The sequence below is a fragment of the Scardinius erythrophthalmus genome, assembly GCF_964197995.2.
Source record: "Scardinius erythrophthalmus genome assembly, chromosome: 3".
In the NCBI taxonomy this organism is placed as follows: Eukaryota; Metazoa; Chordata; class Actinopteri; order Cypriniformes; family Leuciscidae; genus Scardinius; species Scardinius erythrophthalmus.
The window spans coordinates 37,315,620-37,376,567 of record NC_138223.1 but is presented as its reverse complement, the minus strand read 5'-3'; the positions used below and the strand labels follow the sequence as shown (position 1 = coordinate 37,376,567).

General features: G+C 38.9%; 2 protein-coding genes across 12 annotated transcripts; one reads left to right on the top strand and one right to left on the bottom strand.

Annotated features, from left to right (window-relative positions):
- The first annotated feature begins 356 nt into the window (after nt 1-356).
- atf7ip (activating transcription factor 7 interacting protein) lies at nt 357-42,111 on the top strand. Of its 11 annotated transcripts, none has more exons than XM_081362486.1 (14): nt 357-875; nt 34,093-34,155; nt 34,855-35,485; nt 36,054-36,229; nt 36,962-37,108; nt 37,301-37,375; nt 37,538-37,596; nt 38,946-39,007; nt 39,093-39,755; nt 40,067-40,101; nt 40,189-40,246; nt 40,621-40,707; nt 40,872-40,900; nt 41,115-42,111. In XM_081362486.1, the coding sequence occupies exons 3-14, from the start codon at nt 34,861-34,863 to the stop codon at nt 41,586-41,588; spliced, it is 2,490 nt and encodes an 829-aa protein (XP_081218612.1). In that variant the 5' UTR covers nt 357-875; nt 34,093-34,155; nt 34,855-34,860; the 3' UTR covers nt 41,589-42,111. The 11 variants fall into 11 exon arrangements, with proteins under 11 accessions (XP_081218612.1, XP_081218615.1, XP_081218611.1 ...); XM_081362489.1 differs by lacking the exon at nt 357-875 and adding an exon at nt 11,825-11,884; XM_081362485.1 differs by lacking the exon at nt 357-875 and adding an exon at nt 11,852-12,506.
- Nucleotides 42,112-43,007: 896 nt separating this feature from the next.
- On the bottom strand, nt 43,008-53,875 carry LOC308688548 (uncharacterized protein). Its single transcript, XM_081361682.1, has 2 exons — nt 46,076-53,875; nt 43,008-44,575 (listed from the first exon to the last, which is right to left on the bottom strand). The coding sequence occupies exon 1, from the start codon at nt 50,129-50,131 to the stop codon at nt 48,887-48,889; it is 1,245 nt and encodes a 414-aa protein (XP_081217808.1). The 5' UTR covers nt 50,132-53,875; the 3' UTR covers nt 43,008-44,575; nt 46,076-48,886.
- Nucleotides 53,876-60,948: the final 7,073 nt, after the last annotated feature.

Genomic DNA, 60,948 nt, shown 5'->3' with positions numbered 1-60,948 from the left:
CATCACAATATACAGCAGCACACAGGGCTGTTGATACTCTTATGAACCGGTTATTTTAGGTGAATATGGGTCAATCGGAGCGGTAACACACTGAAATAATGATTTTCATCCCCGATTCGAAATAAACCCAAAACTGCCGCAGCACTTATACTGACTGGCTGTCCATGACAACTCTTAGTTTTAATGTATATGGCCAGGGTTTGTGTAAGAACAAAACTTGAGCTTGGTTGTTGACAGGCGTTGTAACGGTATGCAACGTCAAAAAAAAAATCCAGTTGTTAAAAATACAAATTTTTGTTTATCGTTTCGTAAATACATTTCTAATACATCTTTTGCTAATATCCTGTCCACACCCTATGTCGAACCCAAACAAAATTCATGTGTGGGATGATGAGAACACGATTGAACCAGTGAGAAATCGAGATTCCCATAACAATCTGCTAATGGATTTTAAAACTATACGTAAAATGTACCAACGGACATTTAGATTCAACATTGTGAACACGCGTTTCTGAAAACGTTCGAGAGACGGTAGGAGGAGCTTATTTCGATTCTCACGTTGTCCCGCGAAAAGCATGTTTCCTCCCCCTGTTGTTGTACCGTTGGAGAGGAGAAGAGAGCGCGAATCTCCAAGCAAACTACACACTGTTGAGTTGCTGTCAGCCTGCTCACACTGTAGCCTACAGTCAGTCACCTTGTGCTGCTGCCTGTGTGACTGTATGCGATTCCGTTGCGTGACGATAAAGACGTTACCAACCGAATCCGCGTTTGCTGATGTTCTGTTTTTAAACGTATACAATACGACACACAGACCGTCGTGGTAACGAATTTTTGGAGGTACCGATTGTATGCGCTCCGACTGATCAAAACACTGGGTGAGTTTTCACACTTGGTTCTGCAAAATGAATTGTTTGTCCTGCGTTTTTCTGAGAATATTTGTAACTTAATATACATTTATTTTCATTAATGTATTATTTAGGCTATGTAATTTTTGTTATCTTGAATTTGGGTTGTTTATTTGTAAACTGTTACGTGATTTTACCTGTCACTAATTGCACATCAGGTGTAAACTCATTTAGAAACTCAGTTTAAATAATAATAAAAAAACTCCACACAATTTAGACTATCTGCTATTTATGTTAAATTTATAAAGTGAAATTTGAGTGAGTATCTTTTTTGTTTTGTTTCCCTAAGTGATTAACTACAATTTGATTTCTTCTAAACCTGGAAAAATTACTTGTATACCAAAAGATATAAAAGCTGCACATGTATATACCATTTAATGTTTTTATGTTGGCTGACTGATATTAGTGTGAATGTAGCATTGTTTGCAGAAGTTTTGTGTTACTGATGTCATTGTAGAAAAATATTCATTTTTGTCAGCCATGATAATTTATTCTCTGAGAGAAAGTGTCCAATAAGTAGTATTTGGATGGTCATGTGATCTTAATATATCAGCCCCCCTGAGGTGACCCTCTCCATGTAAAGTAAAAAAAGCTGCAATTAGGCTGTGTGTCCACCAATGCATTTTTTCGTGAGGCTAGCACATTTTTCCAATTGTTTTCAATGGGAGCTCCGCGTTTTTAAAATGCCAACAGCGTGATGAGGCACTTAGGCCGTGTGTCCACTAAAGCGTTTTTTAGCCTACGTTTAGCCTGGAACTTTTAGTCTGAAAACGCTAGGCGCTCTGCTGAAAACGCCTAGCTATGGGCTCTTGAGAGCGTTTTGGCAGCGCAGCATTTTTTTTAGTTGAGACGTTTGCTTGTTATGATACGGAATATTCACGAAAGTGTTACTAATATCTCATTTCACACATATTTTGTTTCTGTGTTGATTCTATATTAAAATGTCGATACAATCGAATGTAATACATTTTCTCTGGCTCTTGTTTTAAATTATTTTGTTCCATTAGCCTAAATTATGCTTGTTGTTGTCATCTGTTGATGTTGTACAAGCAGAATGTGGCGGTTGGTCGTTGTGGTATTAGTCCCGCCCCTCCTCCACTGTGATTGGACAGCTGGGTAAAAAGTTTTACCCAAAGTTGAACATTCTTCTAGGTCCAACTAGATTCTAGGTTCTAGATTCTAGGTCCAACTCTGCCCAGCAAACTGTCGAACTGCTCCCTACTGTGCCGAAAGTACACCTGGAACTGGTTGCTGTGGAAACGGAGCTCCTTTGCAAGCCTGAATTCCCCAAACTGTTCTCTGGATCTGAGGGTTTCATGCACCCACAACCTCTTCTTCCTTGCTACTCTTTCTTTTCATTAGCAGGACTTGTGCTATCGCTCGCTTCTTAGCACGGGACAGATACATAGTTTGCTGCTGACCGAAAGGAGGAACAACAATCAAAATAACTAGACGTATAGAACTCCCGCGAAAAGTAGCGCAAATCGCTTTGTATCTGAAGGGCTACACTGAACCGCAGAAAAACGCGGCGCTCCCATTAAAAACAATTGGAAAAATACGGCAGCCGCGTGAAAAAACGGTTGGACAGAGGGCCTTCGCGTCTATTTCACGATGAAAGTGTTTCATCGTGAAAAAAAAAAAAAAGTGAGTGTTTTACTGGCCACCGAGAGAGAACGCAGCATTCATCGCTGTCACCTTTTACCCAGCCGTCCAATCAGAGTGGAGGAGGGACAGGACAAATACCACACCGACCAACCGCCACATCCTGCTTGTACAACGGCAACAGATGACAAGAAGCATAATAATGGAACAAAATAATTTAAAACAAAAGCAAATACTTTACATTGTATTGACATTTTCATATAGAAACAACACAGAAACAGGATGTCTGGGAAATAGATACTACTAACACTTCCACGGCTGTTTCAGTGCAAGAAAAGCGTCTCGACCGAAAAGAAAAAGGTGTGCTGCTGAAGTGCTCTCAAGCACCAACAGCTAGGCGTTTGCAGCAGAGCGCCTGGCGTCTTCAGCTGGTTAAAAATGCTTTGGTGGACACACGGTTTTATATTTAGGTTTTTATACAACATTTAAGTTTTTTTTGCCACTAGTATTGCGACAAAAGGGTTTAAAAATTGTTTTCAAACAGGTTTTCCTCCACACATGCCTGCCATTGGTCATCAAACAGATAGCCCCACCTCAAACTTATGCCATTGGTTGAGCCAGTGCTATGTGAGGCTGGTTGGTATTCTCAAAACAACAATGCTTTTAGTGCCACAGTGCTTCCCTATATCCACCTTATTACTATTACAATAGTAAGCTATTTTCTGTGAATGTGCAAGACTTACGATTCATTAGCCACTATAGGTAAATAACTAGAAGAATAACAAACTATTTGCAATACAATGTTTAATGTGTACTTTGATTCTCTTGTTCTTTAAAAAAAAAAAAATCCTGATATGTCAATTTAGTTTGGAGGTTGGAGTGGGATTACCTCTTTGACTCAACAGTGGAAGCCCTTTTGGAAATTAGCAATATTTTTCCAATACCATTAGGCCTGTGTGTTTGTGGTGCAAAAATGACACATGTCCTAAAATGAATCTGAATGGTTAAGGATCCACTGAAATGTTATTTTGAGTAACGGATCTCGCAATTTGCTAAGTACTGCACTTCATAATTGTTTTATTTCGCTTGCAGTCATTAAGTCTAATTATACCATGGTCTGTCTGAATACTCAATTCTGATTGGCTGGACGGTATACAATAAAACTGTTTAATGCACAGGTAGTTCCAAGTCATTTTAATCACTGTTCTATATTAATGCACTGTGTTCATTGAAGCACACACACACACATAGATCTTGCTGCGCACACACAGAAACATTCAGGAGCACAGAAACTTATCAACGCGGCCCCACAACATTTATTAATAAAAAAGCTTAGCTTCTGAATCGCTACATTATATTTTCTAGCAACGGTCAAATATTGCGCTGAAAGCATCAATATCAGCTTTAAGTTGTCAATGTTGGCAAATGACCATGGTAAGGGAAGATAATCCATAGCTAGCTATGCATTAAATTATTTAAATGCACTTTGTGGAGGCAACCATCGTTTAATGCAGTTAGTCCCGGATTTTCCCTTACATATAACATTGCTGGGTATAACAGGTTGCATGTTTCATATCATTATAGAAAAGCTCAAACAGAAGAAAATGATGCCAACAATGCCAAGATCATAGGGAATGCACGAACTGATACAAAATGAATACCATGAATGCAGTGTACCTCACTAAAAACATTTGCCAATTTAGGTCAGAGGCCTTTAGATTACATACAAAAATGGTAATTCCGGAATGTTTTATATCGAAACAATACTATTGACAAAAAGTTTCTGTACAAAAGAGGCTTGTTAAATATGATCAACAAATGGTGTCCCTTCTTTATTTTAAACACCCATATGCTAATTGTTTTATGAACATGACCTTTACAGATGCTTCTTTTGAAACCACAAGTATTTAATGGGAGAATCACAAACCTGTGCCTCAGATTTGTTTACTATAATGATTCAGATTGATCACGACTACTGCTTTGACCCAATTCAAACTTGCTGCATTTATAGATGACATCTGGGTGGGAAGGGAACATATTGTCAGTAAATAAAGTCAATGTATTCTTCTTTTTTTGCACTAATTAGTTTGTCCACAAGTTGCCCATGGTTGTTGTTTTACAGTATGATTTTGTGAAGGTTTTTTTAGAGAGAAAGTGCAGACACTTAATTGTTTTTTTTTTACTTTCTATTCAACTGCCTGTGTTCACGCATGCTATAAAATGGAGTATTCTTTGAAAGGCTTTGTGTTTGTATTGTACGTGTAAAAGAACCGTGGACTGACCACTAACTTATAAAGTGATTTGGGTCACTTGAATCATTAATGCCAGTTCAACTGATTCATTGCAAAGTTGATTTGTTTAGATATTTGTGCCTAGTAGACTGCGGGTTTTGGAAGCCGGTGACAAACTTTGTCTCACTAGTAACAGTACATTACTGGGCTGGGAACGGTGTGTGGACTAGAAGACGGTAGAATGGTCTGCTGAGTCATGTTACCAGGGATTGGAGCTGACGGAAGTGAATTCATCTTGTCAGATTGGAACAGATCCATTAGCTATAAAAGATTTTAGGCAAAACTTTGCTAATTATCAACAATTGTTGGTGTCAATCATTCTCTTTGTGCTGCCTTGCCCAATAACAAAGATGGTCCAGGCCTAGTTGAAGGTGCATTCACTTGAGTTTAGAACCCTGAACATGAGCCCTGCGGAGCAACATTGAGATACAGTTGTGCAATCAAGTCGAGCTATTGATTCACCACCAGGGAATAAAGGCGTTTTCACACCTGGCTCGTTTGGAGTTTGTTTCGGAACCTGGTGCGTTTTCTCCCTTAGTTCAGTTCGTTTAGGCATATCAACACGGCAATCGTGCTCAGATCCGCACCAAAGCAATTGCCCCGAGATCGCCAGGTCTTGGTCTGATTGAAAATGAACTCTGGGGCTGATCCTCTTCATCTTGAAGTGGTTGCGTGTCACGATAGCTACAGATAAAGGCAATAAGCTCTTGTCAATCTTATCAAAAACTTGTCAATCTTTCTTGATGGATGATGCAGAGAAAACTCTAACCATTAAGAGGACAGTTTTTCTCACACATGACTTGCATAAACACTTTTGGTACGCTTTGAAATGTTGCCTTGTGAAAGCGAACCGAACCAAGAAGAAAATGCAACATTGTAACAAATTAAGTCCCTGTTTTGGAACAAAGCAAACATTCTACAGATCAGAAAACAATGGCTGTTGGGACGCAAGAATCAATCGTTTCATCTCGTATAGTGTGTCATTGTGAACGAAAACCGACGCTGTGTCTGCGACACTTAACGTCGGAAAGATTAGCATGTTTAATCATTTTTTCGGTCCTCCATGCTGGGTTCTGCCACATCAGTGACATTGACCAATAGGAGCACAGAAGCTATTCCGTACACAGCTTTTAAACATGGCGAAATGAAAGACAGACGATGGTATTGGTGCTGCTAGGTGGAATTATGCAATAGAGGAAAGGTTCCTGGAGCTATAACAACAATACTCCTACCTATATTACCCCTTTTCCACCAACAAGAACCGGGTGCTGGTCCAGAGCCAGAGCCAAAGCTGGTTCAGAGTTGGTTCGACTGACGAGCTTACTAAGAACTGGTTTGCCTTTCCACCGGCTAGAGAGCCACAACAGAGCCAGATCTTACGTCACTGTATACGTCTCATGTTGCCCAGCAACCGCTAGTGCGGTAGCGCCAAACACAAACACGCCAGGCTTGTTCGAGATGCATCAGCTTCTCGCAGATCGATCGCCGCATGACATCAAAGCACTGCGATAGCGATCTAAAAGTCGTATGCTCTCCAAACACTCCCGCAGCTCCGATCGGTCCTCGCCGCTCCGATGCATGTCGAACAAGCCATCAACAATAACGGACGTTGCAATACTATGGATGCTCATGGGTTTGCAAAAATACATCGGAATCCAACGCGTTTGTGCAGCTCGCCGTAACTTACATAGACGGATATTATAATCGAGCTGCTATTAGCTCGACTAGCTGCTATTTAAAAATGGCGGTCACAAGTTTCTATTCGTCTTGTTGGTCACGGTAACCCCGCCCCCAGCCCCTGACGCAAGCGGTTCTTACTTGGCTCCGTTCTAGACCTTGCAATGATTTGGTGCTACTTAAGAACCGGTTTTACTGGTTCGGAGCTGGTGCTTTGGCGGTGGAAAAACAAAGAACCGATTTGAAACTAGGCTCTGGCTCCGAACCAGCACCAGCTCTGCCTTGGTGGAAAAGGGGTATGTGATGTTTCCTGGAGGGACTACCACGGCAGAGTGAAAAAAGATAAATGCTGTTGAATGATTGCATAGGCAACTCGGTGAGTACTGGAATTAGCATTAGGCTAGTACAACCATTGTTTGTTTACGCTCTTGTGAAAGTCAGTCACTAGTTCCACCTTCTCGATGACATCCCCGCACGTTGTTAAAATGGCTAGAGAAGATTGGTTGGAAAGCATCATGTAGTCTGACATGTTGCTTGTCCATGTCACGACAAGAATTTAAGGGGCAAAATTGCATAATCTGACAGTGACTCTCGTAACAGAAAAAAACATTGTGTAGTCTGAAAGTCGCATACAATACTTACATACTTTGCCATACACACTTATGAATGTAATCCGTTATTATATTCACCTTGTTGTCATTGTCATGTGTCCAACTACCGTCAGTTGTCACTTCACTGCCATTCACAAATCCTGTTATGTAGCTTCATGGGATAGTAAAGTTCTGATTGGATGCGCACTTCAGATATTTTACGAATTCTGTGAATTCGGACATAATACTTGTTCACATACTGTTTTCCCCCTACTATGTAGTAGGGAAGTATGTGATTTTGGATTCAAGTTATTGACAGCCATTGAAAATATTCAGAATGCTTGATCTTGTAATAACATCTGCATCTTGTGGACGTCATGTGCCACCAAGTAGCAGTGGCTGAGTTGTCCTACTTCCCCTGTCTGTGTACTCATTCCACAGTTTTAAGTTGCTTTCATCTTATAACAGTAAAGCAATATATTATTTTTCTACTCTGGGGTAATAGTCTGTTCTTTTAATACATTATTAAACTACGCAAGTTTTTTTTGTTTTGTTCCACCCCTAAAGATCTCTTAAATGGTACAGCCCTATCTGTCAGTAATTTTCCACTCACCCATTGACATTCACTGTGGGGGAGGGGAACGGCTGTGCTTGCTTGAATCACAGAGTAGCTGTGCTGTTGTATTATGCGTTTCTCGGTGTGTTTTCCACTTCTTTGCCATGTGATAGTCGTAGACAAATAGTTTGTTCACTGACGTCAGGTCTGAGTGTACTTTATTAAAGTGCAATTACAGATGCAAGCTTTGCAGTGGCAAGTACAACGTGTTTAACTTGCGTTGCCATGAGTACATGGTTCAGTTTTCTTTTCCCTTTTAAGCTCTGGGTGCTGTTATATCACAGGTCGTGGTTGTACAATATATTGAGATGTTTTATTTCTTCCTTTTTTAAATAATCTTATCAAAACAAACTCAAAAAGGAAAAGAGAGAGCTTCTCATTTCCTGAGTAAAGAAAATAGGACAGAACTGTGTGAAACGCTGATTTCATGTCGCTAGCTATTAGTGCCACATGAATGTTGTGTTTTTTATTTGTACATCAGTCAAACTACATAAACTAGCCTATTTCATGCAGCGATTAAACAAATTGAAGAGGTTTCATGATTATTAATGCGGTTGTCGATTATTAATGGTCAATTCGAAAAAGGTTTTAAAGTTTGGTCTTTTAAAAGTTTAAAGTTTAAAAATGTGTAGGCTATGTCTTAAAAGACAGAAATTTTCCCTTCAAAATAAATATTTGATAAAAAATAGGGTAAGGGAATGGAAGGAGAAGGAGAGCTGCTCACATCCTGAGTGTAGAGAACAGGACAGAACTGGTTGAAACCGGTTGTGTTTGCACAGCTTTACTTCCTGAATGTACAGCGGCACTGTGAACAACAATGATTTCAGGTCACTAGCTATTAGTGCCGTAATGATAACGTGATATTAATAGTACAAATTTTAAGCGATAAAACTATTTTGTGTTTTAGGAGATTTTACGATTTTTAATGATGTATCGTTTAGTGACTGATTAGTTTAAGAAATGTTTTACATTTTTAAGGTAATAGAAGAACATATAATGAAATAACAACATACCAACAAAGACAGGAGATAAATTTTGAATTAGTGTAAATCACCTGATCTAATTTTTCAGCTTCTCGAGGTAGCTGATGAAGATTAATTTTACATTGATTGTTTTGCAGTAGGCTATACCATGAGCCTCTGTAACCAGAATAGTTGTTTGTGCTGTTGGTCTCATATCAAGAACGCATGATTTACTATTTTTATCTTCAACATACACTAATCGTACTAATCGATAATTGTGGTATATGATCATGCATGTTATAGATCAGGGTGAATTTAGCTTTAGAGTGGCCACACATTAGTCACATTTAGGAATTTAAATTTGTCATTTAATCATTCCTAAATTGTATCACAGGAGGGTGAGTACATGATGGCAAGTTTCCTTTTTGGGTGAACTATGTTTCTTTCAACCAGGCTATGTGCTAACAACCAATTTAAGAGCCCATTTACAGTAATTTAAGGTAGCTAACAGTCTGGTCAGCTTTTTAAATGAAAATGTTAGTGTTTTGACACATTCAAACTCATGCTTCCAATTTTTTTGGAATAGTGCTGTGAGGGGAATTATGCTTGTTCATCTGTGTTGCTGCACATCTGTAAGTCTGTGTGCATTTGATGCGCTTTTTGTGAACCCACTACACACACATTATGGCACTGAACTGACAGCATGAATCCAATACTGGCCCATAGGGTAGGTAGGTGACAAACTCGTCAATGTATCATCTTTTGTTTAAATTCCATATAATAAGTGTAAAAATGTACTGCTCATACTATGTAGGCTAGTAGCAGGCCCAACACCAAATATTGACTTCATTATACAAGCCATTATATAATATTGGTATCTCAATATTAAATCAAGACCATACTAACAGACGACAGGTAGAACGCTGAATATGCATGATAGATTTGAACCATGTAACACATTGGCCATTATTAGATTAATGAAATTCAATTATTTGATTCAGTAATGATTCATAATTTAAAAAGTGAAAATTTAGGTGGAAAACTCTATTGCGCTTAAAAAAGTGGCATGATGAAACCATTACCAGGTTATACAACACCTAAAATCCTCTGCTAAGCAAATTGTACAGCCTTGTTTCTGTCACCCTCCCCCACACTTATATATCACGTGTTGGCTCATGATTGAGTCCTCCTGGCTTGCTTAATTAAAATGGCGTATACATAAACATTGTTACAAGATTAGTGCGTCTGTGAATAACAACAGAACTTTGACAAAACTGATTCAAAATGCTGCAGCTTTTTGTTCTCATTAACCATGACATGTGGTGTGGACACTCCCCTATGCACAACCACATAATGGTATAGTCCACCCTTGCCTCTGGTTTTTCCACTTCATCTCTTTTTTTTTTTTTTAGGGGTGCCTTTTACTATTCATATATTTAACAACCAACGAGCTTTTTGCAATTGTAAATTTAGTCGTAACTAAAGGTTTTGTGTGGGAACAGGTTTATTTTCTCTACAAAGTGTTATTTTATCTTTGTATAATCTGCTCGCACCATTTATTGAAGGTTGCTGACCTAATTAAGCCCTGGTTTGATATGAATTTATTTAATCGTACTTAATGTTTCTCTACAGTATTGATTGACAGAGTAATGACTTTGTACTTGAGCGCTGTGCCTTGGGTACTCAGCTACTTTCCAATGCTCATCTGCATATTTGCATTCCTGTGACCTTTGCATCGTTAGCGCTATGCTATGCTAGTTAAACTACAGGAATTATGAAGCAGTGTCATATAGCTCTACTGTCATTTATACTGATAGCATTTGTGGACCAAATGGGTTGGCTTTTGGCAATCTGTTTTTCCAACCAGGTTATGTGCTAACAACCAATTTAAGAGCCCATTTACAATAATTGAAGGACTTGTCAGCTTTTTAAACCAGCAGCGTACAATGAAAACGTTAATGTTTTGACACATTCAATCTCATGCTTCCAAAAAAAATATTAATAGTGCTGTGAGGGGAATAATGCCTGTTTGTCTGTGCTGCTGCACATCTGTAAGTCTGTGTGCATTTGATGTGGTTTTTGTGAACCCACTACACACACATTATGGCAGTGAACTGACAGCATGAATCCAATACTGGCCCATAGGGTAGGTAGGTGACAAACTCGTCAACTGCGCCAATGTAACTTTTTTTTTTTTTTTTGTGCCACCAGTGGCACCGAATGGAATTGCAAAATAATGACAAAACGGCTTTGCCAAAAACTTTTACCACCCTTCCTGCCCTACTCCCTGTCATTATTTGTGCAAACAGGTAATCTTGCCCCTAACATGCCATATATTTAGCTGAAAGTGTATTTTTCAATATATAAAAATCCAATTTGTGACTTAAGTATAATCTATACCTTTGTCTCTTGAGTCCAGTTTTCAATATGCACATTAATTGCATGCAATGTTTCTGTGCTTCGATATTGGCAGTAAACCTATAACCATGCATGGAACCAAATCATGATTTATTATTGTACTTTTTTTTTTTTCTCATTCATTGTTATTGATGGTTTTGTTTTAATATCTAGTAGGCAGTTTCTAGAAAGTGGAGGTTTCTTTTCTCTCGCACTCTGTCCTCTGAGAAGATATCAGATTCCTGTTTCTTTGCCTACTTTCTGTCTTAATGCTAGGTGTAAATTAGATCCTAGTATAAAAATAAGCATAACTACTCTACGAAAATTAGGGCTAAACTGTCAGCTCTTCATGTCTCATTCTCATTTTATCATCAATCCCAGGACTTGATTATTTATTTTGCGACAATGACCGTTTGATTGTACAAACAGGATGCTTTCCAGCTTTCGTCAATAAAGCTTTTTTCACTTTCAGGTGTTATCATACAACTTTAAGTTACTCGTTACATAAGCACTAAATGGACACAAATGTTACACAATCTCTCTTCACAGTCATATCATTACTTGGCTATTGTCTGTTCTGCCGGAACTACAGGAGAAGGTAAGGGAGTAGGATACTGTTTTTACCATTCTCAATCAATGAAAACTAAACGACTGTGCGTTTAATGCTGTTTCCTGCGCCTGGCTTCCTCTGCCGATACAAGATAGAGTGTCTCCCCCTCTCAGTTTTTATAATGGTATGGTCCGTACTCTCCAGTAATTTTCCATTGCCTGCTCTGCCTGCTACTTGGTAGCAAGAGGGTGGAGCTACACTGCAGTGTGACTGTGTCTCCAGAACTAGTTTCAGGTAGTTTGATATTTTGCGTAGACTTATTACGCTATTTTAAACAGTTCTCTGTTTAAACTTTTTTTTTTTTCAGAGTATGTCCAGTTTAAACCCTCGTTTAAAGGGTTCATGTCTTGAGGAATCAAATTTACATTGATATTTTGGCATAAGGGGTCATTGTACACAGTGAAATTACAGAACCTCAAGACTTGCTTGTGGTCCAAATAGAGCATCTAATTATTTCACTCTGCAGTAACGACTTGTTTTAGAGAGGTCACATTGTGATGTCAGGATGTGGTGTTCATTTGAATGACCCCACCCCTGCAACAAGCGTAATAGTCTTGGTGAATTGATAAAGAGAGCAGTTGAGGTAATCCATCACTGATAGGGCAGCAATTGGTAATGTATTTTGCTTTTTCCCCAGACATTGCGGTGTTCCTGGTTGTAGAAAAACTGCATCTTTGCATTCCAAAGTTAGGAATTTTTACGATGTGCCTGATTGTGTAAATGTGGCATTATTTGTTTGTTTGGCACATTTTACCATTGATTTGTTTGTAAAAAACACACAATATGTGGCAGGATTTGCAAAGTTACTTTCATTGAAAGATAGGACAGTACTATAATGAACCTGACTGTGATGACGGTAAGTAAACAATTTAATTCTAATGTATTGGTATGTTAATATTTGTTTGAAAAGCAGGATGTATTGCAATGCAAAGCATGTGTTATGTGTAATGCTTGGCTGATTATCACCTAAGTGCATAAACGGAGACCTGGAGGCAGATTTATAAACTCTTAACGTTTGTAGCTAGTGTTAAGGTCCGTTCACACCAAGAACAATAACTATAAAGACAACTATATTAGCGTCCACACCAGCGGACGATATAGTTTTGTTTATTCTAAGTGCGTGCTTGTCTGTCACTTTAAATGCCCAAGCTCGTTACAGCAGGATGGATTCCGATTGGCTGTCGATGTTTTTATTGTTCATCAGCTGGATAAAATCATTCTGAAAGTGATTCCAACAATTTCGTTTCTCTGTGCCATTATCGTTAAAGCTGTGGTGTGAACTCTGCTATTTTTTGATATTGAGAACGATTTTTAGAGCTATATCTTCATTGTTATCTTTATAGTTATCGTCCTTGGTGTGAACGGGCCTTAAGTCTGTATTATTTTCAGGGTTGGCAGCTTTTTAGATGGTATAGCCGATAATTTATAGCCTTTTATGTCTTTTGTAGACTTGGTGCCAATAATGCACGTAATCGAGGAGACATTGATAATTTCCTTTGCAAAGATTTTAGCCAATTACAATCATGGATTTTTACATTTTAGTCTTTACGCACAAGTGGCCCAAAAATGAAACAATCAGTTGAAGGGTCAGAAGGAGTAGAAAGTTTAGACAATTTTTTCAATAAACAAAGTGAACCCTTACTTGCTCAGCAAGGTTCTCTTCAAACTATCTACGATTACATGGACTCCTTTTGTTTCAGTTGGAATGAAATAATTCAAGAGTGATGAATTCGAACACAGTGTTTACATGCTAAATACAGTCATCGGGATGATGTGCGTTTTTATGTCTCAAGCTTCAAATTGGAACTGATATTCTGAGTTGTGCAATGTGCACACTGCATGAATATACAGAGGCACAGATGATGAGTGGAAAGAGAATTTTAGATTGCTATGCTGTATTACTACACTGCTACTGTTGCTCTATCATAACAGTTTTAGCCTCATAGAGAAGAATGGCCATAGTAGTCATTTAATAATGTCTGCTTTAGTGCCCTCAGTGGCAACACTGAGAATGCAATGCATATTTGCGCAACAACATTTTTGGTACAACAACTCTCTAAATGCAGTTTGCGTAGCTGTAAGTTGCACCTTAATTCAATCTTTTATGATTGTGTATATTTGCACTGTACTTCTGTTCTTATTTCGGTGAGCTTCACATTGAATTGCTGTCAGAATGAAGCTTTGCAATGCATGACGGGAAATGACAGGCAGCTGTTGAAACTGTCATACTGTTTTCATTCTTAATTAGTAAGCAAGATTTTAGCAACAATAGTCATTACATTTTTCAGAGGATGCAAAAAACAAAAACAATCAGATTAGGTTGTGGGATGAACCTGCTTGAACGTTTGCTTTGGACATGCTGTGACCTGTCTTGAATTTGTATAACCTTGATGATGGAACGGTGTTAAAAGATAACTAGGCTGTTTTATAAGAAACATGCTAGATTAGGCTATTTCAACCTGTAGACTAAAATTAGACAACATTTGGGATCATGATACTTTTTATGTTTATTTCTTCTCAATTTACTGAAACACTGCAATTTCAACTGTTTTCTTTGTCATCAGCCGAGCTGGTGGCCATTTTGTGTTATTGCAATGCAGAGTATGAAATGGCAGAATGGGGGAGGGGCTCTTAAAGAGACCTTGCTGGAGTCTGGCTCTCAGTGGTAGCTGTAGTGTGCATGCTTCACTGCTGTTGTGTCTGTTAGTTTCTGGCCATTCTAGAAGGAGTTTAAGCTGTAGTGCAAGAACATTTTTCCATTTCATGCACCTGTTTGACAATTTTGTGAGTTTTGTAATGCACAAGTGGCCCAAAATGGAATATTCAGTCAGAGAAGTAGTGGAAAAGGTAGGTTTAGACCCCCCTAAAAATAATAATATCTGAAACGCTTCCAATAATCATTTTCCGCAGAATAGATACGATACCAGCTGCGCTTTCTCACTCACTCATCTCTCCGACAGCAAGTTGACACACAAACCTGCCTCCCCTCACTCATATAATTTGCTCCGAATGAATATTGTTGGTGTTACCGACTTGAATTTCGGTGTGGGATTGCGCATATTGCAGATCATTTGACCCATACCCACAGATTTTGTGCTCACACACAAAGTGCGCGCACATAAAGCCACCTCAGTACTAAATTGAATTATTTATTTTATATGCTTATAAAAACAGTCAAATATACACAAAATAATGTCAAAATGCCAGTCTTGGCAAGTTTTCACGTAAACAGTGTTAGCCTATGTTTTAAAAGAATGTGAACAGTTGAGAAAGAAAACGCATGTGTAACAGTATAATGGATCCGTGCGTCAGGTCTTAAAGTGACAGAAGCCTAATATACCTGCTGCCAAATTATGAGATAATATTAATATATATGGAAGTTTTTCCCCATGTATCAATTGTCAAAATTGTGGCCAGTGAAAATGGTGAGTGGCTAGTAACTTTGGAAAACCACTAGCCATAGTGGAAGGAGAATTTTAGATTGACACGATAAACATTTAGGCTATATTCAAGAAAATCACCAGTTCGTTCCTTGCGACATTACATCATTGCACGTGCGCAGAACATTCCAGTTTTGGTTTTTAATCTGATCAAGTGTTTACATGTCCTGTTCAAAGGAGAAAAGTTTTAAACCATTAGGCCAATAATTCATTCCCATTGACGTGGTTACATGTGACTTTTTATTCAGACTATGATACTAGTCTGATTTCAATTGAAGTATTAGGGTCCATGTAAACGCAGCCACTGTTGCTCTAACATTACGGTATTAGCCTCAGGGAAGAATGGCTATAGATGTTAAACACTAATGTCTGCTTTTGTGCCCTCAGTGGCAACACTTCAATGCAATGCATTTTAGGTACGCAACAACAACTCTCGAAGTGCAGTTTGCGTAGCTGTAAGTTGCACCTTAATTCAGTCTTTTATGATTGTGTATATTTGCGCTGTACTTCTGTTCTTATTTCGGTGAGCTTCACGTTGAATCTCGTTCTCAGAATGAAGCTTTGCAATGCATGATGGGAAATGAGAAGGCTGTTGGAACTGTCATGCTGTTTTCATTCTTAATTAGTAAGCAAGATTTCAGCAACAACAGTACACGTTCTTCAGAGGAGGAAGAAGCAAAAACAACAATCAGATTAGGTTGTAGGATGAACCTTGAATGTTGGACATGCTGTGCCCTGTTTTGAGGTTGTATAACATTGACGATGGAACGGTAAAAGATAACAATTTTGAAAAAGACAAATAAGACCATGGGTGACCTTGACCTGGGGATAAAAAAAAAACAGGCTTGATTATTTCAGTCTGTAGACTAAATTAGACAACTTTTGAGATCAAGACACTTTTATGTTTGTTTCTTCTCACTTAATTTACAGAAACACTGCGATTGCAGCTGTTTTCTTTGTCATCAGCCGAGCTGGTGGCCATTTTGTGTTATTGCAGTGCAGAGAATGAAATGGCAGAATGGGGGAAGGGCTCTTAAAGAGACCTTGCTGGAGTCTGGCTCTCAGTGGTAGCTGTAGGGTGCATGCTTCACTGCTGTTCATGCCGTTTTTGAGAATTTTAAGCACTAGTGCATGAAAAATGTTCCATTTCCTGCACCTGTTCGACAATTTTGTGGGTTTTGAAAGTAATAACATTTTATGGCTCAGAATGAATTATTCTACAATTGTAAAATTTTACTATTGAATTGTAATCTGGTAGATCAGATGGCTTTTAGAAACCTTCAACTTCTGGCCGATACATGAGAGTTCTAGAACCACCAATAACTGAAGTAGTCTCAACTGGTTTCATCCTGTTTCAGCCGGTTATATCTGTGAATAGGTGGCTGGAAAATGCGTCTGTTTCTATGCAAACTGTTTTTAACTAACAATGCTCTCTGTTTTAATATATCTTGGATTTCATGTTTGTCATGGATTAGATCCTAATGCTTCTGCTCCTCTGAAATTTAGAAAATGGTATATTCCACTCCACTTCCAGACATCTCTGTTTCTACTTAGTCATTTTTGTTCTCAGTCAGGACTGGGGTGGGGTTTAGGTTGTGTTAGCAGCAGTTTGTTTTTGCAGCTATTTCTCTAAGCCATTCTATGAAATTATCCAGTTTAAGGAATCTATTGATTAGTATTTTGGAAATCATTTATGACGGTTGTGAACAATGCAGTTTTATTAAGCAGTAGCAAATATCAAAGGATTGACATTTATATAAATTAATTTAACTTTTATCGAAAGCAACTTAGAGTTCAGAGTAATGTCAATGCGATATTAGCAGTGCTGTACAACCACATTTTAAAAATATACCAGAATGTATACCAGGGCAGTATTAAACATGAAGCTAAAGCTAGTGCAGAGGAATAGAGAGCAACAAATGATGTACTATTTTTCTCTGTAACCTTAAAAACAGAATAATTCTGGCACCAAGCCTGTCAGATACTTATTTAGCAACAGCTTTAAAGGTGTCATATTTCGTTTTACTTTTTCTTTAGTGTGTTAGCCTATGTAGCTGTTTGTGCATGTATAAGATCTGCGGAGTTACAAAGCTCAAAGTCTTAAACCCAAAGAGATATTCTTTGTAAAAGTTAAGGCTCAGCCATGCCTTCCTAAAACGCCTCATTCAAACACGTCCCCACAAATCTACGTCAGTGTGTGGGGGGAGAGTTTCATAACATTGCCCAAATGTATACGCAAAGAAAGAAGGCGTAACTTTTATTCTCGCTGTTTTGTTGCAGCCATGTCATGGAGACGCTGTGTTTTGCGTTGCGAAAGCCAAACTACTATGTTTGGCCTTCCAAAAGAGGACACCATTAGAAATCCGTGGTTAAGCTTTATTTACAACACCGTTCCAGAACAGTACAACCCAAATATTCGACTGTGTGCTGAGCATTTTTCGGAGGACTGTTTCCGGAACCTCGGAGAGTACAAGGCCGGCTGTGCAAAAAGGCTGATTCTAGAACGTGGGGCAATTCCAACTTTTCAAGTACATTCTGGCACTTCTGACTCACAGACCCAGCATGTGAGTATGTTTTCATACTTTGATAATTTGCTACTGACTATTCAAACGTGAGTTTTGAGCAGTATGGAGTAGCGCTTATATGTCGTTTCTACGATAAAAAATGCAGACATGGTTTTATGTTTACATAGTGTTCTCACCCCCGTAGCGCGACGTGTAAAAGGACAGTATATGGCATTATAATCAGTAATTATGTCCCCAATGAAATAAAACCTTACCAATCTGATACATTCTGGTCCAGTCCCGCTGGCAAAGTTGATCGATCAGCTTGGTCATCTGCATTTTCCGGATCAGATTCGGGCTCGAATTGATAGGGTAGTACTGACATTATCACCTGTCATCTTGCTTTGGGAGCTGATGTTCCAAATATGGCAAGGGGCGTGACATTTCCGTCACACGCCAATCACAATGCACTGGATCGCTGACCAATCAGAGCACACCGCGCTTTTCAGAGCTTTGTAAAAATCAACGGGTTTCAGAAAGGCGGGGCATAGAGGAGCAACAATAATGTATGGTATGTGTAAAATAATGACTTTTTTGAAACACATTGCATTAGGCCTAAACCAAATACACAAAATAATGTTCTTTTTAGAACTGCCATATGACCCCTTTAAGATGTGTGCACTTCGTTTTACACCTCAATGATGTGATATACACATTTTTATTAATTGTTGCTCATCATAACTGTCGTTATCGTAGGAATCACTTTCAGAATTATCTTTTTATTTTCAGCTGATGAACGATAAAAACATGGACAGCCAATCAGAATCCAACAGACTTTAAAGTGCTTGAGCATTTAAAGCAGCACATAACTGCAGGCCGCTTATCATAAACAGAATGTTATGGTGTGGATGCTAGTTATCGTTCTTTGTGTGAACAGGGCTTAGTCAGTTGTAGTTGTGTATCAATTCCTTTAAGAAATATCTGATTTTAATTAACCATAAATATAGAAATTACAGAATAACACTTTTTAACATTTATTTAATCAGCAATGTTTTGGTCATGCCGTTCTATGCACTTGTTAAAATGTAAAGTGTGTGTGTGTGTATGCATATTTTTCATACATTCAATTTAGACTGCAAGCTCACTGCTAGGCAAAACAATTCTTTGCTATAGCGCTGTAGATTCAGCAGAGGTGCATTTGTGCTTCTAATTAGCGGTGTAGGAAACACTGTGGATACCTGTTTGAGCTGGGTAAAACATGCATGTGAGCGTTCATCCAGAGAGGCAGCCACAAACATCAAACCATTGGATGTAATGTCCGCTGAATGTTGCATGGAGCACTGCATTGCTAATTTATAAGCATTTGGAAAGAGCTTGATTCAAAATTTCATATTAATCCTTCTTTTGGTCCTGGAGGGTCACTGTCCTGCAGAGTTTAGCTCCAACCCTAATCAAACACACCTGAACAAGCTAATCAAAGTTGCCCATCTCTGTTCTTGGCATTTTGATGCGTAGTCTGACCCTCTGTCAGTGTTAATATTCAGAGTTTGATATTCTAGGGTTCTAGTGGCCCGGATGGAAATGGCGGAGATTATAAATAGCTTGTCGTGCTCTTCCTTACACTACTTCCTTTTAATGGATCTCTCCACATCCCTTTTTTTAAATAATAGTACGATCCGTGCCTATCCTTTCTCCCGCTTTGACTGCGCACATTTTGCAGCAATGGGGGAGGGGTGAGTGTTCTCACTTCCATGAGTTTTATCCCCACTAAAATTTAAGTACTTCTGTTTTTCATCGTGATCTCTACTTGATTTGTTTGTGTTCTTGGAAAAGCTAGTTTGTTCAGTCGCTTGCTCATTTGTGACAAGGTCTTACAGGCTGTTTTGGTCACTGAGGGCAGATTATTGTTTTAGTGTTTTTACAGGATTCAATAGTGATCCAGAGGATGTTAATATTCTTTATTGGTTTAAAATGAACATGTTTTAAAGGAACCTCTGCAAACGTAGTCCAAGCTATGCTTCCCTCCCCCTTCCATCTACTCTTTGTGTGCTCCTAAACGTGCCTGAGTTCTCTCATGACTAATCCTGGGCTAAGCTTGAGAACTGCTGTATTACAGACTCATTTCCACAGTTAATTGTATTTTTGTATTAACACATTTTTTTGCGTCTATATGTGCGCGCTTTCGTTAAAGCTGAGGGGCACTAATGGAGGAGATTGCGACAAACTCGATGCTCATTTGCGGATATGTTGTACCTCTGAGTAAGTGGACCTTAGAATGACAACTAGTTAATGTCTGTTTGGAACTCATGTAGTTGTAAGTAACGTCCAAGTTAAGAGTGTCTCCCCCTCTCGGCCCTTCTAATGGTATGCTCTGTACTCTCCAGTAATTTTCCACTGTCTGCTCTGCTGTGTTACTTTGCAGCAAGAGGGTGGAGCTACACTGCAGTGTGACTGACTCTGCTCTAGAACTAGTTTCAGCTAGTTTAATATGTTGAGACCTAATTTAGGCTATGTTTTTTTTACAGTTCTCGGTTTCAATTCTGTTTCACAGCACATCCACCGCAAAGTTAATTTAGTAAGGAAAAAGTTAAAACCTGAATAATTAAATGAATTAATGTTAAGAGAACAATTGTTTTTTCCCCCTTGTAGTATTAGCACTCATTTTTCAGTGAGAAGTAATTAGTGAAATTACTGATAGAAATGAGTAGAATTAAATTGTAGCACCCCTGTAAAGTCCATGGTACAGCCCTAGCCCTGCCCCTCCCCCACCTCTGCTCAGTTTTACTGCTAGGCTTTTGATCGCACGACGGCTAGTCACGCTTGCAAATTTCTCCTCCAAGCAGAAGGTGGCCTGCATTTGAGGGTAGTACTGTAAGGTCACAGCTCTCTGTCTTCCTGTACTTATTTAATTGTTTGTATTTCCATTAGTGTCTTTTCGTGCATGATTTATAGAACTATGTAAAATATATTAAATCAACTAGGCTAAATGTAATAACGCAGTAAGTGTGGTGCTTGCGATTCACTGCGCATTAGTATAAAAGTGTTTAGTATAAAAAACATTTTTCTGTAGCTGTGCCACATTTATTGACTATGCTAACATACTAAAAGTAGTTGATTGGTTTTCAATCAGTTGATTTTGGCATGCCTTTCAGGTGTACTCAATCCTGCTCCTGGAGATTTTCCTTTCAGCAGAGGTTAAGTTTAACCCTATCTTAGTGCACCTGCTGGTAATTTACAAAATCCTGAGGATCTTGATTAGATTCCTTGTGTGCTTGTTTAGAGGCCGAACTAAACTAGTTTACACACAAGATTGAGCACCCTTGTGTTACAGCTTGAATACTAATAGCTGTAAAGTGGCATGTCACTACAAAGTGCTTGGTCCAATGAAATGTAAACTTGGAAGTAGATTTTAATAAAGTAACATGATATTAAAATAAAAACTCCTTACATGAGCTAAAATGAGCAATTTTTTTAATTGCGCAGTTTTGCATTGTTTTAACTAAGATAAAGCGAGACCAGACCAAACTACAGACCAGAAAAATCAATCCAGCTGGCCTTAGAGAAAAGGTTCAGAACTTACATTATTTAAATTTGAATAATGAATAGTTTTATATCAGTTGGATGGGTAAAAGCGTCTGGAGTAGCTGTGTTGCGTGGCATACATAAAAACGGGGTGTTTGTAAACTAAAGGCATCAGGTGCTTCCAATATAGACGGCTTTTATCAATTAGAATGGGGGTGATTACATTTTGATGTGACATGCCACTTGGATGCGGTGTGGACAACGTGTTAGTACATGCTATTGGCTTTTTCAGCTAACAATATTTCTGAGACGGCATGACCTGCATTTATCTATAAAAAAGAGTATGCAGTTAATGTCCAGAGACATTGCTACTATTCCATAACTGTCACTCGTTGAGTGCAAGGTGACAAGGGCAAGGGACGTCTGCATGGATTGAAGAGAGAACCCTTTAAAAGCGCTCCATTAATACTCCATTGCACAAGTATGAAGCAATGGCACAAGACTGAAGTATGATCAGATATCTCAGAAGAATCACAGGAGTATAACCTGCACCTGATTCATAGTGGAAACCATCTTTGTGATCCTGAGAACAGAAGACCAAGGCTTGAATAACTGAACAGACTATGCCCTCTGTAGTTGTTCGATCTTGATGATGCAGCATGATTAAAAGCTGACCATTTTAAAAACAAAAAAATAAGCTCCTGTGTGGATGAACTGGATGCATCTAGATGCAAGGAACATCAGATGTGAAGATACATGCATGCTAGACACTCCATCAGACAGCCCTGAAACAAAGGCACTTTATTTTAATTTAGTCATTTCTTCCTGTTTAATTTACATGATTTGTGCAGCTGCAGTTGTTTGGCTTGCCAGCAGCCGAGCTGGTGGCCATTTTGTGTTATTGCAGTGCAGAGCTACTAGTATGAAATGGCAGAGCGGGGGAGGGGCTCTTAAAGAGACTTCGTTGTAATTCTGGCTCTCCATGGTAGCTGCACCGTGTATGCGGTTTACTGTTGTTGTGCCGTGTTTGATTTCAGTCTTTCTTGGAGGATTTAGGTTTCAATGCGTGAAATGTTTCATTTCATGCACTTGTATGATCATTTTGTTAGTTTTGGAAAGTAATAATTTATTACACAGAACAAGGAAATTTTAGATCAGTTCATTATTAATTTTTTTTGTAGCTTGATCCGCTAGTTAGTTAGTGTATGTTATCAGGAACAAAGACTGACACATGACCGAGATCTATGACGTACAACCCACAGCTAAGCCAGTCTCAACTGGATTCAGCCGGTTTCTGCCGGTTGTGTCTGTGATTAGCTGGCTGTGCATACAGTAGCATTACAAGAGGAAAGCTGTTTTTTGTTTTGTTTTGTTTTTTGGCTAAAGGGAGTTATTGAATTATTATTTTTGAAGATGTATGCAGGTCATGTTTGTACCCATTTCACCAGAAAACCTCTTTAATAATACTTACATATATATATATATATATATATATATATATATATATATATATATATATATATATAATTTATTTTTTTTGCCATGGATTAGGCTAGCTTCTGTTAATGTTTGTGCTGCCCTACAAATTAGAAAATGGTATATTCCATTTGAGCGTCTATGTTTTTACTTGGGTGTCTTCTCTTCATCCCAGTGAAGATTGGGGGAGGATCTTGGCATATCTTATGTTTTTCATACTAGCAGCGAATAGTTTTAGATTGGTTAAAATGCATTGAAGAATTTCTTCAAAACCTTTTTTTTGTTGTCGTCTTTTGTCTAAAAACTTTTTGTTGTGCACTTGCAAATACCGCAAAATTTATTCATTTTAAAATGTTTTTGTTGAATGGGACATACAATTTTAAATTATATAAATGCAAATGCTGAACAAGGAGCCAAGAATTTTAGAAGTCCCACAATACTGAATTACAAAAATAGATGAGAATAAAGCTATAAATAAATATTAGTCTAAACCAATGCTAAATAATCGAGGCAAATAAATACTAATATTCTCCATAACTGTAAAAATGTGTAGTTCTGGCACTCTTTAGCAAAAGTCTCAGGTCTTCTAAAATGAGATCTCATTTTACACCCTGATTGTAGCCTATACAATCTTGTTGTTCTTTTTGTTTTGACTTAAAACATTGAATTAAATCGTAATCACCTGGCTAATGTACAATACTAGTGAGTGAGTTAGCTGGCATCTACTTCAGTACCAGTAACTAGTACTGAGATGCCTACACAGAACCTGCTATTGTATGTCATGTGAAGTCTTAGTCAATACCACCATTCTCTGTTCATCTTGAGTTGGACATGATGACTAAAATGACAGTAACTGACAGTGAGACAGTGAGTCAGATGCTAATTCGAGTTGAGTCATTAGACTGATTCAACCTGATAACTCAAGGTTTAATTTTTTTATTTTTTTTGATTCATTACAAAGAATCAGCACATAGTTACTTGTTCACAAATTAGACTACAGAGGTATTTTGCTGTGTGCAGCCAGCGAGAACAATGCAGTAAAAATGTTTATTTGGTTTATTCATACTATCAGTATTATTTCGCAGTTCTCCTTGGCTTCTTTCTCATCACGTTCACTTCACACTGTGAACTCACAAGTCACAACTCAGCTCAAGTATAATTTCTCTTGCCGTGGTGCTGTAGATTCAGCAGCAGCGTGTCGTAGTCTCTGATTAGCGGTGCAGACAAATCTGTGGCTACTTATGCAGGGTAAAAGCAGCATGTGGGCCTGCATCCAGATAAATAAAAATAAAATAAAAAAAATGAACCTGAACTTGTATGAACAATGAAAAGCTTGCTGATATGAATTAGCATTTGGGCAGAACATCACTGAGATTTTAAATTAATGCCTCTTGCCATTTGTGAATTCGCACTACTGAAACGGCTATATAGACTCAGAACTTGCTCCTAAAGCTGGCTTTCTGATTATTGAAACTACTGAGGTGACCAACTGACCAGCAGATTGAGTGTGTTCTCTGCATTGAGAGCTAGTGCTACACACGAATCGGAAAATTCCAAGCTGTTGAGATGAAGCTTGGCAGAGCATAAGCCCCCGTTAAATTTATAAGCTACTAGCCTAGATCTGTAAATGCAGAAACACACTATAATTAAATTGTGATTGTATGTTAATTTAGGCAGATTTTAGTAGTACATTCCCTGCCTATTAATTTATACAGTTTTTTTTATCTACATGTTCTGCAAAAGTGGGGGAAGCGAGAGTGTTCTCACGATCATGATTTTTATCCCCCTGAAATTTGACAGCTTTTATTATTTTTATTATATGCTTCTCTTTTTCGCCATGCATAATTTAATCGAAAGCCTGCAGTTGTTTTGTGGAGTTTGGCTTTGCTTGTTCAATCATGGCAATGACTTGCAAACTGTTCTGGTTGCTGAGGACAGTTGTGTTTCTTGCTGTCTTTCAAAGAAATAATAGTTGGGACCTATTAAAGTCTTACTATTTTTCTAGTGTAGAAGTCCACGTTTTAAAGACAACTGCAAACATGGAAGAGTCCAACATGTGCTCCCCTCCCCCTTCCATGAACTCCTTTGTGTGCTCCTTGAGGTGGTGTGACTAGACATGCTTGCGTTCTCCCATGACTAATCATGGGCTACTTTTGAGAACCGCTGTATTACAGATTCATATCCCAAATTATTTAAATGTTTCGATTAAAAAAATTTTGCGTCTGCCTTCATATGCGCTTAAAGTTGGGTCTGATTGGAACACCTCAGTGCTGTTTGGCAGACATAGCAGACTCTCGATAAGTTGGACCTCATATGGAAAAGACCTGTAATAAATGTCTGTTTAGAACTCGAACCGTTGTAACGTCCAAGTTAAGAGTGTCTCCCCCTCTCGGCCCTTCTAATGGTATGCTCTGTACTCTCCAGTAATTTTCCGTTGTCTGCTCTGCTGTGTTACTTTGCAGCAAGAGGGTGGAGCTACACTGCAGTGTGACTGACTCTGCTCTAGAACTAGTTTCAGCTAGTTTGATATGTTGAGACCTAATGTTTGTTTAAAACAATTTTCAGTTTAAATTCTGTTTAACATGTTTAATTCTCTCAACATGTTTTATTTAATTTGGTAAGAAAAATCCAAAAGTATAACCGGAATAAACGTATTGCTAAGAGAACAATCATTTTTATCCCCTTTGCAGTTATGTGGATATATATATAGTACAGCTCATTTCATATCTGTGTCAAATATTGTATATTAGTGTGTTTAATACTTATTGAAATGAATAATGGTAGCACCCCTGTAAAGTCCATGGTACAGCCCTAGCCCTGCCCCTCCCCCACCTCTGCTCAGTTTTACTGCTAGGCTTTTGATCGCACGACGGCTAGTCACGCTTGCAAATTTCTCCTCCAAGCAGAAGGTGGCCTGCATTTGAGGATAGCAGTGTAAGGTCACAGCTCTCTGTCTTCCTGTACTTTTGTAGTTTTGTTTCTTTTTTGTAGAATCCTTGTGGGAATGTGGTTTATTTTACTAGATTGCACAATATATTTACATGTGATTTATCAAAGTTAGACATGTTTTTGCGATATATATTTTTTTTACCGTTAGTTTAAAATGCGGGTATTTAAAAAAAAAAAACATTTTGCTACATAATGCGATATTGATGAGTGTCTAACATGTGCTAAAAATGTATGTTGGTTCTTAACCAGTTTATTTAGGCAGATATTATGTGGTTCAGGGGTACTCAGTCCTGAGATTTTCCTTTCATCTGAATTTAGGTTCAACCCTCGTTTAACTCACCTGTGGTAATTTACAGGTGATCCTGAATTTAGGTTCAACCCTCGTTTAACTCACCTGTGGTAATTTACAGGTGATCCTGAGGAGCATGATTAGCTGGTTCAGGTCCTTTTTTGGAACCAAACACAATCTTGAAAATCAAATCTGCACAGAGGTAAATCCCCAGTAGGATTGAGCACCCTTGTAGTAGAGCTAACATACTTAGGCCTTTTCCTTTAACAGTACTTACCAAATGTATTTAACTAAAATAAATAGATTAACTTAGCCATGCATGTCTAGAGATATTACTGCTATTCTATAACTCTGACTTGTCAAGTACAATGTGTTGAAGATGAGGAACACGGATTGAAGAGTACCTATAACATCGTAGAACTCCAGGATGAAGCAAAACCGGAAGACTGATGATAATATAGCTCAATGGAGCAACACCCACCTGACGCATCAATTGAAACATCTTTACGCTGTCAAGAAGACAAAAGGCCACCTCTGTGCTATCAAATAGCAGGTTATTTTGTGGGATCTAAAGACGTGAATGATTGAAGACAATTGAAGTTTCACAACCTTCAAGAGGATGAATTGAAGCTCCTTCTTGACGCAAAAAGAAAAGCAACTGCTGGAAGGAACTCCGACGTTAGGAACCGGAGAGAGTCAGACGCTTGCTCCATGCAAGTTGGCTAAATTAAAATAGACAACTTGTAAAATCAGATCTAATCTGGTTTAAGTCACATGGATAGTGCAGTTGTTTGGCTTGCCAGCAGCCGAGCTGGTGGCCATTTTGTGTTATTGCAGTGCAGAGCTACTTGTATGAAATGGCAGAGCGGGGGAGGGGCTCTTAAAGAGACTTCGCTGTAATTCTGTCTCTCAGTGGTAACTGCAGAATGTGCACGGTTTACTGTTGTTGTGCCGCGTTTGATTCCTGTCATTCTAGAAGGAGTTTAAGCTCTAGTGCCTGAAATATTTTCTATTTCACGCATTTGTAAGACAGTTTTGTGGGGTTTTGACAGTGTTATTGATCAGACAGTGAGCAAAATAAGAGGAAAATAAGTTCATTTATCAAATAAAATTGATAGAAATGAGTTAATCTGATTGCTTTACCAGAAACCTCCAAGTGTTTTTTTAGGCACATGAGAGAGATCTATGAGATTGTCTCAACTGGTTTCAGTCTGTTATTAGCTGGCTGTACATACAGCAGTTTTTAAAGGAAAGCTGTTTTTATACAAACAGTTGTTGTGTTGGAGGGTTTTAAGATGGGTTCAAGTTGTTGTAATGTTCTTATTTCACCAGTGGCCCTAAATGTTGTAAGTATTAGGCCATATCCATTGCCGGTCATCTGCGCTTGTACTTCTCTTGTGCTTGTACATCTGCGCTACATTCTCTTGGGAATTCTCTGTTTGCGAGTTAGGAATTCGCAATAACATCGGGATTCGGTTTCAAGTGATTTTGGTCGGAATGAAATCCGCTTTTTCTACTTACCAACAAAGAAGGGAGTTTATTTGACACTAATGCTGTATAATAAAGAGCAAATGTGGAACTTTAGGTCTGAATCTGATGCTTTATCTTCTGCTGCCACAGAAAACTATGAAATGTAGTTTGGTAGCGCATGTCTCATTGTAAAACAGCTGTCTCAAAGCCGTAATCATGATATTCAGTTGTCGGAATCCCCGTGGTGTAGTGAATTTTTTTAAATCTTTTTTTTTATCACACAATTAATAATATCATTATAAAAATCTTCTGCTAATAAATTTAATTAGAATAAAACAGAAGCCAGTAATCATGTACACAACAATATTAGCAGTGCCGTGATAAGAAATGTAAGAAATAGATCAGAATAGTTAGCCTATAGTGTCGTAAAGTAAAGCTAAAGCTTGTGCGAAACCGTCAAGAAATTAATATAATAGATTGAATCTTTTACACCCTGATAGCATACAATTTTTTTATTGTTCTCATCATAGCTGCAGTATTATGCTCATTTTTTATTTTATTCCCATGTGACTGTAGTGAGAAGGCGCCAGACTTCCTCTATATAAAAACAAAGAGCTTCAAATATATCAGATTAAAACCATGCTGTTCAGCCTCCTTCAAGGCCTTCATCAGACATTAGGAACATCAGACACACAACTGCAAAATACTATATGAAGTTTTATCACGGTCTTCCTTGTATTCAAATTTCTGCATCTTCACACCCCTGCTTTTAGTTATCGTACGGATCCTGTCTCTCTTTTTTTACCGTTTTGACTGCACATTCTTCAGCAGTGGGGGAGGAGTGAGTGTTCTCATTGCATGAGTTTCACCTCCACTCTAATGGAACTTCTTTTCCATTTCCATTTTACACCTTTTTTTGGTGTAATCTTTCTCTGTGCAGTTTCATGGAATGTTTTTCCTTATGGTCTTCTAAAGTAAAAAAAAAAAAAAGACTGGTGTTTTTCTGGTGTGGAAATCAATACGTTTCGAAAACAACTTTGTATGCAGCAGAGAACTATTTTCCTTCCGTTCACACTTGGTGTGAGATGGCTAGACGTACTTGCGTTCTCTCATGATCATGAGATGCGCCTGAGAAGTATTAGGTTCATTGTGCATGTATTCATGCACGTTTATTGATTGTGGATGGCGCCGAAATTAGTACGAAAGGGGCATTGACAAGCTCAGTACTGCTAGGCAGACATATGTCTTAACCAGATGTGGTGCAACTAGATTTCAACCGCAAGCGAACTTTGTCCACTCTGAAAGTGAAAATGCTTTACGACAAAATCACATCAGTATGTGGGTTCTCTTGCACTCGCAATATATTTTGCACATTACTGCTGAAACTGCGTCAATCTAATGCCTGCTACAGACTGTGTGATTTTGGCAATCCTATAAGATTATTACAAATCACACTGTACGAGATGGATCTAACAAACTTGTGTGTGACATTTATGCTGACTGTACGATGATGACACCTATTGAATCGTAGGCTACGACGCAAGTTAGTATAGAAGAATAAAAAATCAGCATTCGCGAGTGATAAACAAATAAAGCAAGATGAATCGCATTTTTGGCAATTGTGGTTTTTATGTGCGCTGGAAAAAAAAAAGTCCACGAAAGGAGAATATGGACTAGGGAAAAGAGTAGGGCTGAACGATTAAGCGCAACAAAACCGCACGCGATTTGCGATTATCTTATGCGCAGCTTGTCAGTGGAGTGCGGCTGATTGCCCCATTTGAACGACAGAGGGCGCTCTCACGCAAAACACGCTAAATATGCCCCGCCGCAGAAGTAAAATAATGCGCATCATTCCAGGAAATCCCTATCGCTGTAGCTGAATAAACAGAAGATTGAAACGCTTTGATTAAACATGACTTATATACACGACTGCCTTATTCTGTGTAAGAAGGCACATCATCTCACAGAAGGATGAGCTCCGCTGTCGTTATGAAGTGAGTTTGGAGTAAATGCATGTTATTAAATGTTGTCTGTTGTTGGACGAGGTTCATTAATGCTTCTCATGTTTTGGAAAGATGTTTGACGCGTGTTGTTTTTTTCAAATGCACGTCATGAGTGACTCAAACTCACAGTGCTTTCAGATGGAGCAGCGTTTACAGAGCCGTACATCAATGACAAACTGCGCTAAAAAAATAATCGCAGCCTTTGCGATTTTAAAATCGCGATAAGCCATCTCGATTTAAGTGCGATTACATGGAAAGTGCAATTAATCGTTCAGCCTTAGAAAAGAGGCCAACTTGGCATGCCAATTTTGTAAATGGAGCTCGAGTTAAGTAGTTTTAAGTTTTAGTGCCATGTCGTGTTGATCAATACACCATTTCATGTTGCATTTTAATTGGCTAGTCATGAGACGTAGGTTGTATCGGCAAACACACTGAGATGATCATGCCAAATTTCTGACACTGTCAGAAAATTATCGCGTGCTATCTTTGGTTGCAAGACCGTGACAACGGCCATCTTTGAACCTCTCTCACTGTACGACATAGGACCACAGAAATCACCACAATTGGTCATCTTTTATCTGGGACAGTCCAAAATCATACAATGTGTACCAGGCATAAGAACCACAACCTTATGTTTTCATGACTTCTATGATGTGTTTCCAGGCAGCACCATTTTTATTTTATTTTTTATTATCCTTTTGGATATTCAGGGATGTCATATTTGATGTTTGAGAAAATGGGTAAAGCTACAAAAATGGAAACCGTGAGATGGGCAAAGTGCAGTGTCGCTTGTCATGGCTAGGACAGGAGCGTGGATTCATGTGGAAGAGTGCTTTGGTCATGTCGCGTCTGGTTTAGATCGTGTCAGACTTCTGAGTATGTGAAAACTCATCAGTGCTAATACTGTCTGCTGGGAACTCCATGAGTTGCAACATAAATGTCATTAGGCTTTAGGAGATCTGTTAAATCTGTTGTGCTAATATTTCTCTCTTTTTTTCGTGTGTGAAAATTGACAGCAGAAATGGCAGCCATCTGAACTAGAATAGATTTGTTTAGATAAGGTCCTCCATGTTGTTCTCAAGGACTGATTGTAGGGATTTTTTATGCTTTTTTTTCAGTTTTATTTATAGACACAGTTGAGAGATGACATTAAAGGATTGGGAGAAGAGGAGGGAATAAAATCGGAAAATGTCATGAGCTGGATTAGTACTTGTATTGCCGGAATGAACACTTTAGTTAAATGTGTCAGAACACCTGCACTAACTGCTGTGCCTAACAAAATGTAGTTTTTGAGTGATATTTAGTCAGGATAGGTCTCCTTTATTAGGAAAACAATGAATAGAACAATTAATTTCTTGTGAGTTATTCGATTTCGCATAGTCATGAAATATCACAATTTTTGCAATCTTTTTTTTAGATGAGAATGTCTCCATGTGACCAAGGGGTAATAGTCAAAAGGCATGAAATATGAGTATGCTTAATTGTCTGGCATCACATTGAAAATGGTGATAGCTCATTTTGCTCAGTTGTTTACATTTATGGCAGTATTTTGACCTTTTACCTTGTGATAAACCTGCTTTTGTGCAATAGCAAAGCTACTGCCAAAAGATTTTTGTCCTGTATTGGGATGTACGCTAAAGTCAAGTCAAGTCAAGTTTATTTATATAGCGCTTTTCACAACACAGGTTGTATCAAAGCAGCTTCACAGTAATAAATAAGAACAATACATAAATGTTTGTAATGGGAAGTTATGTTTTGAAAAATATGGACTTTAGTAAAAATGCTTATAGGCAAATTGTTGTCACTTGGTTTATTTTTAAAATGCAGAGCAGATTCAGTTTTGCTGCGCTCCCTCTTGTGTTGACACACAGCGGTGCATGTGAGACACCCCTCTTCTGTTGCAATGGTATGATCCACATCGCAGTAATTTTCCACACTGTTTTCTCTGTGCCTGCAGCAGTGGGGGAGGGGTCTGTTTTTTGCTTTACAGCATATGGCAGTTTTTCTTTCTTGCTGCTGATTTTTTTTTTCCTTTGTTCTTTATTTTCCCCTCTTTTCTAAAGGTTTTTGTATGAATGTCTTGTTTTTGAACACCTTTAATTGCAGGTTTGAGAATACTGCTGGTCGGTCAGTGAGATTTTATGATGAGATGAATCCTCTCACAGGCTTATCATGAGTCAAAATGTGACCTTTTGTTTCATTTAACGCTGGCCTGTTGGTTGTAACGCTACAATTGTGTGTAGCTACACTGTTTTTCTATTCTAGTTACAGCCAACACCTTACAAAGAATGTGCTCCGCCTCTCCACATGAGATCCCTTCCCCCTCCCGTTCTCTCTGTCTCTCTCTGTTCCTCTTTTCTTGTTGTGTGCGCTTTGAGCTAGTTGGAAGCTAGGCATGCTCCCATTTTTGCGCTCCCTACTAATCAAGGCCTGCTCCTGAAGACTAAACCTCAAGGTTGTTTTTTGAGCTGTTTTGGTTATTGAGGACTTCAATTTTTTCGCATTCAAATTTAGTGTTGTGTACTTGTAAGATTAATGGACATTTTGGTGGATGTTTGTTTTATTTGTTTTAAGAAAAATTCTAGATGGATTTTCATGTCTTCGTATTATCGCAGAAACAACCATTTTTACGATATTATTTTTTTGTGGTCTTGTTTGTTTTGGCTGTTAGTGAGAATTGTGCATTTCTAACACGATTGAGATCATCTATTTTACATTTGACTGGGATATTTTCAAGTTATACTTTGGTCTTTGGCATCAGGAAGTGTCGATTGCGTGCAAACCGTAAACGAACGCAATTCCTTGCGATCTTTTGATGTTTAATGCCTTCTAATGGAATATTAGTGATTTGCTTATTTTAGATAGAGCAACCTTTTTTTTTCAGCTTACGATAGAAATTATTGCAGGTACTTTACCTTGAAACGGTTTTCAGTACAGGATACAATGTTCGTCTATTTTGCGAACAGTTCTTTATTAGCAGTCCACAAGAGGTTATATCGCTGAAATCAACTTGCATTGAGCGGGACTAGGATATTCAGGCCTGAGCCTCTGGAGGAGGAGTACTGTAAAACTGAGCCTGGCTTTACACCGCAGCTCTGGCGACCATTTTGCAATGAGCGGGAACCTCAGTGTCTATGTTTACAGTTGGGGTGGGGGAGGGCCACAGTGAGGCTGTGCGCGGTGATCAACATTAGAACAACAAGCTTCCCAGAAGCTAGCAGCCATTTTTATAAAATGAATGTTTTTTCTGTGGACATAAAACCGAGGACATGGAGGAATACAGAGATGCACTTTATTACTCTTTAGTTTTTGGCACACATTAGTGTTTTTTTGGGGGGTGGGGGTTATGACATGAAATGTCAAATATTTTTTAGTGTTCGTTTTGGGTTATTAAATGGCTGTCTGTAGTCAGCTTGCTTGACACCTTCATATGTGTCTTGTACAACCTTTTAACCTGTCTTGCTCCTGACTCAGCAGTTTGTGGTGACACTTCAGTGTTTAGAATGGAAAATTAGTCAAAGCTAATAGAACTTATAAGTGAATTAATTTTTTTTTTGTGGTTGTCATGGATACCAGAACTTTGGGGAATGGCTGTTGACAGAAGCCACATCATTCACACCTGCCAGGATGACGATTGCTAATTTAGCAGCACAGCAGCAATGTGGTGTCTTGTGGATTTAGGCTTGCAGATCTTGGCAAAATATTTTTATGGGATGTGTAGTAAACGAAGAAAAGATGAGAATAATTGGAGTAGAGAATAAGTACTGAGAATAAGTTGATGTTAAGCATTAGAATGAATTCAAGATGGATTAACTTTTTGGATCCAGTAAGGTGCTTTGATGCTAATAGCAAGTTCAATGCTAGCAATTTGCTCAGCTCTTATCACTGGAAATATTGTAAAATACAGGAAATTGTTTAATATTTTGAGGTTTATGGTATTTTGATTTTGTTTATAAATGTTGGTGTTTGCTGAGAGAAGTTAATTTTACTAGTATTGAACAGTTTTATTGCTTTAGTAACACTATTTTCAAACTTGACCATATTATTTCTTGTTTCAGATCTCAAGTTTTTAATTGTTTAAATGCCAGGAGGCTATTCTTTTTATATTAATTTAGAAACTTCTAGTATCTTAAGCGCTGAAAGAGAATACCAGTATTGTAATTCATTTGTAAATGCATGTCCTCAAGTAAAATTCAGTCTTTTTAAATGGCAAATGGGTTTTAATATTACCTCGTCTTATCAGGATAACGATTTGCAGTGTACTTCTTTACCACATATTGTGTGATGCACTTAATTTGTGATTAATCTGAATTTAATTAGTTTCTAAATTGTGTAGTATTGGGGAAACATCTACTTTAATTGCAGGATGTCACCAGCTTTGTTTCTTTAGCTGTTTGCTCAAGTTCTTTGTTTTTCTCTGTAGATTGTTATTTTTGCACAGCTTGCAATGAGTTCCCTGTATGTGGCCTTTGTCATAACATTTGGCTACAGATTCAGCATGGATTGTAATCCATATGTTTAGAAGTAAGGAAATATGTTGACTAGATTGCTAAATAATCAAGTAGAGAATATGCCAGCGCTCATCGGTTATGTTAAACTACTGGGTTATGATTACGTAACATTTTGAAAGCAACTTATTAATTAAAACATGAGGGAGGGAGCTGGAGGATGTTTGGATCTGGTTATGAGCTGAAGAACTAACTTTAGCATGAAATTAGTTAGAATGTGTTCGAAACTATTTTTAACTTAATTTCATACCTAATATTTCAATTCTTTCTTTTTTTTTTAGGATCCTCAAGCGACTGGCTGCCTAATCCATGAACAGGAAAGTACGAGACATTACAGAAGCCTGGTAAGACAAACTAATGTCTTTTTGTGATGACTAACACTGAGACAAGTACGAGTCTAGTTTAAGTACGATGGTAACTTTGAAAATCTGCATTATATAATGAACTCCTCTTGTCGCTAGCAGATTCTGTAGTGTGCTGCTCTCATTGGCTGAGAATTGCACCAATCATGTTGAGGGGGAGGACACAAAGTCTGCTCTCCCTCTTATTATTCTGAAATCAGATGCACTGCTGGCTGTTACGGCCCTACCAACTCGCTAGTTATGCCAATTGAACTGAGGAAGATTATTGGTTTTCGTTAGGTAACTCTTCAAAAAAGATTTCTAGTGGTTTGTGGACTTGTTTATTAGAGAGATGCTTCAGCTCAGACTGTGGATAAACTGATCTAAACTGTTTAGTACTTTTACTTTGGATGAATTATCATCTAAAAAAAACTTGTCAAAGCCTTAGTCCAAGGTTATTACGGTTTTGTTACAGTTAACAGAAGGTATTGTGATTGAGGTCAAGAGAAAATGGCAATGGAAAAGAACAGCAGGAAATGGCTTTTAGGTGAATGACAGTGACACCTTGTGGTCACTCTTCAGTAAAGACACTTGTACTTGGTTAGATTAATCAGATGTGTTGAGTACTGCATGGAGTTTTGCTAACTAGCCTGTTTAGGATATAAAACATTTGTTTGACCATATTCTCCTATTGTTTTGCAGGTGAAAATGGAAGTAGCTGTACCTGAGGAACCTCAGAAGAAAATCTTCCGTGCACGGAAAACTATGAAGATGAGTGATCGGCAACAACTGGAAGCTCTGCACAACACCCTGACAACCACCAATTCCAGCTCCGCCTCTTACTCATCACAACCTCAGACACCGCTGGTGAATGGCACCCACACCGAGGAGAAGGAGAAGGAGAAGGAGAAAGTGAAGGAGAAGGAGAAGGAGAAAGTGAAGGAGAAAGACTTGAATCATAAAGAGGCCGACTTGATGTCACCTGCCCCGGATTCAGCTCGCTGTTCCCCTTCTCCATCTGTCTCTCGATCCCCCTCTCCACCCAACGCACAGGCTACCTCACCTTCTATGGATATGGACGACCCCCTTGTGGCCGCAGAAGAGAAAAAGGAGACAAGCAATAAAAGTTCCTCCTCTTCTCTCTCTGCTTCTCCATCTGGGTTAAACTGCGATCCAGAGGTTAAAGAAGGATTTCTGTGCTTGAGCGAAGAGGATGAAATCCAAGCAGACAAAGATGAAAACAAAGAAAGTAGCGAGGAGAAGATGAATGTAGATGACGAGAAAGAGGACCAAAAAGAAAAAGATGAAAAAGGCACTTCTGAAAATGCAGGAGGTGAGAATGTCTAGAAACCCAACCTGCCTGCAAACTACTGGTCAATCTATAATTTCGGGGTGGTGAGATCTTTGTCATTCCTGCATTCCCATACGATTTATTTGTGGAGACTGTAAAAAGGCACTCGTTTGAATACTTTTTTTTCCGCTCAATTCCTGATAATAATGAATTGCTTTGCAATCTGATTAATTAAAGGGATAGTTTATCAAAAAATTAAAATTGTCGCTATATACTCAACCACTCAATCCACTTCTGTGGAACACAAATTTTGAGCCATTCAATGAAAGTCAAAAAAACATTTGACCCCATTGTATGGACAAAAAAAGCTGCAACATTTTTCAATATATCTTTTGTTTTACAGTAGAAAAAGTAAAACCAGTTCTGGATTGAGTAAAAGATGATAGAATTAATTTTTGTCTCAAATGATCGAACAATTTCGAGTTTCCTACCTAAGTGTCGACATGAAGTTTAGCGTTTGAGCTAACATTCGTTACGCTAATATCCCTGTTTTAATAGTTGCAGGCACTGCCTTTTAAACCTAAACCTTTCCTCTGCCTCTACTTAACAGCAGACAACAGCTCCCCTGCTGGTACAAAGAGATCATTGTCTGAGGAGCAAGATGAAGATGACAAAGATATTGAGGAGAGAGATGGAAAACGAGCAAGGCTTGAGGGTGAGGAGCTGGAGGCTCAGCTGGAGCTGAAAATCACAGGCAATGCGGGGAGCCGCCATAAACTGGAGAAGGTTTGTTCTTGATTTGAAATCCTAATATCTTTGTACAGCATCTATAACATGCAGTCACTGACCATGCACAACAGCATGCTTTGATGGATGAGTAAATGAGTCTAAAGGTGATGATACACGGCAACTTTTTTAGCAGTGTTGCTTGGGCTCTTTCCCATTGAGAATGGGCAACAAATTTCTATCTGGCTACTTTAGATCCTGGTTGCCCGTTGACGCCAACATTGCCCAGCAACATTCCTCAAAAAGTTGCCTCGTGTATCATCGCTTTTACAGGGATAGTTCACCAGATAGTGGAATTTCACATTCCACACCTGTATGGCTTTCTTTCTTCTGTGGAACACAAAAGACGATATTTGAATGTTTTTCATTCAGCTTTGGAAGCACAGATTAAGATTTAATAACCTCTCATTTCCTAGTTAATATTGTTAGTTCATTTAAACAAAGTTTTCAAGCTTAAAGAGTTGATAGACAAAAGTCTAATCCAAGTCTTCTGAAAAGACAAGATTGCTTTGTTTAAAGAGGACCTATTATGCCCTTTTTAGTCTTAATTTTGTTTTTGGGTTCTGCTAATATTTGTTTTCATGGGAGGATTTTCCAAATTATCTGTAAAAAAAGAATACTCCTATATAATGTTCATGATAAACATAGTTCTGATGACCTGTAAAGTCTAATTCTCTTCTCTTTTGGAAGACTTAAGACCTTAATTAGATTTCTTGTCTTTCTTCCTATTAGATGGTACAGCAGTTAGTTGAGGAACGGTTACGGGTGCTGCAGTTGACCGTATTTGACCGAAGCATAAAAGAGCTGAAAGAGAGAGTGGAGAAGATCGACAATGCAACCAAACAACAGAATGCTTTGCAGCATATTAACACACTACAGGTGAGTTCAGAATAATACAAGAAATATTGCTATTGTGCATCAAACAGGTTTGTCTTTCTTTGAATGATTTTATTAACATTAAACCACAGAGTGCAAGATACATATTAATGTTTTAATCAATCTAAGTATGTCATTTTGAAAATATTATCATGCTTGACACATAACATCAATAAAATTGTGATTTAACTTTAGGCTAAGATTTCCCGGCTAGCCAAAAAGTTTGGTGCTGCTAATCAGGCCTCTGAGAACTCAAAGAGAACTCAAGAGGTAAGAGTGTGAATTTTTCTTCAGTTATTGTGGAATAAAGATGTGGTCCTTATCTATAAATATAATACACTTCTTAGTGTTTGATTGCAGGCAAAATCTTCTTTTGAATGTAAGGTTGAGTTCATTTCTAAGGTAAAATGCACTTTGCTTCCCATTAATCAGGTTCATGCTGCCTCTGCTGCTCAGGCCAACAATGCAACCAACATGACTACACCACAACGGTAAACATATCTGACATATCCTCTATTAATCTTCAGAAGATCATGCTACTTTTTCTCCAGTACAAGATGTTGCAATCATTTTGCTTCTAACCTATACTTCTGTAAAAGTCTTCCACCCCTTTCAGTCCTTCTAAGGGGCCATTCAAACAGAATGTGTTTTTGTGTTGAAAAAAAACAACACCACCACAAGTCGTGGGCAGTGGATTAGGAAAACATGCAATACCTTTAAGTTGAACTTCTTTTAACATGAGGGCTGTGTTTCTAGAATGCTGTGTTATGTGCGAAAAACACATGAGCGCAATGGTCAAAGTTGGCGCAAGTTTAGCGCAACGCAGTGGAATGCAAAAAACGCATTCTGTGTTCATGGCCCCTAAAGCTGTAGGGCTCCTGCTTGCCAAGATCTAGAAATTTCACCATCCTTTTTCCACATTGGTTGAACAAACTCTCAGTACACTCTTAAATTGTTGCTCCAAAAGCAATGCCATAGAAGAGCCTTATTTGGTTCCCCCAAGAACCTTTCAGTGAACCATTTTTTTTTTTTTTTGTCAGTGTGATGAACTTTTAAAAAATCTTAACATCCCATGGATGTTTAAGGTTCTTCATGGAACCATAGATGCCAGTAAAGAACATTTATTTTGAAAGGGGTGGTTGATTATGATTTCACTTTTCTAACTTTAGTTAGTGTGTAATGTTGCTGTTTGAGCATAAACAACATCGGCAAAGTTACAACACTCAAAGTTCAAAGCAAAGGGAGATATTTGCCTTTTAAAGAAGTCGTTTAAGGACTACAACAAACGGCTGGTAGGGACTACACCACATTCCTCCTGGGTTAGTGACATCACTATCCCTAAAATTTACATAAACCCTGCCCCCCGGGAACACGCAGTCCATGTTGAGAAGAGGAAGAGTTGTTGTAGTAAAGCACATTTGTCCGCTCAAGCTGTCGCATTCGTCTTTTCACATTTATTGCAAAACAGTACGTAACAAATGCGATAGCATGTCACTCTGTATGCATCTTACAACAGTTCCCACACAAGGGACAATTTTAACATGCTATAAACAATTTCTGTGGGTATTTTGAGCTATAACTTCACATACACACTCTGGGGACATCAGAGAATTTTACATCTTGTAAAAAGGGGAATTTTACATCTTGTACCACCCCCATTTAGAGTGTTGCTGTCAGTAGAGCTAATTCTCTAGACACATTAGTTTGGGAAAAACTGCAGATATTAGCTCTGCTAAATCTAATTCAAAAAGCTACAGTAAATAATATTTGAAATGCTTGTCCACCGCTTATTTGTTTTTGCCATTTTTAATGCTTCCCTACCATTTCTGTTCTTTTACAGTACTGTTAAAACCACAATGGATCCCAAACTGTCCAGTCCACCCACTGGTTCTAATTCAACTGGTGAGCTTTTGTTCTAGTTCTTGCATATAGTTAGTAAGTAACTAATTCATTAAATAACTCTCGTTTTTCTTCCCTCTCCCCTCAGCAATCCCAGCGCAGCCCAAACCTCTGTCCACACCGACTGCGCCAGCCTCCTCCGCTCTAGCCGCCTCTACACCTATTCTACAGATCATCTCCACAACCACAAGCTCTACCCCCTCATCCACCTCTTTGCCTGGCCAGACTCAGACAGGCACCCTACTACTAAAGACTGGTCCCGGTACAGGCGTCATGACTAACACCCCAGTGACATCAGGGGGTCAGTCAGTGTCTATTCAGCCTCTTTTAATTCAGCTGCCTTTAACGATGGCAAATGGGCAAAGTGGGGCATTGGTCAATGCTGCCGGTAGTGTTGGTTTGATACCAGTGTCATCATTATCTACGGTTAGTAGCATCAATAAGGCAAAGACGACTACAGCTGCTACCACCACCTTCATCCTTCAAAAGCCAGCAGGCAATGTTGTTTCATCTTCCTCCACATCGTCTGCTCCGGCGGTGTCTTTGGCGAGAGCCGTGTATCCGGGTGGCACAGGGACTGTTAGTTCACCCAGCACAGGGATATCTGTGACGACAGCCCGAACACCCATTCAGTGTGCTGCTGTTGTGGGAGTGTCTACAGCCGCCTCTTCTCCAGGAACCACGGGACCAGCAGCGACAGGATCAGCGGCAGCCGCTCCGCCATCAGCTTCCGCATTGGCCTCAAAGACCGGTATGAGACAACGTTAGAAATGACATACTGCATTAGATTGTATTACACCATGCTATTTAAAGCATTGAATAATCAAATATAATAGTTTTAAATGAAACATATTGGCATGTACATGTAGCAGAAAATTTTAATTTCTGAAAATTCAAAGCATGTACCAGATATTAAGTTATAAAGAGCAAAATATTTTGTAGCGTATTTTATTATTCTCACATTGCCTATATTTATTACTATGTAATACATATTCAATCTATGACTGTGTTATCAATTCATATTTTTCATAATGTAATCATTTTAATTTCTCTTTTTAACAGATAATCAGGCTTCAGCACCGAAAACACCCACTCAGGTAAGCAAGGTTTAAAATGTGTCTTTGCAAATACCACTCTTGTGTAGTAAAAGTGTGGTATACTAAATTTGACTTCTCTTTCAACAGCCTGGGCGTCCCAAAGGTTCTGTGATTGATCTAACTGAAGATGATGACGATGTTCAAGGTAAAATACAGTTGCTCTTTATTCCTCGATCTTAAGGTGCAGTCACATTAGCAAATTTTTGTGGGCAAAAAAAGGTCCGTTGTCTATTGTCAACAGTGTAGCGATGTATGAAGCACAGCTCACACAGAAGTCAGTTTCAAACCAAGCGGCTTCCTTGTTGGTCAGCAAATTTGCATGACCAACTTGAATATGACTGAAATCTGAGTGGGGAACTTTTCGCTTTCACACGATTGTGTGGATGAAATGCAAATGTGACCGAACCTTTACTAACTCGCACTGCTAAATTTCCTCATCATAGCTGAGGTTTTTATCTCTCTTGAGCTTTTAAAGCTACCGTTTCCTAATACTTTTCTCTTTTTGTGGGTGCTATGCAGTGACAGGAGTCCAGAAAGCCACTGTTTCCCCTATCACTAGCCAGCGTACATCTGGGCCTCCTTTAGTCAGCTCTACCCCTAATGCAGGTGAGTGATCATATTTTTCTTTTCCCTTTTCTTTGTCTTGCTGTTACTGCTTAAAATATTACATAGCATTCTACATCACTTCAGAATATGACTATTTGTACGAATAAATTCAGGATACTATACTGATGGTTTTCTTCCCCCCCCCTCTCCGTCTGCTGGTTTAGGAGTTCGATCTGCACAGCGTTCCTCTGTGGTGAGTGTGTGTGTGTGTGTGTGTGTGTGTGTGTGTGTGTGTGTGTGTGTGTATATATATATATATATACACACACTTATATAGATAAGATAAGATACAAAGGCCATAATTTCACTTCTTTCTCTCTTTATGCTTTAACGTTTTATTTATATTTTGTTAAAATATAGAGTGCCTATAATAATCTTTCTTGCCTTCCCTCTTTGTTCTCTCTCAGGATTCTCCGTCTCTTTCCCGTCCAAGCTCTTCTTCCTCCACATCTCTTCCTCCACTACCACTGGCACCATCACCGCCGGCACGTCTCCCACCAGAGGCGTCCCTCACTTCACCACCACAGCAGCCCCAGCTCAAACTGGCCCGTGTCCAGAGCCAAAACGGGATCGTCCTCTCTTGGTGTGTTGCGGAAACGGACCGCAACTGCGCCGCTGTAGATACCTATCACCTGTACGCCTATCATCAGGACAACCAGGGGACAGTATCGGGCACTGGTGCTTCGGCTCAGTCACTATGGAAGAAGATCGGGGAGGTGAAGGCACTGCCGCTGCCCATGGCGTGCACTTTGACCCAGTTTGTGTCGGGGTCGACATATTATTTTGCCGTGAGGGCGAAAGATGTGTACGGCCGCTTCGGTCCTTTCTGTGAACCGCAGTGCACTGACGTCATCAATCCAACATCCGCTGCATCATCCTAAATTAATTCCAAATGGATGGTACAAAAGGATGTGGCCTGGGCCGGAGGAAGTTTGACGGGAGATTTGTAATTGTTACAAAATTGTTAACTATGCGCAGACCACTGGTTTAGTCTTGCCCTTCGTGTTAGGAATTGTAGGGAGTTCAAATAGGTTGTCTAATGCAAACGGAAAAACAAATACTCATCACTGCATACAGACACATATACACTATTTGTTTCAACTTTATTTCACAATGAGGAAGGAACTATCAAACATGCATTGTGCTTGAATTTGTATTTTCCTTGTGCAGAATGTTCAGAGTTAAGTATTGTTTTCGGAATTCTTTCGCTCTCTTTTTTTTAAGGTGACTTTTTTTTTAATAAAACAATATTCAATACATTGCACAGATTATTGTTCCAATATAGGTCCCGGTTATTAGCTACAGGACAGGAAAGCAGAGGTGTTAAAGGTTTTCTAATGTTTTTTGTCTGGTACCCAGACACTCCAAAATGACACTCAATAAAAGTATTGATATATTTAAAAAGGTCTCTCATTTATTATTTGTCAAAACTACAGTGTATTATTTAATGACATACAAGTCCTTTTACAAATACAGCATTCCCGTTCATCTCAGTGGCAGTTCCTTGGTTCCCTGGAAGCAAGATTTTTCACAGATTGATGATAAGTTTTTAATATATATTTTGTGTACATAACACTGTATTTGAGTTGTATTACTTTGCCATTAAATTACAGGAAACTAGTTCATTGCTACTGGAGCAAATGAGAATGCAAAAATTAGATTTGTTGTACTTTCCGTTATCCACTATAGAAATTTACATGACGACGACTTGGGGTACATTTACACTATAACAATGAACTTAAAACGGAAACGTTTTCCCTTTGTTTTTAGTGTACAAATGACAATCTGCAAAAACAACTAAGAATGCTGTATGCATGCCAGGCCAGTAGTTGGCGATGTCACTTTATAAAGAAACACCGCGCCTATAGACTGAACACGTAATACAATAACTGTATCATATTCAAAAACGTGCACTTTGAAAGCCGTTTTCAGGCCCCAAAAATGCTGCTGCTGTTTTAATGAACAGCAATACGGTTTCCATTTTTATTTGAAAACCGTGTCGTGTAAACGCCCCTTAAGCTTCTGAGAGCCCTGGAAATATGAAAAAGGTCCATTGGGTCCAATGCTGCATGTCTAATGAGTTCCAGGAAAATGATGACGATGCTGAGGGCACCATAACAATGCCACAGTCCCAAGGCCTTTACTAGCGACTGTCCCTAGATGTGATGTGCAAGGCAATACCCAGGGAAAAATATAAGAACCTTTCAAAACAAACAGGAACTGGTGAAACTTCTATTTATAACAGAATAAAGTATAAACCATACCTTGCTTGAAAAATGTTTACAGAAGAAAGAAACCAGACAGACCTTTTGAAAAGTTTTTATTCGTTAATATTGCTTACAATTCAATTAATTGCTAAATGCAATAGAGACAATTACTCTAGATCCCCTTCAAAAGCTAGGTTAAAAAGGTACGTGAAGCTCGGCATTGTAAGGGGATTTACAGTCAAAGACCCAGAACCAGATATGATGAATGAAGACCCGGAGTCAGAATTATAATAAATTGAAGAAAGGTTTTACTGAAGATAGTTTGCAGTTTCCTCAGCAGAAGTCAGCTTCAAGACTCACAAGGAGTTTGTATGCCGCACCGTTTACAGTTACAAAGATCACAGCAGTTATACCCTACAGTAAGGTCTAAGCTATGTCCTTGCTTCAGGTTGTAGTTTCTGATTGGCTAAGAAATAGATAAACACAGTAATTTTCCACACATATACAGATAGACTGAAGCATGCATCCATCAATTATGCAGCTGGCACTCGGACCCTGAAGTTAGGCACGTCATGACCTTCCAGTTCTCAGATTTGGGTTGCTGGCCTGCCCCGAACAACAACTCAGTCAATCTCCAATAATGCCAGTGGTTCCTTAACCTGTAACCAAAAATACTAACACACACAGGCTTGGGAGGGTTACTTTAAAAATGTATTCCGTTACAGTTACAAGTTACTTCATAAAAAAAGTATTCAGTAACGTAATCCAAGTACTATAATATGAAAGTAATGTAACTGATTACTTTTGGATTACTTCAAGGTCACGTATATAAATAAAGTCAAGCGAGAAGAAATATTATTAAAAAAAAATTTTTTTAAAACTTTTATTTATTAAGAATTTGGTCCAGTGTACAATATTTGCAAAATATATACACCGGCCTGAATATATATTTATGTAAAGGGCTATACAGACATCTAGTGGCTAATGTATTGTATTACAGATTATTTTGTTTTATTTTTAACTAATTTTTTACTAAAAAATAAAAACACAACATTTAAAAATTTTACACAATCTACATATTAGTTTATTTTAAAATAGGCCTACATGTTGACTAAAGCCGTGATCTTTCTTAATTTGCCTGACTGAACTTGGGGCGTTGGCAGTGGGAGTTCCCCTACGTTACCTAGACAGCGAACATCCCGTTACGTGAGAAAAGATTAAGAAAGGACATTTTGGGTACTAAAAAAGCTACTCTCCTAATTCCTAAAAAATAGCAGCGGAATTTCCATGAATTAAAAGCGATTTTACCCGCAGACAGCGTCGTTTCTACTAGCAGCAGTGATTCAATCTGCGTCAGAGGAGATTGTAGAAAGCTGTTATTTGCGCATGTACCAGCGCGTGGCACACGTGAGTCATTACTGGCAACAGAACCAGGAACTATATAATCAAGCAGCGCTTAATATAGTGTTATTATGCCAAAATACTTATTTATTTAGTTTTAAATGAAACTATTGTAATCCTGAAAGTATTCCCCCTTTTTTCAAAATGTAACTATAATCTGATTACTACGTTTTTTGACGTAACTGTAACGGATTACAGTTACTAGATTTTTGTATCCTGATTACATAACGCCGTTACATGTATTCCGTTACTCCCCAACCCTGAACACACAGGGGCGGACTTTACCATTAGGCAAAGGTCGGCAATTGCCTTGGGCCCCGAGCTACCTAGGGGCCCCCAAAATGCCCTATTAACTTATTTTTTTCTTTTTTTTTTCAAATTATATATTTCTAAAACTCCATTTGCGAAAAATGGCATAAATCATTAGTGTCGAAGACAGGAGGGGGCCCCCCGCCTCACTACCTTGGACTATTCCATTATCTCACTTTTACTGCGCATCTGCGAATGTGACACGGCTGTGCCAAAAAAACTGACGGAGAAAAAGAAGTGATTGACAGACAGAGTGTACAGAGTAGTAGACAGAGTAAAAATGAAGCGAAGCTAGCTACCCAAGCGGTGCTGAAAAAAGGAGGAAGCGGGAGGAAAGCAAAAAGTCCGAAAAAGTGCGCGGCGCGAAAGATAAACAACACGCAGTAACGGGGGACTGGGAAATAGAGCAATTGATCCCCAGAGCAAGACGAGTCTAAACGCGAAAATTTAAAGTTTTGAAGTTACCCAAGCGGCTCAAATAAAAGAAAAAAAAGTGAAAAGACGCTGATAAGTATTTGGGAACGCTGCCAAAGATGACAAACTTTTTTATGGCTACTGTTGGGGATACAGATCAGGAACAACAACGTCCAATGCACAGAAAAATCGTGAAGCAAAGAGGACACGGAGATCGACAGACAAAACTGAGCAGTTTATGAATCATGATATTTAATAAAAATCTCAGCTCTCAGATTCAGCTCTGTCAATTCTATTACGAAATTCAAACAATACCGTTTTGCCGTTTTAATGTGTCGTGACAGATTCCTATAGCGGCACGTGAACTGATCATCTCTACCTAATAGTAAATAAACACGAATTAACAATGTTGAAAGATACCGTATAACTTACCGAAATGTATATTCCTTTTTCATAATATCGATCAATAAGTGTTTTTCAACCGCGAAAAGAGGTAAAACAGCTGGAGAACAATCGTCACATAACATTTACCTCAGGAAAGCCATTTAATTGGCTAGAAAAAAAGAGCTATAGAGAGTATTTGGCTAAATATGTGTACTACAGTAAATTACTTATTTTAACCTTAAATAATACCAGCTGATAGTTTTTTTTTTTCTTGAGAAAAAGTAACGCCTGTCTTGTGAAACGTTACCTAATATTTATCCAAATGAGTCAATATTGAATCAAATCACAAGAATTGAATCGAAATGGTGAAATTTGCCAAGCAAAAAAAAAAAAAAAACACATAGCTTACCATAAATTGTACCATGTAAACATTGTAACATGTTTCTGTTTAGGAGTAAAGAAGTGTAGGCTATGCAGGGTTTAAAGGGGACGTTTTTTTCTCCTCTCTAACCTTTACTTCCCCGTAGATTAGCTTTACCTCCCTATCCACCATTCAGTCGGTACATATTTTTTTCGTTCTCTTTTAAAGATTGGATGGGTAGGGGCCCATAGCCTACCTTCGCCTTGGGCCCCCGATTTGCTAAATCCGCCACTGTGAACACACACACCAACACACAGGTTTTCCAAGGTTGGATTTGGCCAGGCTCTAACTATAAACAGGACAGTCATCTCAAAACATCAAGATAATACGCTCTTTCTCTCAAGGAGAGGACACTTTAATCTAACACAGTAAAGTAAAGACTTTAGCTACGAAATGGTCACTCAAACTACTGGTTTCAATGACCCTTGTGATGTAGTCGTCATGGTGAGCTAGAAGAACAGATATATGTTTTAACACATGTTGAAGACCTTTCTCAAACAAAACATCTTTCCATATTTCATTTCTGGAAGCCGGGCTAAATATGCAAGCACTGTTACTGCATTCAGATATCAAATACAGAGATTAGAAAATACAACATTTCAGTGATCACACGGGAAACTTCTATAACAAAGTAAAATCCCACAAGCCTAAGGAACTCAAGTGATGTTTAGAAGGAAAAATATTGATTAATACCTTGATTATAATCACTCATTAGATATACATGGAAGCAGCAGTGGATTCCCAAAATCCACCCCCTTTAGCATACAGTACTATAGAAAACCCAGAAAATAATCAGATTAGAGGTCTTTGTTTGGCACACTGAATGGATTAACAAGGAATCAAAATCTGAGGAAACCTGGTGTACCATTATAGTGTAGTAGCAATTGTTTTATGAATTTCTTGTCTGAAAAAAACAAAGAAAAAAAAAAACAACAAGTAAGAACATTAGAAAGAGTTTTGAAAATGTGCAATCAGCTTCCTCATCATCTCAGAAAACTTCTAGGAGCAGCTTTAAATCATTTACTGTTACAGGGCAGAATGAATTCACAAAACTCATTCCAGCTTGAAACTACTGCTTGTGTGCTTGATGGTTCCTGTGGGTGGTTCAAAGATTCACCGGAGACTTCATGCCATTAATCAAAAGTCTGGATATTTTTAATAAACACCTCAAAAATATTAAAAAGGCTGCAGAATATTCTCTCTATGGTGCAGGAAAGTTAGTTAATCTATTCATAACCTTACAACTTAATGTGCTATTGGCTGGATGTCAGGCTGTCTCCATGGTACTCCAGAAAACAAGGTTATCTTACCGTCACTCTTGGTTGTTAAACTTGTTTAACCCAAACCTTGCTTCCTCCAAACCTTGCTTACTCGAGGTATGCTGGTTCCAAAAACGCGTCCGGGGTTCAGCCAACCCAGACGGTTAACAACACAAGACATTCTCAACAGAGTGACGAATCGACGAGTCACCATGGAAACGGACGCTAAGAAACGGACGCTTTCTTTTTCTTTTTCTGATTTACATAGTGGTGGGTGTGCAATCATTTTTCAATATTTTCGTTAAATAATCTTTAATCACTGTGAATAAGAACTGTATTGTTTGTTTGATGCTAATTATATAATAAAAAGAAAGACCGTTTAAACTAAATAACACTGTGCATTATCAAAGTTATATATATTTTTTTGTTTAGTCATTTTGCAGATCAACGATGTGTGAGATGAGAATTATATAGCTAGCCTATATATTAAAATAAAATTAACATTACCTTGTTTTAATATAGCTTTATATATCGATATAACTATAATATTGAGCTCAAACTGTCACGCCCACAGAAGCCTCATCAATAAGGCACGCATGCTGATCACCTCTGGAGTAAACTAACCCTGGAACTGAACCTGCTGGACTGGATGGCTTATACCCTGACGCGCATGTCCGCTGCACCACTCAAAATGCATGCGCTTGATGATGGGTGGGAAAAGGTAGAATGACAGATTAGCAATAATGCACCAATTAAAACAAAGAATCTCAAGTTTCTCAAAACACAATTTGATACTGTTAAAGGGGAAGCTAACATGGCAGCCCAGTGGATCCTTAGAAGTCTTTGTACATGAACAGCCTGGGGCAAAAGTTACAGCGTGTAGGCTGCATAAATTAGGTCAGCCGGAACCGGGAACACTTCCTATAACACCCGATGTACTCGTTACATCATAAGAAGAATGGCATCTAAGCTAATGTTAGTCTTTCTGCTTATTCCGAGGTTTAGTGTAATCAGCTAGCCTGGCAAGCCAGACCTACATCAAGATGTTGGTGCATCTAGATTTCTAGGCTAGTAATCAGCTGGATCCGGGCCGTATCCAGATCAGATGGTGGACCTGCGCCTAGACATGACCACAACACAACTTAATCACCACTTTTGAATAAGAAACAATATCAAGTCTATAAAATTCATCAAAACTCATTTAAACAGCATGCACGCACACCCGAACCTGACTGAACATCACATTTTGGATATTATTGAAACTGCTTTCAATCGTAATGCAACGGACCGGTCTACGGGACATAAATTAAGCCTTTAAATTGGGCTGTTTACATTGTCATATACAATAAAACAGCCTGCACAGCGACAGGACATAGAAATTAACACAAAAAAACCTGCCTAGTGACGGTGCACTTGCTCTCAGGAGTAGGGTGGCTGTGGACACATTTTTTTTTACGCACACACACACACACACACACACACACACACACACACACACACACAAACACACACACACACACACACACACACACAATATGACGTAACACTTTGAATGTATGTTTTGAAAAACATAATTTAACATATAAATAGTCATAACACTTTTTAAATAGCCAACTTAAAGTGTTCATTACAGATTTTAGATACACCGTCTGGTGCACCTGGACATATCATCAGTGATGTAACCTAGGATCACGGGGGGTTTCGGGTTTTTCAACAATCAGACCCCCTCCCCTAGGCGACCCAGCCGGGGTGATCAGGTCCCAGCTTATGTCCAGGTAGCGCTACTACCCTACACGCCATGCCTCTCCTCTCCTGATCCACAGCCACCTTGATGCTACTTCTGCAGCATCAGTGGCCAACTTGATGGCCCTTCGCTGGCTCGCCCCTGTGATGCCAAGCATTTTGTAGGCCCTGCAAAGGGATTGGCCTACAAACCCTCGACATCCCACTTCGAAGGGTTGGCATATTGCCCGCCACCCATTGCTCCGGCAACCCTCCACAAGCTGGGAGTACTTTGCCCTCTTTCTTTCATTGGCCTCCTCCATACGGTCCTCCCAAGGCACTGTGAGCTCCAAGAGAATTACCTGCTTGGAGGCCTCTGAGGTGAGCACAATGTCTGGCCTTAATGTTGTTATGGCAACTGCTTCAGGGAACTTCAGCTGCTTGCCCAGATCAACTGACAGCTCCCAGTCGCGCGCCGTTGCCAACAGGTCAGAGGAGGTGCCCCGGGCAGCTGGTGTTGACTTCTCCCCAGCTCTGACAAAAGCTGTGGTCTTCACTGGGCGGAGGCTCTTGCTGTGGCTAATTCCACTGCAGATAGAATCCGCTACGGCTTTTATGACCTGGTCATGCCGCCAGCGGTAACGTCCTTCGCCCAGGGCTTTTGGACAGCAGCTGAGGATGTGTTCCAACGTTCCCCTCCTCTGGCATAGGGGGCAAGCTGGTGTCTCCACCTTTCCCCAGGAGAAGAGGTTGGATGGACTTGGCAACACATCATAGAACGCCTGGATCAGGAATTTTATCCTGTAGGGTTCAGCCTTCCAAAGCTCAGTCCATGTGACTTTGCGCTCCGCTGTTTGCTCCCATCTTGTCCAGGCGCCCTGTTGCCGCATCCCAGCCATCTGGCAAGCTCGCTTCTCCTCAACTCCTGCACGCACCTCCTCCAGGATCAGCGACCTCCTCTCTTTCCCTTCCGCCTTGTCGTAGCGAGGAGTTCTTCTGCTGCCCAGGCCAGCTGTCCCCTGTGCCACTGAGCCCACCAACACCTTTTGCCGTAGCCTTGACTCTGCGTCATCCACTGCCACGGCAGCCCTCCACTTCCGCCCTGTCCTGACCTCAATCCCAGCCTGGGCAACCTTTGGATCACTGGAATCCCGATACTGTGGGACCTCCCTGGACCGCGTCACCATGAACTCCTCGCTCAGGCTACTCATGGGAAGCTTCAGCTTGTTGTTCTGCCCATATAGAGCGATGCTTCTCAGGCTTCGAGGCAGTCCCAGCCACCTGCGCAGAAACCTGCTGATCCTCATCTCAAAGCCTTCCACCCTTGAAATGGGGACTTCATACACCAGAAGGGGCCAGAGGATCGTGGGAGAATACCGTGCTGGTAAATCCAGGCCTTGAACTTGTCAGGAAGGCCAGACTTGTCCACCACGGCCAGCCAGGTCTCCAGGTCTTGGTTGGTCGCTTTTGTGGAAGCTGCGTCTCTCAGGCTGCAATTGAACACCTTCCCCAGGCTCTTCACAGGTTCCTCTGCCAGTGATGGTATCTTGGTGGTGCCAAGTGAGAAGTGGAACTTGTCAGTAACCTTCCCTTTCTTCAGCACAAGGGACCTTGACTTAGCCGGCTTGAAGTTCATGCGAGCCTAGGACATCAGCTCCTGAAGACCGTTCAGGATCCACCTGCAGCCTGGGACAGATGTTGTGGTCACTGTCAGGTCATCCATGAAGGCTCGGATGGGTGGCTGTCTAACTCCAGACTTAGAGAGGGGCCCCCTACACTGCATTTCCGCAGATTTCACCAGCATGTTCATGGCAAGTGCAAAAAGGATGACTGAGATTGTACAGCCAGTGATGATCCCCTTCTCAAGCTTGTGCCAGTCTGAGGATGTTGTTCCAGAGGAGACTCTCAGATGGAAGTTGGCATAGTAGTCCAGGATGAGGTCTCTGAACTTTTTCATGATGTGATGCCGGTTCAGTGCCTCTTCGACCAGCTTATGGGGTATGGATCCATAGGCATTTGCGAGGTCCAGCCACAGCACAGCCAGGTCCCCCTTGTTCTCCCTGGCAAAGAAATTACTAAATGCTTAATATGAATAAATGTAAATGAACAAAAATTTGCGTTACATTTACAATCCTGTGAAAACATCATGCCCCTGATCCCTGAAGTGTCAGCAGAGGTTGTGTCAACTAGACTCTCCCCTGTGAAGGCCTCATCTACACGACAGCCATCGGCACTGATCCTCAACAAACCTGTGATGACTCCGATCTTCAACCAGATGGAACTGGATAATATTCTGATTGTTCCAATCCAATCTGACTTCTGACCTATAATGCTGCCTGAATCATAATCATACACTGTTCGTTCGTTGGCCAGAGGAGAACTGGCCCCCCGACTGAGCCTGGTTTCTCCCAAGGTTTTTTTTCTCCATTCTGCCACCTGATGGAGTTTTGGTTCCTTGCCACTGTCGCCTTTTTTCACCTTTGTGAATACTTAACTGAAACTGCACACAGTCAACAAGATAGCAAGACAAGTACTATCTTTACCTGTTTGCTTGTAGCAGCTGTTCCCAGACAGACTGATAAAGTCAGACAGACCACCCAGTTAACACAGAATGTTCCCCTAACGTTAGTTTTTGGTTCCCATTTGGTTATTTTTTTGGGAACCAAATACTAACGTTAGGGGAACGTTCTTTTTTTATTTTATTTTTTATGTAACCATAAAATAACGTTCCCAGAACGTTGCTGGGTGGTTACTTTTAATTATGTCATGGTCTGGGTGAATACTCGATTCTGATTGGCTGCAGGGTGTCCGTTAAAAAGTGATAATGGACACCTGTGAAAGGCATCCTGTCAATTTGCCTGATGACAGTTCTGAATGATTGCGCTGGCTCAAACTCACTGATCAACTGCTGCAGTCGGGTCGCTGTGGCCACGTTGCTTGGCAACGCCTGTATACGGGAGATATTGAATAGTGCGCTCGATTTAATAAATAAAAACCCTCACGATTTTTACTCTAAAACACATTAAAGTATTATTCATTGATTAAATATTTCTTTCTTTCGTAAGTAACCATGGTATAAGCGGGTTAATGCCCTTCGAGGTGTCCATTGTCAACAACAAACAACAACAAGCATAATAACGGAACAAAATCAAGAGCCAGATTTAATACATTACATTGTATTGACATTTTAATATAGAATCAACACAGAAACAAAATATGTGTGAAATGAGATACTAGTAAGACTTTCGCGGATATTCCGTATCATAACAAGCAAAGTGTCTCGACTCGGTCTCAACCGTCTCAACTGAAAAAACGCTGCGCTGCCAAAACGCTCTCAAGCGCCCACAGCTGAGCGTTTTTAGCAGAGCGCCTAGCGTTTTCAGCTGGCTAATGTACAAGCTGCGTGACTTTTACGTGTTTTAATGGGAGCGCGCGCTGAACATTCGAGTTGCATTTGAACTGGAGCGGAGGGCGTTACCATGGAAACGGGACGACAGCTCAACCGACACAAGCAGTAACTCCGTCTCTCACTGTTGTTTTCCCTACTTTCAGGTAAGTTTAGTCCCCAAACTTACACAAATAGTACATATAAATGCTTCTGACACATTCTTCCATGTAAATGACACGCTTCCGTTGAATATTTACTTTATAGAAATGATTAGTGTCTTCGGAAAAGTCCACTAGCATCTCAACCATTAAGTTAACGGTAACTTAACTGTTACTAGCTAGAGCTAGGTTTTACACAAATAGTACATATAAATGCTTCTGACACATTCTTCCATGTAAGGGTGATTCTTAGACTATGGGCACTTTTATGTACTTTGGTCATATTTTTAAAAATACATACAATTTTGGACAAAATCCTCTTTCTTTTTCAAACTGACAATAAAACCTCCTTAAAAACTTTTTACTACCTTTCTATTATGATTTCTTCATACTTTTCAACCTCCTTATAGGTGTCAAAATCACTGTTTTCTCCTTGTCGCACACCCAGACTTTTTAACTTCAACAATGAAAATACAGTTTAAAAGTATGACTTATCTGGTAACTATTAATATACTTAAATTAAGCACTAGTAAAATAATTAAAATACATTATAGTATTTAATGTGAGACCACCATCAATATTACTTTTTATACAAAATATAGCTGTCGCACAGTTTTGGTGTCATTTCCACCACAACACTGTAATGTCCCTTTAAAACGTTTGTGTGAAAGATTGTTTAGGTGGTTTCTATGGAAATGTTCAGAGACATCAGAGCACATGTTGGACATGGAGGCAATTTTAAATTTTCATCAAGAACAAATAAGAAAAATCAAGATAAATATTGCTTGATCAGTTAATATATTTATTCTACGTCATTTCCAAACATGCTGCACCTTCAAGGGTGTTTTTAAAAAGTTCAATATTTTAAGTTAAATAAGAGTATTTTGCATACATGAAATGCTAAGTATAATTTCAAAGCTGATCAGTGAAACTATCTTCCATTTTTTCACAAAAAACTACAGAAATGTCATTTCCACCACAGTCATTTCCACCACACTGCCCTCTGTGGTGGAAATGACAGCAAGTGGTGGAAACATGCTGTACCTTCAAGGGTGTTTTTAAAAAGTAAAAAATTTTAAGTTAAATAAGAGTATTTTGCATGCATGAAATGCTGAGTATTAATTCAAAGCTATCAGTGAAGCTATCTTCCCTTTTTTCACAAAAAACTACAGAAATGTCATTCCCACCACACTGCCCTCTGTGGTGGAAATGACAGCATGTGGTGGAAATGACATTTATGATTACAAAGTACAATTGATATGGATTGCAAGAGTAGATTGACGTTGTGAATTGAGTTTACTGAGTGTGATGAGTTTAAGAGTTTTCAAAATATATTTTTCAAATAAATATTTCTCTAAATATTACTGTTTCTCTACATTCACGTTAATTCATTGTCATTTCCACCACCACCCTGTCATTTCCATCACCACACACATTTTTTAAAAACATTTAAAAAGTTCTCATCACACATTAAAAATGTATCCACAATTTACGAGATCATGCTCTACTTAATATAAAAATTCAAGTTATTTATTTTCTAATAAGCTCTTGCCCTAACCAAAATTAAATTTCAGAGTGTGACAGGTGTACAGTTCACCATTTGGTCCTTAGGGCAGTTATTTTATCTCATTGACAAATGTATAATTTTTGTACATTGTGGAAAAACTGATAAAACTAGTTACAAAAATGATCTTAGACAATTCTTGAGTGGCATAAGTTATTCTGTTTTTAAATAACAGCTGTATATAGAGATGTGGTGGAAATGACATTTGTTCATTGCAGGTCGGACAAAATGTAAAATATTAACAATTTCTCTTGTAATCTAAGTTTGTCCTCTTACAGACCTTAAAACTAGACAAATTATTTAAACTTATGAGACTGAGTTACGTGACTTTTGAACAAGTTTTTTTTATTCAACTTCACAAGCCTAAAAGTGCCCGTAGTTGAAGAAACGCCCGTAAATGACACGCTTCCGTTGAATATTTACTTTATAGAAATGATTAGTGTCTTCGGAAAAGTCCACTAGCATCTCAACCGTTAAGTTAACGGTAACTTAACTGTTACTAGCTAGAGCTAGGTTAACTTGAGCTGTAATTTAGGCTTTTAATCACATTTTATGTGTATATGAGAGATTTTGATAGTTGTGTTAAGGTTTTGCTGGCAATTTTCCAATGTGTGAATGAAAGTAAACTAATTTATTTAACTTAAAAATATTCACTGGACGGTTAATTCATTGTTTTCACGTGACGTCACACGACCAAGCGGCAACCTCCCCTTCTCTCTCTTGAAACCAACACGGAAGTGAGTTAAACTGCAATTCATTGACTGGCCGCTTTGGCTGGCTGCACAAGTGAGTCAAATCTGTATCTCCCTCATGTTAAAATTGCCAACTTTACAGCAGAAAAAAACATGTTTACAGTTTGGTTCTCTCTGTGGCTTTGGTCTGTACAGCTAATTTGGCCCTTCATAACAACTGTGAGGGGGGTGAATTTTTTTATAACTCATCCGTTTAGTTGATTAATATTTAAAGTTGTGCATAATTAAGGGTGTGGCCACTTGAGTGACAGGTGGGTTGCCGCTGATGTCAATGCTAGCCGTTTGTCTGCTGATACTAGCCGTCACTTCACCTCAGCAAATGTTAGCTGTTGATCTTGCCATCTCTGCAGTGTTTTGTGCTTTTTTTTCCGGGATTATTTCATACAATTTAATACACCCATTACTTCGCCCACGGCTTTGGATTCCGTCGTTGTCGTCGAGTATCGTTCGAGAGAACAACCAGCGCTGTATTTCAGTTGTTTTCCTCTGTGAACATGCACTAATGCAGGGGTTCCCAAACTTTTCCATGCCAAGGCCCCCCAAATACCACTAGGTTCTGGCCAAGGCCCCCCTTTTGCAGGATGTGTTATTGAACCCATCGACAATACTACGACACGTGTAGAAATAAATAAATAAAACATCTAGGTGAACATCAGATATATATATATATATTAGGGCTGGGAATCGATTAGAAAAAATTAACTAATTACTTGCACAATTTGCTGTAATTAATTGCAATTAATTGCATTTCCTCCAAGCTTGTAATCATCAATAATTAAAACTTAGAATCACCAGAAAAAAGGAACAGAAAATAGCCCTATATTAAAATAATATTAAACATCAATATATCAATGTATTATTCTTTTTCAATAATCAATCAACATAATCAATTTAAGATTTTTTTTTTCAATTTTTTTTTTTACTAATTGTAAAAATAAACTATAGTCCTAAAAAAGCTATTATTACACATAGCATGTGATCAGAGCAGGTCATTTTAAAGGAATAGTTCACCCAAAAATTAAAAATTCTGTCCTCATTTACTCTTCCTCAAGTTGTTCCAAACCTTTATGGCTTTCTTTCTTCTGCTGAACACAAAAGAAGATATTTTGAAGAAAGTCGGTAACCAAACGACTGATGGACCCCATTGACTTCCATATAGAAAAAAAAATACTATGGTCAATGGGGACCAGCAACTGTTTAGTTACAAACCTTCTTTAAAATATCTTCTTTTGTGTTTAGCAGAAGAAAGGAAATCATACAGGTTTGGAACAACTTGAGGGAGAGTAAATTACAGAATTTTCATTTTTGGGTGAGCTATCCCTTTAACATTGTTGCCCAGCATGAATAACAGCGCAGCAAACAGAAGTCTAGAGAGAAATTTCACCTTATTTGAGCGGACTTGCTTTTCCAGTGCGTGATCGGTACATGATTGGAGCGTTTGGGCCGTGAACGACAGAGCAGAACGCGCAGCGCGCCGACACCTATGGCCGACACACACACACACACACACACACGGAACGGAGAGTGCGGCGGCGCACACGGAGCGGAAAAGACCCGCTCATTAAAGCTGCTCGAGAATGAAACCCGATCCACATATTTTCGGCTTTTTAATAGCAGCCGCAACAGGAAATCATTAAAACGAGGCAAAAAAAAAGTGCTGCGTTAAATGCGTTATTTTTTTAACGCGTTAAACATTTCAAATTAATCGCAAAGATTAACGCGTTAATTCCTCCAGCCCCAATATAGCCTATATATAATAAAACACCACTTTTACCCAAACTGATTAATAAAAACAAGTTTAAATTAATACATTTTCTATAAATATTTTTGTCTTCATTTTCTTTAGTAGGCTATGTCAGAAAAGAAAATGAAGGCAAAAATCCTACTCCAGTTCTTGTTCAAACACACTAACTATACATGCAATATGTGCATTTTAGGTACTTTTTGTGTGAAATCATATTTATTTTGTCCATCAAAAGTGTGCCTTCACTTTAAGGAATACAAACAAACACAAGCATGCACACACACTGACATCCACACGCACAGACACACACCCATACACACACATACAAATCCACATGCACAGACACACACACACACACACAAACACACACGCGCACACATGTACGCACACATACATACACGCACAGACACACACACACAAAGACACACACATACACACACACACACACACACACACACACACACACACACACACACACACACACACACACACACACACACACACAGACAGACATGCACATACTACTACTTTTTTTAGGTATATACATAAACATGCAATACAGCCAAATTACTCAACGTCATTTATTTTTGTGGAAAGCCAGTGCAGGCCTGAGCGGCGGTCATATTTTGTACCGCGATGCGGTACATCTAGTTTCTTTTGAATATATAAATTTCATCAGAATGTTTGTCCATACAGATACTGTAAATATTTTACTGAAATATTAATTTTAATTTTTTTATTTGTTTCTTTTTCTCCCTTTTCCTTGTGTGTAATCAGATCATTGGTGCTGCTCTGTGTAAGTATTCTGTTGGAATCACTGTCTGACACATTGTCAGTTTTTACATTTTCGATTAGTCATAGACATTTACAAATATTTCTTTGCACCATATAAATAACTGTATTTTCATAAACATTTTGCTTATGTTATGTTGATATTTTGGGAATCAAATTTTTGAAATGAGATGTTCCTCACCCCCTGAACAAATACTGTATTTGAAATGTTGTTTGTTCTCTCTCTTTTCAGTATTTATTGCCATCTAATCCTGATTGCAGAATTGAGCTCCAACCCCAGTGAAGCAGACCTGAACCAGTTGATCGAGGTCTTCAGGATCAGCAGACACTACAGACAGGCTGGAGCTAAACTCCTCCATGACCAGGACTGGACACCACTGCTGTAAGTGATCGATCTAGTCATGTTCAGAACATTTTGCAGGGGATCTCAGCTCTGGCCCTTGAGGACCACTGTCCTGCAGACTTTAGCACCAACCCTGGTCCAGCACGCCTGAACAAGCTAATCGAGCTCTTTTGGTTAAAAGAGCAAGTGAGATTGATCAGGTCTGGACATAAACTGCAAGACAGTGCACTTCGAGGACCAGAGTTGAGAACTCCTGACATATTAATTAGTCAATAATCACTGATGAAAAAATAATCATTTTTATTTGCATAGATTTATGTAATATTTGACTAATATTCAGTTGTCTTTTTTTCCTTAATTGTGATGTGTGTCAAACAGCTAAATAAACCCAAAAGAGAGCCACACAGGCACAGGTCACTCTTTTTCTGTGTAAGTACATTTTTGACTGTCACATTCCCTCTATTTGTTTAAAACAAAAATGACATATTCAGGCTGCAAGTTAAAGCTATCAATGATTTATTGATAAAGACATTAAAAGGATTGTTCTTCATGTTGTTCCAAACATGAATTATTTACTTTTTTCTGTGGAATGCAAAAGAAGATATGTTGAATTATGTTTAATCTGTTTTGTTCATACAATGGAAATCCCATTGGATCCCACTGACTTTTTATTCAGTTCAGTTCAGTTCAACTTTATTGACAGACTCAGGGTCCATTAGAAAATCATACAACATTACAGACACCCAACCCCTCCCTAAATAAAAATAAAATAAAATAAAAAAAGACCCACAAAAAACAATTACCAATTATAAAAGACAGTTATACCAGTGCTTCCACAGATGTGACTGGTATCGCACAACACTTTTACTAGGATTTGCCAGTAACTTAATAATACCATTCTGAGAGCCATCCAGTCAACCAATAAATTTGTACATCAGATTTCTCAATAAAGCCTGAAAAGTGTTGACTCTTGCCTTACAAAACAATTCACTTGCACTACACCACCTAGGTTTTTTAAGCAATATCCGCATACAATCATTATAGGCTACCTGAAGCTTTTGTATGGTTGTCTTTTTAAACTTGACCCATAATGGGGCAGTGTAGAGTGGAGTAGTAGGCCTGAAAGAGCTTTATCTTAACAATGTCTGAACACATATAGAATTTTCTTGCTAACATGTTAGCTTGAGCATAAAGCATACGACACTGCCTGTACATGTCATCATCATCAGACAATTGATCTGTGAGGAAGTGCCCCAGGTATTTTGTTTTATTACAAACACCTAGCACTTTGCCTGACAGATAAAAAACTGGAAAGTTGAGGTCTTTATCCCCTTTTGTTCTGCATATCATGACAACACTCTTCTTAGCATTATACTGCACATCATATTTGAGCCCATAATCAGAACATATATTCAGCAACTGTTGAAATCCATTACTGCTAGGAGAAACAATAGCCAGATCATCGGCCAGTGGCGGATTTAGCAAATCGGGGGCCCAAGGCGAAGGTAGGCTATGGGCCCCTACCCATCCAATCTTTAAAAGAGAACGAAAAAAATATGTACCGACTGAATGGTGGATAGGGAGGTAAAGCTAATCTACGGGGAAGTAAAGGTTAGAGAGGAGAAAAAAACGTCCCCTTTAAACCCTGCATAGCCTACACTTCTTTACTCCTAAACAGAAACATGTTACAATGTTTACATGGTACAATTTATGGTAAGCTATGTGTTTTTTTTTTTTTTTTGCTTGGCAAATTTCACCATTTCGATTCAATTCTTGTGATTTGATTCAATATTGACTCATTTGGATAAATATTAGGTAACGTTTCACAAGACAGGCGTTACTTTTTCTCAAGAAAAAAAAAAACTATCAGCTGGTATTATTTAAGGTTAAAATAAGTAATTTACTGTAGTACACATATTTAGCCAAATACTCTCTATAGCTCTTTTTTTCTAGCCAATTAAATGGCTTTCCTGAGGTAAATGTTATGTGACGATTGTTCTCCAGCTGTTTTACCTCTTTTCGCGGTTGAAAAACACTTATTGATCGATATTATGAAAAAGGAATATACATTTCGGTAAGTTATACGGTATCTTTCAACATTGTTAATTCGTGTTTATTTACTATTAGGTAGAGATGATCAGTTCACGTGCCGCTATAGGAATCTGTCACGACACATTAAAACGGCAAAACGGTATTGTTTGAATTTCGTAATAGAATTGACAGAGCTGAATCTGAGAGCTGAGATTTTTATTAAATATCATGATTCATAAACTGCTCAGTTTTGTCTGTCGATCTCCGTGTCCTCTTTGCTTCACGATTTTTCTGTGCATTGGACGTTGTTGTTCCTGATCTGTATCCCCAACAGTAGCCATAAAAAAGTTTGTCATCTTTGGCAGCGTTCCCAAATACTTATCAGCGTCTTTTCACTTTTTTTTCTTTTATTTGAGCCGCTTGGGTAACTTCAAAACTTTAAATTTTCGCGTTTAGACTCGTCTTGCTCTGGGGATCAATTGCTCTATTTCCCAGTCCCCCGTTACTGCGTGTTGTTTATCTTTCGCGCCGCGCACTTTTTCGGACTTTTTGCTTTCCTCCCGCTTCCTCCTTTTTTCAGCACCGCTTGGGTAGCTAGCTTCGCTTCATTTTTACTCTGTCTACTACTCTGTACACTCTGTCTGTCAATCACTTCTTTTTCTCCGTCAGTTTTTTTGGCACAGCCGTGTCACATTCGCAGATGCGCAGTAAAAGTGAGATAATGGAATAGTCCAAGGTAGTGAGGCGGGGGGCCCCCTCCTGTCTTCGACACTAATGATTTATGCCATTTTTCGCAAATGGAGTTTTAGAAATATATAATTTGAAAAAAAAAAGAAAAAAATAAGTTAATAGGGCATTTTGGGGGCCCCTAGGTAGCTCGGGGCCCAAGGCAATTGCCGACCTTTGCCTAATGGTAAAGTCCGCCCCTGTCATCGGCATACATAAAATGATTTATTAGAGCGTTACCAATCATACAACCGGTTTTGCCATCTCTTAGTTGTTCTAAAAAGTCATTCATATACAGGTTGAAAAGAGCTGGGGAGAGTAACCCCCCTTGTCGTACTCCATTACCCACACTAAACGGAGCGGAGACTCTATTACCCCATCTGATCTGCATACTCTGGTTGGCATACCAGTATGCCAGGATTCTTATCATGCTGTCAGGTACGCCCCTTAGTTTCAGTTTCAGAAACAACTTCCGGTGATTGACTCTGTCAAAAGCTTTAGAGGCATCTATAAAACCAATTAGAGCAGAGGAATTCTGCCTCCTATACACTTCAACTACTTCTTTCAAGGCATAGATACACAAATCAGTACCATGTTTAGCCTTAAAGCCAAACTGGTTGTCTGTG

Excerpts from the sequence above, each read along its gene's own strand:
- atf7ip (XM_081362481.1), top strand. The coding sequence starts at position 17,373 with ATGTCATGGAGACGCTGTGTTTTGCGTTGCGAAAGCCAAACTACTATG. Across the intron at positions 34,156-34,854 it reads CGAGACATTACAGAAGCCTG|GTGAAAATGGAAGTAGCTGT; the intron begins GTAAGACAAACT and ends ATTGTTTTGCAG. Across the intron at positions 39,756-40,066 it reads CGCATTGGCCTCAAAGACCG|ATAATCAGGCTTCAGCACCG; the intron begins GTATGAGACAAC and ends TCTTTTTAACAG.
- LOC308688548 (XM_081361682.1), bottom strand. The coding sequence starts at position 50,131 with ATGAGGATCAGCAGGTTTCTGCGCAGGTGGCTGGGACTGCCTCGAAGC.